A 72,089-nucleotide genomic window follows, 5' to 3' on the forward strand; every position below is an offset into this window, starting at 1 on the left:
CCATAGGGGACATCTCAGTTGACTCATAGCAGAATCACCATAAACATCTGTATGATTCCCCATGGTATATTGTCACTCTGATCCCTGGCTGGGTTTGAGAACATATAAAAGATAGTACAAAGACTCTGTATCCCATCCTGGTACCATCTTGCAGCGGCTCATCTGGAGTTAGAACCTACCTATCTCTTGTCTTCAGAGTCGATGAGGTACCTTGGAATCAAAGACCATAAAAGTCAACGCTGGAAAGAACATAAAAAACCACCCAACCAGTCCCTCATTTCACAGCGAAATTGGAAAGGGTTATCAGCTAAAAATGGGCTGATCTAGTTCATAGCACTAAGAAAAAAATAGCCTCAAAGCAAACAGAAACCTCAAACCAATGACAGTCAATCCTGCTTGGGTGGCTCTAGCTCTTTGCGGGAAAGCAGTAAAGCCCTCAAACATTTTTTTCTTTTAAAATTTTTAACTCGAGAAACTAAACATGCACTATAGATCATTTTTGAAACTCCAAATGTTTAAAAAGGCAAGCTTTTTTTTTTCACTCTGAAAGCACTAGACAGACTGGTAGAAAAGGGGGAGGCAAAGGTGGATTATTTTTTAAGCCATTCAGTTATCCCCACTTCCTCTGATCCTTTCCCCTCCCCACACCATCCCCTGCTGTCATTTATCAAGACTGCTCCAATCCTGTGGAATTCCACTCATTCTTCATCAGGGCTTTGACCTCCTCCAATCAAACAAGCAAGGTACATTCTGGGAGAGCACTAATGCCAGGGTATCGGGAATGCAGAGGAGGAAACAATCGATGCTCCAGGACTTTCCCACGCTTAGTGGAATCAATTTTATCGGTGTTTGGACACTGGGTGTCAAGGCTGGTCAGATGGAAGCCAAAGGTTCTGTGGGGGAGGGACTGACAGAGGCTACTGCTGAGGCTTCAGTCATGGGACAGCTTCCTGGAAGGGGCTGGTTCCCTCAAGTCCAGCTCATTCAGAGGGACATGAGGACCACACTCCACCAATGCAGATGCTGAGGGACCCTCCCTCTAAGATGTGAAAAAGACCCCAAGCAAAGTTCCCAATGTGCCCTCTCTGCACCTTAGAAAACCACAAGGAAATATGGATTGGTTCCAGAAAAAGGCAGATGCCACAGACACTGGGCCCTGCCTTCAATGATTGCATCAAAACTGTTCACGCAGCTGCCTTCTCTTAATTATCCAAGAGCTGTTAGTCTTCATGAGTCTTGTCCAAATCTTTTGCCTTTTCTCTTCCTTTGGCTGTTCCCTGGGATCGTGGTGATTACTACTCTCATCCAAGGTGAGCAGAAGGTGAAATTCAAACCGGTCAGGCTGCTGCCTGATAGAATGTTTGGAAAGAGAAGGCAGGTGAAGCTGCTGCCTCAGTGGAGACCCTGACCTTCTACCGGCTGTCCCTCCCACTTTCTCAAGGGCACCAGTCTATGCTACACCTCTGGGCTGTGTTCACGTTGCTTCATCGTTCCATGGCCCTTTGTCCCCCGACTCTTGCTATCTACTGAATATCCCTCCTGATAGCAGGACTCAGTTCATGCTCCTGGGTGAAGCTGTCCCTAATGTGCCTAGTAAGTTGCCTCTCCCTCAACTCTGTTCCCATTCTGCCAGAAATAAAGTGACTATAATTTTCTGTTAATGTTTGAGCTCCTCTGAAGGCAGATTCATCTTTACCTGATTCATCTTCATGTTCCCTGGTCCCAGCACAATAGGTAGTATATACTAGACGTTCTATAATTATTCGATGAGCACATTAATCTGTAGATTTTTATAATCAAGATTCTTTCTACTCCTTATAATTCCAGAAACTGGGGCCTTAAGTGGGTGCAAATGTTTGTCTAAACCAATACATTGACTGCTCTACAAGAAAATGCTGGTGTGGTCCTTCAGATATTCTGCCAGGTGCCTCCCCACCTAATCCCTGATCGTAGCCTCAGCCCAACTGCTCTGAAGCTTCTAGTACCTGTATGGCTGGACAAGGGACACTGGGATCACCACCCACAACCCTGCATGCTGCAATCTTCTTCCTACACCAACCCCACTCTCTCTGCCCCAAGCAAGAGGACTATGCAAACGAGAGAAGGCCTAGGATCTCAAGTCCCAGTGACTCACCTGCCAGCTCTAGGCATACATATATGACCTGTAGACTTCATATTAAATCATCCTCTTCCTGATACCAAACATCCTATGGATGACTAGTACATCCTCTGGTAATCCAAAAATGTCCTACATACCTGTGTGATGTAGTCAGCTACTGTCTCCCAGCTCCCAAACCTCCAATACCCTGCTCTGGGACTCTAAAAAGAGTCTCTGCAAATCATGTTTTTCCTTTGCTAGTTGCTTCTAATAGATAGATTCTGGCAATAGGGGGCACTAGAGGGAGATTGGAATCAGGAGAAGGCAGAGTGCATTTCCCCTCTTTTTTTAACTTGCGGCTCCCGCCAGTGCTACCTACCAGCAATACTTCATCCTCACAGCAGCAGTTTTATACAGCCCCCAACTCCTAGAGTCAGCCTCAAAGTGCTTTCTCAGAGGTGCAAGCTCTAGGAAGTCAGTATTGCTCCTTCCTCAGATATTTGAATTCTAGCTCTATAAGATCCCTTCTTCAATCTCCTGAGATGCCATCAGCAGCCATATAGTGCCTCCCCCTCAGAGGCTGAGCTTCAACTCCTCAAGGCCCTTCCTCTGATCCTTTAGGTTGCAATAGACCTAATCTTTTCCCTTATTCCCCAACCCTGGTAGGGGTAGCTTCTTCCTGCAGTTACTATCTCTATGTTATCTCATTGTTCCCATTTCGTTACTTCAGCCTTCCAAGAAGGCTGAAATATATATAACCAACTTCCTAAATTAAATCCCCTCTGTTGAAACACCTAATGTGCTTTCTATATTCGTGCATGCATCTTAACTAATACAATATCCCAAAATTCTTTCTGGTTGTTACCTAAGGGAGAAATCTGAAAATCAACTCAACATAATGCTTAGGAAACAACAGGTACTGGAGAGGATGTGGAGAAATAGGAACACTTTTACACTGTTGGTGGGACTGTGAACTAGTTCAACCATTGTGGAAGACAGTGTGGTGATTCCTCAAGGATCCGGAACTAGAAATACAATTTGACCCAGCCATCCCATTACTGGGTATATACCTAAAGGATTATAAGTCATGCTGCTATAAAGACACATGCACACGTATGTTTATTGAGGCACTATTCACAATAGCAAAGACTTGGAACCAACCCAAATGTCCATCAATGATAGACTGGATTAAGAAAATGTGGCACATATACACCATGGAATACTATGCAGCCATAAAAATGATGAGTTCATGTCCTTTGTAGGGACATGGATGAAGCTGGAAACCACCATTCTCAGCAAACTATCACAAGGATAAAAAACCAAACACCGCATGTTGTCACTCATAGGTAGGAAATGAACAATGAGAACACTTGGACAGGAAGGGGAATATCACATGCCGGGGCCTGTTGTTGGGTGAGGGGGTGGGGAGGGGAGAGGGATAGCATTAGGAGATATGCCTAATGTAAATGACGAGTTAATGGGTGCAGCACACTAACATGGCACATGTATACATATGTAACAAACCTGCACGTTGTGCACATGTACCCTAGAACTTAAAGTATAATTTTAAAAAAATGGCAGCAGAGTTTAATTCACATATTTCACTATGGTTTTGATACTAGTGAAATACTAGTATCAAGTATACATTGGACAAGTATCAAAGTATACTTGTCCAAAGTTATTTGGACAAGCCTACAACCTCCTTGAGTTTCTAGTCTTGAAACCACAGTGGGAGCAGATAATCTCAGCCTCTTGCTCTGTCTTAAAAATGCAGCAAAAAGACAGTCCATGTAAAAGAACTTTAAGGTCTATGTTAGAAAAGCACCATCAGCAATACATAACTACTTTGACTAACAACGGGCTGCAAAGACACTCCCTAGTTTTGATCTCAGTAGGCTCTGCAAAACAGTTTTTTCACCTATGCCAACCACACAGGAGATATTTCAGAGTTGCTGCTTTGTGGAAGGTTCACACCTTGATGGGAAGAGGTTTACATCTCCCATTTCCTGTATTGATAAGAGCATGATCACCTATTTTCAAAATAAGGTTCATTCTCAAATGTTGCAATGCCAGGTATGTCATCCTCTCTGCTGGGAGAAGTACTTGTTGGAGGGTGTCAGTTTTGAGAAAAGGATGAGAAGCAGAGGGGAGGGAAACAGTGGAGTTAGGACAGGAAGAATATTTTTTTTTCATGTTTGGAGCTATGCCAAGGTGTTATATTCCCATTAAGAATGGCTAGATCTGGAAGAAACTTGATGGATTAGTGGAAAATGGAGGTGGGGAGAGAAGGCGGCACCATCAATTGCTGAAATTGGCCCCAGACAGGTTTCCTCATTGTTCTGCCAGTTGGTTTTGCAATAAATTGGAGGAAATTTGGCGAGATACTCAACCAGGGCATGGACAGTGTACTAGGACCAAAATAAACAACAGTGAATAACTTGGCAGTTTTTCATTGGATATTTCAGAAGTGAGTTATGAGACACCAAGTTGTGAGTTATTTCTTACAAGTTTACATAGTGAGAATTAAAATAAGGCGATAGATGACAAGTTTTGCTCTTAAAATTTGGGAGACAAATACCAAATAGGAAATCCAGTTACAAAACATACAATGACCTGGAGAAGAAAAACAGAATAAGGTCAAATATTTGAGATGACACAGCACATAGTCACCATATTGAACTGAAAGGATTTACCCCAGAAACTCCACATACAGAAACTACCCAGAATATCTAGTAACTTAGGATATTTTTTTTCTAGAGAAAGATATTCCTGATATGCAGCCATTGCTGTATTTTCTGGAATGAGTATCTATGAATTAACAGAGATTTTTAATAATTTGTTTACTGTGAACTCTTTTGGAAATTTGGTGAAGTCTATGGACTTCTTTTTAGAATTATATGTGTAAATGCATAACTTGAAACACACCGAATTATAAAATAAATTATATGGCAATGCAGCTGCAATCTAAAAATATTTAGAAAATAAAATTGTGAAACATAACATATATGCTTCCTTATTAATGCCTCCAATAACAAGACCTGAAGGTGGGTCTACTAACTACCATAATTTAGAAGCAGTGAAGAGTATAGATGATATCTTGAGATTTTTACAATATAGCAGTGTGATATAAATATACCTATGATTTTTGTCGGTGATAAAGCCTTAGTTATGACCAATACTATTGTGTCTTGTCACATCCACTTGTAATGGAAAGAAATACTACATTTCAAATAGAGGTTAGAAAAAATAAAGATGTAACTTTTTCCTATCCTAACTTAAGGATTCCAAGAATTCTATTCATAGATCTTGTTTGTAGGGATCTATGGACACTGAGCTAAAGATTCATGGACAACTCTTCGACCTAAATATTCACATGATTTTTAAATAATCTTTTTTTCTATTTTCCCAAAAGATTTATTCTATTCATTCCAAACAAATGCTTTCCTTCTAACATAAATCTGGTAAGACCACATCCTTATTAAAGACTTGGGATGAACCCAAATGCCCACAATGATAGACTGGATAAAGAAAATGTGATACATATACACCATGGAATACTATGCAGCCATAAAAAGAATGAGATGATGTCCTACACAGAGACATGGATGAAGCTGGAAGCCAGTATCCTCAGTAAACTGACACAGGAGCAGAAAATCAAATACTGCATGTTCTCAATAATAAGTGGGAGCTGAACAATGAGAATACACGGACACAGGGAGTGGAACAACATACACCAGGGGCCTGCCAGAGGGTGCGGGGGGAAGGAGAGCATCAGGACTAATAGCTAATGCATGCAGGGCTTAATACCTAGGTGATGGGTTAATAGATGCAGCAAACCACCATGCCACACATTTACCTATGTAACGAACCTGCACATTCTACACATGTATCGTAAAGCCTAAAATAAAATAAAATGTAAAAATTAAATAAACAAAAAATAAAATGAAATATAAAAAAACACTTTATGTTTTATGTTTTATGGTTTCAGATCTTGGGGTAATATAAAGATATCTCACTGGTAAATATGGGAAGAATAAAATAAAATAAGGGGGAAAAAAGATTCTTGCAGGCACTCTTTGTTCTACGTCGTGTTCTAGGTTTTTCACATCATATTTATATAGCTCAGAGCCACAACAGGAAGCAGATGGCACATTCAAAAAGGGATGATTTAAGAAAGGTTTATTTACAGAGGTGTGGTATAGGGAAATCACCAAAGACAATGCAGTAACCTGGGGCTTGCCATTTTTGGACTCAAAAGGACAAACAGAGGCAGCAATTACTTGATCCAATTAGTAAAAGGACAAGTTGAGTTGGCCAGCTTTAGAGAGTCAATGATCTTCACTTGGGTGAAACAGCCAACCCAAAATGACTTCTCATGTAGGAAGCCACTGAGAAAATACCCCCATCTTACTTTCCTCCCCTTTTCCTGCCTCTTGCCAGGGTTCTCCACTGAGTGAACTCAACCAGAAGCCAAAGGACATGGAAACCCATTAATGTCCCTCCCAGGACAAGGTGGGTGAACAGAAGTTGATCTGAAAGGACAAATGGAAGAAATACAATGCAATGTTGATGAAATTTCATCCTCTGCCCCTCTTCCCTCCATCTCTCTCACCCCTTGTTCATAGACACTTTTCACCATGGACATCCCAAAGCTTCCCAAATATGCCACTTCTTTCAGTTGTCTACACATTAACACAGTCTACACTAGTATACCATTTGCCTCTTCCTCTAGTTGAGCTCCTAGTTCTGTCCTTACTTCATGTTCAGGATCAAGCTCAAATGTCACCTCCTCTTGGAAGCCTTCTTCAATATTCCACAGTGATTTTCATCCATGCTTGCCCCTGTGTTTCCCCAGAACATGCATCACTGCAACATTCCCCAAAGCGTTTGCCTAAGAACATGAGTCCTGAAAGGTATTATTAGGTGGAACATGAAATATCAGGATACCTTCCAATATTTTGGAAGGTGATACCTTTCTACGTTGCAGCAATTACCAAATTCCTGTAGTCTCTAAATGAAAAGCCCCCAGAATGAAGGGGCAGATTTGTCTGAAGAATTCTTCAGATAGCAGTGCAAGGGAGAAGCAAAAATAGGAAGAGACTGTGCCTTTGTTGGGTACAAGGTATATCAATTATATAGCACTGCATAAATACACAGAGAACAAGATTCTTCCTCTAAATCACAATCCTGGTCCTCATAGAATAGACCCTAAGGAACATGCCTATTTAAAATAAGAAAATATCAATTGCATATAACTTCAACGAGAGCAGGAAGGTCAGGCCAATCAGTTTATAAGGAGTGAAAAAGCCTAAGCGACCAGATGACACAGAGACAGGAGGCCAGAGAGATGAAGACAAAAGTTTGTTGGCAATATCAGCAATTCTATAGCTATATTTTCGTTGTCTAAAACTTATTTTTTATAAACACAGCCATTTCACATTGTCCACATATTATTTCTTTCTTCTGATAAAAATCTGTTTAAAAAACAGTCCTAATTTTGAAAAATGTTAGGCTATCTTACAGAACAAAATAAAAAGTCTCTTAAACTTAAGTGCTTATTGCTAAGTGAAAGAAAACAATCTGAAATGCTATATGCCATATGAGTCCAACTATATGACATTCTGAAAAGAAAGCAAAACATTGGAGACAGTAAATAGATGAGTGGTTGCCAGAAGTTGGGGGAAGGGAGGCATGGATAGGTGAAGCAGGGGGATTTTTAGGGCAGTGAAAGCACTCTGTATGGTATTATAATAGTGGATACATGTCATTATACATTGGTCCAAACCCATAGAATATCAACACCCAGAGTGAACCCTAATGGAAACTATGGGCTCCGGGTGATAATGATGTGTCAGTGTAGGCCCATTGGTTGTAAGGAATGTACCACTCTATGGGGTGTGTTAATAGTGGAGGAGGCTGTGCATGTGTGTGGGGGCAGGGGGCTACAAGAGTTACAAAAAGTATAATCACTCTCTTTACCTTTTGCTCAATTTTGCTGTGAACCTAAAACTGCTCTAAAAAATACAGTCCAATTGTTTTTCTTTAAAAAGAGAACAATTAAAAATAAAAACAAAGTCTCCTCTTCCCACCTTCTCCAATTTCCATAAGGAAGAGAGAACAGCACCCTCATGGGCTAAGCACAACTGCAGCCATGTCCCTGAGAGGGAGGTGGGATGTAATCCATAGAAAATTGGAGGGCATTGACTCCACCATGTCCTCCCCACTAGATCTGCGTCTACCAGAAACTTTTTATGTCTTGTTCCTAGTCAATAGGGGGTTTGTTCACGTAGCTCCTAACCCTATGCTATTCTCACTTTACACAAATGTTCCACCCCAAAGCAGCAATGGTACCTGAACCACCTCAGTCCCTGGTGGACGCTATTTTTCATACACACCTTGAGGAATGTCCTGGAGGAATCGCTTGGCAATCATCAGACTAGAAATGCTCATGGTAAATTGTGGATTTCTTTTTTATCTCCTTTGGGGGATGTTACGGATATCATGCCTCCATGGCCAGACTGTTAGGAAAGTTTAAAATCAGAGGTGATTACCAGGGAGTGGGTACCTGGAGCAACCTGGAAGCAGGGTGCTGATACCTGTCACACACAGTCAGGAACTCCATCGGCAGCTGATGTTGGCAAGGCCCTGAGACCTTTCCAAAATACCAAAAGCAAATTCATCTCTTCCAAATGAGCTTCCCTAAACTTGATTATTAGAGCCTGACCAGTTCAGATGGCTGGGTTCATGGAAATGAAAACCATTTTTCTTGTGACCAACTCAGAGTTTCCAGTCTAACAGCCACAGCGAGTGGCTTGATCTCTTTTCTACTCAAGTTCACAAAAAGGCAATAGGTCCTCAGAGGGTTGAGCATGTCTGCATTTTCATAAGATAAAATAAAACAGAGGTAATGTGCAGTAATGAAAATCCTTTGGGGGCACTGGGAACTCAGATCACTTAATTTCTATGTGCAGGTCCTGACTTCTCTGCACCTTGACTTTTCTATCTGTAAAACACACCTAGCAAACTTGACTTCTAAGAGTGTGATGTGATGTGGCTAAAGAAGTCCCAGCAAAGCTGGGAACTGTTCATCCCTTGAGATTATTCACTCACGTTGCTCCCTGTGTCTCTTTTTTTTTTTTTTTTTGGAGATGGAGTCTCACTCTGTTGCCCAGAGACTGGAGTGCAATGGCGCGATCTCGGCTCACTGCAAGCTCTGCGTCCTGGGTTCACGCCATTCTCCTGCCTCAGCCTCCCCAGTAGCTGGGACTACAGGCACCCGCCACCACACCCGGCTATTTTTTTGTATTTTTAGTAGAGATGGGGTTTCACCGTGTTATCCAGGATGGTCTCGATCTCCTGACCTCGTGATCCACCCGCCTTGGCCTCCCAAAGTGCTGTGATTACAGGCGTGAGCCACCGCGCCCGGCCTCCCTGTGTCTCTTACTCTCCTTCTCTACACATCTATGCATTGCCAACTTAGCATACTTGCAAACAGCTATAAAAACTGAATCTGGATCTCTCGGATCCTTCCACAAATTTTTAGATATAGAAATACTGAACGAATGCCTGGAAACTAATATATCAACCTCAAGAATGGATTGAAGAGTGTGTGTGTATGTACATGCATACGTGCATGTTTTCCAAATCACTTTATTTTTTGACAATGGCTACAAGAGTTACAAAAAGTATAATCAATTCTTTTTTGGTTAATTACATTATGCCTTACTAAGGACAAAAAAACAAATATGAAGACTAAATCTTACCCATATTGTTTTTTTCTCAATTAATGTCACCAAGTGTATCAATGGATTGTTTTTCGCTGCAAGAAACAAAACACCCAGTTAAAAGGGGTTTACACAGTAAGGACACACCAATAAGTGAGGAAGTAGGTGGTTTCAGGAAGGGTTCATTCAGCAGCTCAATAATTGGTCTCTCTCAGAGTCTCCTGGCTTTCCCTGATGGTTGCAATTTGTCTGTCGCAGCATTAGGCATTACTTCTTACATGGCAAGTCAAGGCAAAAAGGAAAGCCAATTTTGATGAACTGTTTTATGCAATATTTCCCAAGAGTGCCCAGCAAATTCCTACTGTCTTTCTCGTATGCCAAGTTTAGGATGCCCACCTCTAAGCCAATTGCTGGCCAAGGGATGTTCAAGAGTGGCTCAGATCAATCAAGTTCCCTCCCTTAGGATCCTCCTGGTCCACCTGCCTTGACACATTGCTGTTTAAACCTAGACCCAATCAAGGTTCTGCTAGGAAGGGAGTATCAGGAATGGACACTGCGTAGATAATCAATAGTTGCCTAGTTACAATACTTTCTTCATTGCTTAAATATGCCTGTTTGAACAAAACTGTATAAACATTCTTAACTGAATAACAAATTGCATAGTTGTCTGCAATTGGAACAGAAATCTACTGTCTATATGACAGAGGTCTGGAAGTCCTTCTTATAAATTAAATTCAAAGCAAATTTTCTAGTTTCCAACTTTTAAAAGACTTTATCTAGGCTATTAAAATCCTAACATTCTTACAAAGTTAATCTTTCCTCCAAGGGTCTCTGTTTTTTAGTGGTCGTAAGACTGAACTGCCAATCAAAGATCTAAATACATATCAATAAGTATTAATAACTAAAGCTGATCATCTTTCATCACTTCTGTTTTTATCCGACAAAATAAAACAAATAAATCAAAAATCGCTGAGATTGGAATGATTGTAACTAAACTCAGCTCACAATGAAGTGGTGTGTGTGCACATATGTATCTGTGTGTGTGTGTGTGTGTGTGTGTGTGTGTGTGTGTAGTATTAGTCATCAACTACCCATGCTGACCTGTTAGCAATATGGCTTACTGATATGATTATTTGAATAAAGCTATACATTTCAAGTCCACTTAGGAAACCAATCAGCAATAGCTCTGAATTCAGTAATAGCTTAGATATTTTCACAAGGACCAGGCCAAATGTGTAGTCAGCCATGTTTAGCTTTGCGCTGACATTGGAATCAACATCCGATAAGGGGAAAGCAAAGATATTCAGAGAAAACAACTCCAGAGTCAAAGGAGATTTCATGCCAGCTGAAAACACAGTTGTAAAGAGAATGAATGTCTGTTTTTCTGCTCTTTTATCCCCTTATAGAACTCTCTCAATCAGCATCATCCGCTCACCAGCCCCCAATGTTTTCATCCCAGTGAGCTAGGGCTTCTTTCCTAAATAGGCAATTAGCATTGCAACCTTCCTCCTCCCATCCCCACCAAAGCTTACCTATCCTGTGTCCTGTTCCAAGATGACCCTGCTTGAAGTGATGGAAATGAATCCTAAAGATGAAATTAAATGTCACTGTGCTCATGGGCAGTAACGGTTTGAGAACGAGACTTGCAATGTAGCAGTTGCTTACAGGTCATGACCAAAAGGAGTAATTCATCCTGCAGATCACAGGTATCTCAGAGAGGGAGGTAGGTAGAGAGCTCTATTTGGGACAGGAGAGGTGTCTCCCAGATCAGACCAAGGTGGTGGCCTTCAGTTCCATTTAGGTTTTTGGACAGCTCTGACGACAAGGACAGAGGTTTGGTCACATGGAGGTCTTGAGCCCAAGTCTCTCCACTTTCAACGTGTACAAGTCACAGACACAGCCCTCAGAACCTCCACAGCAAAAGGCTGAGTCCAGCCCAGACTCCGCAAATTCCCTCTTCCCTCGCAGGCCAAACAAGAACTAATTTTAAATCACCACAACCCAGCTTGGGGAAAAGGCCCAGGAAAGCTCTGCAACGGAACAGACAAAACTGTGCACTCCACCCAAGTTGTTTACTTCTCCACGGAGCCTTTCAGGGACTGAACACTGGTCTGGGGTTTGGGACGTCGTCCATTCTACCCTGAAATTCCCTTTTCAGGTTAGGATTAGGAAATCCATCCCCATATTGGTCCCCACCTAGCCAGAAGCTCCTGCCTTTGTCCTCTTTTCAGTTTTCATTAAGAATTCAAGTCTGGATTCCTGTAACAGAAGAGCTGAAGAAAGAGTCTTGCTAAAATTTGTCTATACCATATACACACTTAAGCTAGAAGCTTCTGTATCAGTCAGGGTTCTCCAGAGAAAGAGAACCAAGAACAGATTTTATATCTATATATCTATATATATTTCATATCATTAAGAAAAAACAATAATTTATAATTTGCTGTATAACATAATATGGAATATAACATATAATATAGCATAATATGGAATATATATATTCCATATTACGTTATATAGCAAATTATAAATTATTATAAGTGCATGTATTTATTATGATATATATTAGATATCAAATTATAAATTATTATAATTTAAGTATACATAAATTTACTTGTATTTATAATTGATAATTTGGCACATAACATAATATAGAATATATCATGTAATATAAATTTTATTAGAAATAGCATGTAATTATTATATTATATAAAGGTAACATAATTGTGTGATATAGTTTATATAAAATAATACAATAACAATATAAAATACAAGTTTTTATTAGCTTATTTACTTTCAGGAATTAGCTCATGCAATTCTCAGGGCTAGAAAGTCTAAAATCCATACGGCAGGCTGGCAGGCTGGAAATTCCTGTGTGAGCTGAGGCTGCAGTCTTAAGGCAGAATTTCTCCTGCAAGTTTTTGGTCCCAAGGCCTTCAACTGATTGGATGAGGACCACCCACATTATCCAAGGTAATCCCCTTTACTGAAAGTCAACAGGTTGTAAATGTTAACATCCACAAAATACCTCCTTAGCAACACTTAGATTATTGTTTGATTAAATGACTGAATACTGCAGCCTGTCCAAATTGACACATAAACTTAACCATCACAGCTTCCAACGGCTTTGCTGGTATCTGGAATCTCTATGAAATTCTTATATGATAGAAGCTTTGGGGTTGTTCAAACCTCTTAGCTATTTAAAGCCACAGACTTGGTGGACCTAGGATACACGGTGTAACTCCACCGCAGGTCAGGCAGTGCCACCCCAGAAGCAGAGGTCTCAGTACCCAAATAAAGTAACAATAAAACTCTCAGGTTGAATGCTTATTATGTGTTAAGCAATTTGCTAAACATGGTAGCAGCAGCATTTGACAGGAGCTATTTCACTGAAATCAATCCCTCACATTCTTCCTTTAGAGATGAGGAAAATCTGAGGCTCCAAAAGGTTCTGTCACTTGTCTAAGGTCACACAGTGTTTTCAATGGGGGATTAAGATTTGAACCCGACTGTTCTAACTACTGAGGCCTGCACCGTGTCCTGGAGAAAAATGTTATCTCCAAGTCTAAAAGTGGATAGATAAGGAATTTCTTCTTTCTTCCCTTCCACCTTCCTTCCCTGTCTTCTTTCCCTCCTTTCTTCCCACCTACCTCCCTGCAACTGCTATAAACGTCTACGCTGGGCACAGCCCTGAGTTCACAAGTTAGCAGCTGGAGAGAAGGGGTGGTAATAAGGAGGGGAGGATACAGTTGAGATGCCGAGTGTTTTCAACTAGCAACTAATCAGCGTAAAGCAGGAAGAGAAGTTTTGAGTTGCAAAGCATGTTTTTGCCAAAACTAAAAATTTGGCTCTGAAATGTTAAAATGTTACCTCCGGCCAGAGATGCCCTAGAAACATCTACCTTTACTCACACTCGCACTTACCCTGATGACATTTTGATGCAAACTTTCTCTGACTCCCAGACTAGAAGAGACCAAAGGATGCTGCCAAAATCAGTCCCTGTCTTCAAGCAAAAGTGCTCACTGCATTTCAGATCTTCTCGGAGGAAGAGTCCAGCCTCTCCTAAGACACTCACCTGCACAATGAATGACACGTGACATTGTCATGGCAGCTTTTGTCCTGACCTAGCCTTAGGTAGGACTGACAAATCCACTGCGTGCTCACTATTGGTTCATTCGATATTTGGAATCGGTGACCTGACAACGCTGCCCTACAGAAAGGCGAACGTAAACAGAGGCTTCAGCCACAGCCCAGGAAGGGTGGTCTTTCGCACACATGGGGCAGCTTCTGCCACAACTTTTTCTTCCAAGGAAATCAACACAAATGAAAACTGGCTGATGCTCTGGTCCACCAGAGGCTGAAGAAGAAAACCGCAAAATGGAGACTGCCCAATTCTAATTTAATTCAGAAGAACAAACAGGGCATCACTCAGCGGACTTCAAATCCCCAGTCAGAAGATTTTGCCCATGGAGCCATTTACCCCACCTACTCCCTCCTGCAACAGCAAGGAGGTGAAAATAGCTCAGGAAGCCATGGTGAGTGACATTCTCGTGACTACATTGTCGTCAATGTTGATCTTGTGCTTTTTTAAAATGTCAAGTCAAATACACAATAGGACAAATTTATTTATAAAGTAGCTACAGTACTGCTATGTGAGGCTCCCATTCTCTCTCTCTGCTCATGTCACTCAAGGCCCTGCTCAAATGCCACTTCCTCAGAGAAGTCTTTCCTGGCCACCCAACACTCACTTTCCCTCGAGATCCGCTTTATTTTCTTCATGACATCAAACTGTATGTTTGTTTGTTTCCTTATGATCTGTCCCCACTATTGGAATGTAACCTCTATACAGATAGGGGCATTAATTTAATCACAGCTGTGTTCTAAGCATTTAGAACGATATCTAGTCACAGGAGGGTCCCAGTAAATATTTGTTGAATGAATGTATCAATGGGCTGGTCCAAGAATCAGTCATTTAAAAGACCCTGATGAAAACAAACTGCCCTGGGGTTTGATATTTGAAGTTTCTCTTATTGGAGAGCTAGTCTGAAAATTCTTGACCACAGTTTCAAATCCCATGTGTTATGATTACACTGGTGTCAGAGAAGCTCTGACTTGGCTGGTCAGCAAACTAGCTGTGGAATTTTTCTACTTGTCACATGGACAAAAATGTCCTTGAAGAGGTATATAGTGGAAAGTTTGAGATCAAGTGCTGAAAATCAGATGGCCCAGATCCCAGTCCTGCATCTGGCACTTCCTAGATGAGTCTTGAAATACTGATTTAACATTCCAGTGTTTTAGTTTCCTTGTCTGTGAAATAGGGATGATACCCATTGTATCTACTTCATAGGGTTGCATGTAAGGAAAAATAAGCAGATATATGTAAGTCACATTTACTGGCACATACGGGAGCGCTCAATAAGGGCTAGTTATTGTTAATATTATAATTTTGAAAAACTAATGGAAACATATTATTTAATCTAGGGCTAGTGCTTGGGCAAGGCAAGTGAAGCACCTAGAAGGCAAAATGGTAAAGGGTGGCTCACTCTCAGGTGCTGACCATGCACCTGTGTGACTCTGAGAATCCTTACATTTTGAGGGCTAGGTACACCACACACCTCACCCCAGCCCCAGCTCTGCAAGGAAAAAACGAGCAAGAAATAAAACAATGTAGTGCAAAAAATGTTCAATGCAGTTGGTCTCGTGGTTTAACGATGTTTACAGAAAACACCTGACTCCAGTGAAATGTAATTCACGAGAAGAGCCAGAGTTCACACAACCGCAGGACCACAGTCGCATTTTAGTGAATGTATTCCTAGAGGTCTCCGGATAAAATCCTTGCTGATAATGAGAACAGTGGTTCTCAGGGCCAATATTCAGACTTGCTTGAGGCTCCTAGGGCTTCCACCCGATATATCTGTAGGCAGGTCCACACACACATTATGCAAAGAGAGATCTTTGAGATGAACCTATAAAGACAAAACTTTATCATTAGAAAAAAGAGTGCATTCATAAATGTCATAATAATAAAATTATACTCCAAGACTTTGTACAAGATGAAAGTAGTATGAAGAAGAGGCTACAGGAAAAACCTCAAAATCATCAGATGCCCAACTTGTCCAAACACAATATAAGGAAAATGACTAATATGGTTTATTCCTATATATCATTGTTTTAGTCTCTTTTCATGCTGCTGATAAAGACATACCTGAGACTGGGCAATCTACAAAAGAAAAAGCTTTAATTGGACTTACAGTTCCACATGGCTGGGGAAGCCTCACAATCATGACAGAAGGCAAGGAGGAGCAAGTCACATCTTACATGGATGACAGCAGGCAAAGAGAGAGATATTGTGCAGGAAAACTCTCCTTATAATAACCATCAGATCTTGTGAGACTTAGTCACTACCATGAGAACAGCATGGGAAAGACCTGCCCCCATGGTTCAATTACCTCCCACTGGGTCCCTCCCACAACACATGGGAATTCAAGATGAGATTTGGGTGGGGACACAGCCAAACCATATCAATCATGATGTAGTTCCTCCCATGTCGTGTGGATAAATCAACCCTGCTCTCTCTAACCACACATCTGACTGCCTTAGGGAATGGCTGAGAAGTCACAGAACCAGATACAAAGAAGGCTAACTATTTCTGGGATATGCTATCCTAAATTCTGCCCACTAAGGTTATCCATGTAGAATGGTGGCAGATAAGCCAAATTTCCTCTCTTTCAGGAAATATGAATATTAAGCAAACCAAGACAAGATTGGTCTCTAAAGCCCAGTTCTCTATGAAGGTTGCTATGCCTCACAGTCCTGGCTACCAGAATCCGGAGAGATAGCATCCCTTTCTCCCCCTCAACACACACCAATCTTGCAATAAATCCCCATTACAGAAAGTAAACCGAGTTGAGGTCCTCTTTGCAGAGCCTGACATAAGGTTTCATACTTATCCATAATCTCCAAATGTACTAATAAATTTTGGTAATAATACAACTATCAAACTAAAAAGAGAAAATGAAAAAAAAAAAAAGGTGGGGACCAGGCATAGTGGCTCAGTCCTGTAATCCCAGCACTTTGGGAGGCTGAGGCAGGAGGACTGCTTGAGCCCAGGACCAGTCTGAGCAGCCTGCTAAGACCCTGTCTCTCCAAAAAAAAATACAGAAATTAGCCAGGTGTGGTGGTGAGTGCCTGTGGTCCCAGCTACTTGGGAGGTTGAGGTGGGAGGATCACTTGAGCCTGAGAGGTTGAGGCAGCAGTGAGTTATGATTGCACCACTGCACTCCACAGAGTGAAACCCTGTTTAAAAAAAAAAAAAAAGGCTAAAATGCCAAGAACAAATGTGTCTGTCTGTCATCATGTTCTTCCGGCATAGATTACTGATTTTTACAGAGTTAATGAAAATATCCACGGTGATATTCATGGTGCCTCCACATTTTAAATTATTTCTCCACTGTGCTTGTAAGAAAACAGAAGCTCGGATCTATAGTTTGTTACTATAATCAATATTTTAGTGACGAACTTTCAAATAATGCCATTTTGGCTGCTCAACCATTTAACTAAGTCAAAGGCTACACAACACATTTGGCCATCTTTATTTCTTCTCTTTCTCTCTTTGGCCAAAAGGTGGTAGTAGGTAATCAACTGATAGACTGCCTTTCAAAAATGGAGGTCAAAATGTTGACATCCAGGTTCCAGATGTCCTGGTTAAACAGCTGGGAGTGGAATTTGACTCCCATGGAAAGAGCTGAAGCCATGATTTAGTCATTGACCTCCAATGTTTGCTCTGACTTCTTACAGGGGAGTTCGAAGTGGAACTGTGAAGTTTCCCAAGCTCCATGCAGGTCACTGAAGTCCACCCTGCAAACAACAATCCTTCACCTTCTGAAGACCTGTCACCTATGAAGCAGCAAGGAAGGAATTTCTTGGCTCTGCTTCCTGGCAGTCATTACCTGTGATCTTCTATCCCGACTGGTTGACCCTAGCAACTAAGCCCCATGAAATATGTATTTAGTGGACTGAATGAATTGGACAATTGAATCAGAAAAAGCAACAAGAACTCCCAAGGTTAAAACAAGTCCGGGACTACACTCCTCTCTTCCTGCCTTTCCACATTGATCTGCAGCTTCTAGAGAAGACTGAGCAAAGAGATGTTGGTGTCTTTTTCAGGGAAGAGGAATGTCAAGGAGAGAGGCCAGCAGATTTTTTTTAATCTCTATTCACCTGTCACTGTCTAGCCTGCCATTGTGGTGGGTGAAGACAACATTTAGGGATTCTAGTGCTAGTAGGATACAAACAACATTTCTATTTTGTTATTAAGTAAAGAAATAACACTCTTTATCAACCTGCTCCTTCCTGGCGTGCAGAATGACTTATAGCTACGGTAAATGGTCGCTCAGGAACTCATAGCACATACCCACTTCCAGGTAGCTTCAGCTGAGCATTCAGCACAACACAGCATAAGGGCTAACAGTGAGCAGAAAGCCCCAAAACTCAGCACCTGTCTTTTTAGTATCTCATAGAGAAAAATAAATGCAAGAAACATACCTCTGGATTGAAAGTGGGGAAAGCATGCAGTCTTCTGAGGTTAGGGCCAGGCTGCAGCAACAGCTGTGGTTGGCTGGACTCCCTGACACCAAAGAAGAAAATGCCATGTGCTTTCAAGGAGCCTTCTGGAGTACTGAGCTAGGACATAAAAACATTCAACTGCTCTTGCCATTTGAATGGGGAAATACGTGGTTCTAGGCCTGTAGCAAGAGAAGTGGTGCATTCCACCCAGCATTCTCATTCTAAAATGCACATTGGATCATGTCTGTCATCAGCTTCATGGTTTTCACTGGTTTTGGATGAATTGCAAAGTCTTTAACATCGCAGAGAAGGCTTTTTCTGGTCTGACTCCAACCTATTTCCCCAGGTTTATCTCTCACTCCATCCCATACCTGCACTGGCCTTCAGTTTTCCGATTATCTTACTGACCTGCCATTCCCAGAACCCACCACATTTTCTCTTATACCTGGATTTTGCACATGCTGTTCCCTCTACCTGGAACATATTTTCCCGACCCATCCATTCTCTGGCTAACTGTTCCTGGACTAAAAAGCATATGACAGAAAACAAACAGTAGCAGCCGTCAGCTGACAGTTTTTGCATTATATTAATATTTTCTTTCTCTGAAGCTCCAGAGACCAAAAATGTATAAAACAACAAATCAAGCAACCTCATATGGTAAATAATTTTTCACCAATAAATGTTAAATATAGTTCATATATGCTTATATTATACAAGTCTTCTAGGAAGACAGACATTAACGATGCAAATTTTAAAGTTCATTTCTTTAAAAAAATCCATGTATAATATTAGCAGATTATTATTTTTGGAGTCAGATATATGTGGCTTTGAGTGTCAGCACTGTCACTTACTAGCAGCATGATGTTATGCAAATTATCAACCCCTTTGTGCCTCAACCTTCTCATCTGCAAAGTGGAAATCATCCTAGCACCTGCCTGATGGACTTCTTGTGAGGATCAAATGAGATGATAAGAATGAAGTGCCCTGTGCTACTTACCAGGCATGCAGTGTACTCAGTCAACTCAATGAATGATCACTGTTACCATCTTCATTGTTGTCCTCATCATCATCAATATGTATCAACAGCCCTGCTGCATCTTTCTCTGGTGGCTCCTGGTGCTTTAAAACTTGATATGCTGATTCCATTCTGCAGCTACCAAAGCCTTTTGGGGGTTAACCTAACCTTGATCACTCCTGACGAGCATCCAACCACCACCTTCACCTTGGGCAACAGGAAACTACAGGGCTCTTCTCAGGTGGTTATTCCCAGGAGGGGGAAACTTACTAAGACATGCCAGAGGTCCTAATCAACAGAATAATTAAAGAGAGAGGCAGCCCTCTTCTGCAATCCCTGACATCTAAAGAGTCTGTCGCCCTTTTCTAAGCCTATTCACATTTGTATGCCCAACTTGAGGGAACCGGAGCAAATATTACTCTTCTCATCATTTTAAAATGAGGAAACTGAGGCAGTTAAAGGCAAGCTGCCCAAGCTCACACAAGTGAACTGTTCAGCTCTTTCTTCAGATTACCCCATCCCATGCCCACTGTGCACACACCCTGAGCAGCAGCCCCTAACCTCAATATCCTCTACCCTTCCCAGAGGCGCCACCAGCTCCTTTACACAGTTTAGTTTTCCCTTCTCCCAACAATGGCCGTCTGTAAGAGGCCCTAGGTGCCTGGAATTTGAAATTGTTTTTCTTCCCTCCCTTCCTGAGGACCAGATTGTTCCTAAGCTCCAGGCTGCCTGGCCAGTGCAGGCCTGACTTGCTGGCACCTAGGGTTGCATTAAGGATATGGATTTGTTTTTGCAGGACTGCTCATGAGCGATGGAGTGCTGGCGTTGGCTTCCTTCTGAAAGGCACATGGCAACTAGGCATGTATTTGCAGGGAAGGAAACTTCAAGAATAAACAGAAAATACACACACTCCACATCCTGCCAGCCAAGCCCCAGCCTCCCCAGTTCTGACAGGTGATCCATTCTGACTTCCTTACCGAGACACACACCCAAGCCAACTGAAAGCCTTGAAGCATGGCGGGTGGGAAGGAGCACAAACCCAGATTCTCCACATTCTAGGGGTGGGGCTTGAAAAACTGAAACAAGATCCACATCTGAAACCCAGGTAAAGTTATGCCTACCTCTTAGGGTTATTGCGAGAATTGGATATTCTCGCAATATATCAAGCTTATAACATGCCTATAAGCTTATAACATGTTATAAGCTTATAACATGCCTATCCCAGGCCTGGAGAGTGGGTGCCAGGGCATGCTAGCCTTGTCAGCATTCTTTTTGGCTCCTCCAACATACCAGTCTTCTCTACCTCAGGACCTTTGAATGTGCTCTTTTCTCTGCCTAGGATGCCCTCCCCCATCCCTTCTCCTCTCACTCTCTCCTTGTGAATGATGCCCCTCATCCTCCAGGTTCCAGCTTAAACGCCATCTTCTCCAGAAGCCTTTTCCTAGCTACCCCTGATGGAGGAGAGAGCCCCCATCCCACCCCACCCCAATAATTGTTCTCTATATAGTTTGATTTCTTTGAATATTTATCACAATTTCTAATACTTTTTATTTGCTCTATCTTCCTGTCCAAATTTTAAGCTCCTTGAGGGCTGCTCTCTGCTGTGGCAGAATTTGTGCCTAGAATTTGACAGGAGCTCAATCAAAATCTGTTTAATTAATAAATAAATGCCTTTACTTTGTGCAGGCTTAATTAGTTCAAGGGAGAGATCAATAACAGCCACTAGAACCCAGAATCCCTGACCCTGTGGGCAATTTTATCTCCAGCTGAGGTAAGATGAACAATAAATGGCAGTGGCAGAAAGAGGCATAGCCAAAAAGGCCAAGAACACTAATGGTCTTATTACCAGAACAGACATTGCAAAAATGCAAACTCTTTATTGTGTGTTCTATAATACGGGGCCAGTATACTATAACAACTGGGCATTTGCCCCCATTTCTGCTTGAGAATCTTCCCTACCTGCATGAATGTGTTGACTTAAAAACATCCAAACCACCTAAGAATTTAACAGCAGACTGGATGAAAAAAATACTGTCAGTGACAAGTTAATACATAGGAATTCACAATTAAGTTCTATCGTACAATACAGATTTCTGAGGGCCTTAGATTACAAACAAATGTGATTCTACACTCAAGAGCTGAAAAACTTGCTCAGAAAACAAAATACAAAATTTCTAAACCATTCCAGAGACCTATTTAAAAAGCATAAAATAGTCTACAATAATGATTCGGTTAAGTGCTTTGAAGGTCAGAGTGAGTTGCAGTTAGTTAGGAAAAAATTAAAAGAAAGAGTTTTGGCCAAGGTCTTGAAGAGAGTGATTGAACAGAGATTGGCACCAAAAAATTATAACATTTTAGAACTGGAAGAAGGATTCTTTTTATTATTAAATATAGCCCACTTATTTACAAATGCAGAAAATGAAGCCCAGTGTTCCCCACCCCCTCACCCAGTTCCTGCAGGAGAAGAGGGTCAGGACATCAGGAGCCAGGGCTCCCAGTCTTTCCACTACATCATCCAGGCCATTTTAGAAGGAGGTGGGGCAACATCTCAGCCAGGGAACCAAAACGAGTGAGCAGGATGTGGCAGTGGCTGTAGCAACAAAACTAGGCTAGGAGTGCAGAGACGTGACAAGAAACGCTCAAAGGTGGACGGAGAGTGGCTGGCGGCCGGTTTCCTCATAGAACACCCTTATTTTTGGCCTGTTGACTTGCTGAGCAGCACCTGAGTCATCCCCCTCGAGGCTTGTAACCAATTCAAATAAAGGAGCTTACACATCACTCCTTTCACTTTGGGCATCGTGGGTGCCCACCAAATATGTGTTGATTTGCTTTGACTCTGATGCTGGGCCTTTAAGTGTGAGATGGGGGAGTCTGTGTTTGCTACCACCAGAGGGTGTTCTGTTTATGCTAGAAAAGTGCAGAGCAGGAAAAAATATATATAAACCACCTCTTTTATAGATAGCAGGCAGCGCTCCTTTTGAATTAAAATGCTTTTGTTAGTGTGGAAAGAGCTGAGCTGGAAGAATGTGTCAGAGACTGGAAGAACAGCACAGAGGTGCCATTTTTACCCTCCCTTTGCTACATCCAAGCATGGTACCATGGGTGTGGTCCCCTTTCTCGAGCTGGAGAAAGAGCCTTCCCAGAGACATTTGGATTCCAGCTCTAGTTTTTAATAGCCACATGACCTTGGGCATGACTTTGACCTCTGTGAGGCACACTCTCCTCTTCTGCTAACGTTTGGGAAAGCATTTCAGCATTGTGCATGGCAAACAGTAGGTGCTCAAAAAATACCAATTCTTCTTTACTTACTGATAAAAGTAGCCCAAGGGGAGTGGACAGGCTGCATGGAGACAGGGAAAGCAACTCTAAGTGGTCTGGTGGCAGAAAAATGGGATTTTGGGGAAGACAAATGGGAAGTTCATTTTCATGCTGCTGATAAAGATACTAGAGACTGGGTAATTTATAAAGAAAAGGTTTAATGGACTCACAGTTCCATGTGTCTGGGGAAGCCTCACAATCATGGTGGAAGGTGAAAGGCACGTCTTACATAGTGGCAGCCAAGAGAGAATAAAAGCCAAGTGAAAGAGGGAACTCCTTATAAAACCATCAGATCTCGTGAGACTTATTCACTACCATGAGAACAGTATAGGGGAACTGCACCCATGATTCAGTGACTCCCACCAGGTCCCTCCCACAACACGTGGGAATTATGGGAGCTACAATTTAAGATGAGATTTGGGTGGAGACACAGCCAAACCTTATCAATAGAGCACTGAGGAATTGTCAAATCAGGAAACAAACCCAAAAACTTCTAAAGAGGAAGAAGTGGGGCCATGGTTAGAAATGAAGAGCAAGGTTCAGAACACTTGGGCATGCAGCCCAGTACCACCAAGGCAAGAGCATTTGAGCAAGTTCTATTCCCTCTTTGGATCTCAGCATTTTCAATAAAAATAAGGAAGTTTTAATATTGATCGCTGAGGGTCCTTATAGCTCTATGGTTCAATGGCGTCATACATGACCACGGCAAAGGGGAGAGGCTGGAGCAAAGGAAACTCCTCCCTGGTTTTCTTTCTCATCAAGGACAGAAGCCAAATAGACAATCACATCAGGACCTAGTGGACTTAATGATCCTCAGAATAGTGTCAAAGAGATAAAGGTGAAGTGCACTATTTTCAGCCCAGAGGGTCTCCATTCTTTCCAGGTTCCAGCTATATTGGGGGAAGTTGTATGGGAGGCATACTAAAGGGAACAATCCAGTCTATCACAAAACGCCCTGAGACTGGATGACGTGGTAAGAAAATCCATTAAAACTGCCTCTGGCTTTGACCATGTTCGCCTATAAATTAAGCTCCGGTACCTATGCCATTTTCTCTTTCCTGCCCTTCCAGGGTGAAGGAAGAGAAGCTAAGAGGATGAAATAGGAATTCAAAGTGCAAGTCCATCATACCAAAAAGCTGTCTCAATTATATCCTGACCCCTTTTAGTAATGTGGCCAGGGGTGTGCTTGCAGTTGGTTTAGTCCCCTGACATTTCACCACCTCCAAGATAGGCCTGGGACTGCTGAGACTCCAGTGGTAACCAAACCAAGGATCCTAAGAACTTCCCACTGTCCAAGATGGCAAACAAAAGAACATGAATGTTGTTTGGGTTGGGTAAGCTGATACTGCTCTTCCTTTCCAAACTATCTGGGTCTGTGGAAGCTGGATATATTAGTTTCCGAAGTTGCAATAACAAGGGACCACAAACTGGGTGGGGGTAGGTGGGGAGGGGGTTAAAATAACAGAAATGTATTTTCTCAGAGTCCTGAAGGCTAGAAGTCTAAAATCAAGGTATCAGCAGGGCCGTGTTCCCTCCAAAGGATCTGCTCCATGCCTCTCTCCTGGCTTCTGGGAGCCTCAGGCATTCCTTGGCTTATAGATGCTTCCTTTCAATTTCCCACCTTCTCATAGGGTTTCTTCTATCTCATCACAGCATCTTCCCTCTGTAAGTGGCTGTATCTAAATTCTCCCTTTTTATAAGGATACGAGTCATATTAGACTAGGAGCCCACCCTACTGGCTGGGGTAATTGAGCTATAGCCAAAGATGAGTAGACCTCATCTTAACTAATTATATCTGCAATTACCCTGTTTCCAAGTAAGGTCCCATTATGAGGTCCTGGAGGTTAGGTCTTCAACATCTTTTCGAATACAATTCAACCCATGACAATGGGCTTCTGTCATTTATGATCAAGGGGTCAAGATTTGAAAGTAACATTCCTGAAAGATTAAAGACCGTGAAGATATACTCCTTGTCCCCAGTGTCCCTTCACCAGAAACAATACATTTTGCTGGACATCAACACAAGCAGTTCCAAGCCAGATACTGGCTTATAATCTCTCTCTCTCTTCACCCAGCCCACAGCTAACTCCCCCATGAGCTGCCAAACACTCATTATACATTTTCGTCACCAAGAAATGTCACTGGAATGAATCTACACCAAAGCTGTTTATGTGACTAATAAACCTCCATTACGTTGCATCCAAGTAGGAGTAAAATTTATATTCTACTCAATGAAGGAGGGCTTTCTTGGGGGAGGGAATCACAGATGGCTGGGAATAGAGGCAGGCATTTAGAAAAAGCCAAATATATGAACAAATACCAACAATGCAACACTGTAAAGGTATCTTGTATCAAGTTGGGAACTGTTTCTCCAAACCTCCACACACACACACACAAAAAATTCAAACTAGAATACTTTCGGGGCTGGCGGGGGAGAAGCCATCCCCTTTTCTCCTTCCGTGGTTTCAGGTACAGAAAGTTGGGGGTAGTTATAAAAAAGGCTCCATCACTGGTGTCTCCTAACATATTATTTCTATATTAGTATTATCAGGCTCGTTAGCCAAAGACAGATGCCGAACAAAAAGCTGATCACATTTCCCAATCTTATTTGCAAACAAGCATTCATTTCCTGCTTATCAAGGCACAGTGCGGGTACTTTGTCCATTCAAATCATTGTCTTAAGCCAGTGATGCAAACCAATGAGCAAGGTTCACCCCAGCCAGAGCCTGGACGCTCAATGTCATTGAACTCAAGGAGCAGATAATTAGTATTGAAAGGTGTGATTGCAGCCCAGTCGGCCAGGTAATCAGCCTCTGATTTCTCTTCAGGACTCTAGACCAATTGGAAATCTTAGCCCTAGAGGAGGCTGGAGGGAATTATCCTGGAAGTGTAGTATCCCTTTTCAAATATAAACACCAGACAATTACACCAGCCAGTTAGCCCTTCCTTGCTCAGCACACTTGCGTTTCAGGCAGCGATTGGAAGGGACCCCAGCTCTGCCCAGGCAGCTGTCTCCCAGCCTTGGCTCCCCAGGGCTCTTCCATCAGCTCACTAACATCTTCCAAGACTGTCGCAACCTTGAGATGTCTCTGCAGACTGAGCCTCCTCATCTCGGTGCTTGTTTTGCAAACATTTGGCTGCTTCATGGGAACCTGCCTCAACCTGAGGCCTGAGCTCCCTCTTGGCTGAGATGGTGAAGTCTTCTTGAGAAGGGCTGATCTCTTTTCTGATCACTCAGATCAGATGGCTTGGAAGTGACAAAGTGAAATGCATCACTCTGCCATCCCTTCAAAGATGGAATGCCAGTTCTCCGTTCTCAGCAGCCAACAGCCAACTTTGACGTAAAACTTGGTTGAATATTTAAATGGACGCTCACATTGGAGCAAAATTTTTAGGAAAGTAGCTAAAGGTTCAAAACAGGTCCCCAGTCTCCTTTCTGACCCTGGGTCGCCCCTTCTCTCTGGACAGGGATGCCATCTGACAGGGAAGATACATATGGAAATGTAGTCGCTTCTATATCAAAGAATGCTTTCTCCATTTTCTTTACAGTGCTTTGCTTTAACCAAATTCACAATGGCTAACATAGACAGCAAAATAAACATGAGTGGCCATAAAACACTGACTCTTCCAGACTCTGATGGAGGCTGTGCAGCCAGCTACCCGCCCCTGGACTCGGAGGGAGGGCCTAGTGTATAAACAAAGTTTGCATGCAAGACTCCATGTATTATCAACATATCACATTCAGGCTCCTGCCAACCCCACAGCAGACACATAACTCTACATTATGTAATGTGTAAATCAGCAAGGCTTTGAGAAAAGTGGCTTTTTGTTCCTTAGAACCTATCTTCCACCTAGGGTAGATGTCCTCCCAATCAAGCCAAGCAACTCTCCGTGGCCACTCCCCAGGCCAGGGGCTCAGAGCTTCAGGCCACTGCTGCTCCTTCTTTCTTCTAGAAAGTGCTGAGCTTTGGAACACTGGGCAAAGGCCTTCTTGCCTTCTAAATAAGCCTTCTCTTGCTTCCATTACACCATACTTTTTTCTCCCAACATTTTATTATGAAATTTTTCAAATATCCAGAAAATCTGAACCACTCCTGAGACCTATTTTTAAGCTATTACTCTCTCGTGAATGGCTCTTGAATTCTTCTCCTTTTCTCCAAGTAACATTTTTCAAGATACCTGTTGTGGGAAACATGTGGCATGGGATGTCAGTGCCCCACATGGCTGCTCAAGTTGTAATCCAGGGCTTCTCTCGGTTTTCTTTCAGAGATGAGAAGAGTGCAGGCTTCAGTTACAGACAGACCGGGGTTCTTCCTAGCTAAACTCTGGATGTGTTTCTTTACTGCTCTCAGCTTGAGCTTGCCTTCAAATGGTGGTGGGCATGACAACCAATCCAACTATCCTGTAGTGAGCACTTATTAGATGCCAGGAACTCTTCCACATGACACCCAGGGGCTCTCATCCTCACAGTAACCTCAAAGGGAGGCACTAGTGTTATCCCCCATTGTAGATAATCAGGCTGGAAACCCAAGCCTACTGCCTATGGTGCTGTAGGAAGCACGCAGAGTGTTTATGACACACTTAGCACAAAGCCTTCACTCATAGTAGCTTTTCAACAAAGAATTCAAGGATTATTCTTATCAATAGTGGCAACATTTTTGCAGAGGGCACCCAATCAGCACACAATCATAGCTGAGAACACAGACTGTAATAAGCGCTTCTCATTGTCCTGGCCTTCTACACGCCATTCTTTTAGCATCTGAGTTTGTTATCAGTGGCCTAGCACTAATGGCAGCACCCCTAAACCAAGGCTTTACTTGGACAGCAATTTTCTGTGTAGCTGGCAAAGCCTCTTCTGCAAAGCAGTGCTTTGAGTTCTGATTTTTAATTCCAAACACTGCATGGTATCGTTGTGATAATAGGAAATGTTGAAGTGCTGTCATTAGGTACTTCTACGTCATATCAGATAAACAGAATTCAGACACAAGCACTCACTAAGGTATACCTTTATTGGATGGATCATCTTTTTTTTTTTTAAGTGATGGAAATATATCAACTCTAAACTCTGTCCATATGCTCTACTGTAAACATGGCTATTGGCATGGTGAAAGTATTTCCAGACTGGTTCATCCCTCTTCTGTTCACTTCAAAGATATTTTCCACAGTGGTTGCCATACAAATTCTAAACCCTAAAGATTCTGGGGCTGGTGCCCCATAGATGATTAGCTCTTCTCTAGGGTAAGGTATGGTTTCCTTAAAAGCAAATGGACTACCATCTTTCAGCCCAGAAAGCTCTTGACTGCCTCCAACCCCTCCTTCATCCTAAGCTCCTCCAAACTCACTCTAAACAAACTCTCCCACAAGGAAGCCTGTCGAAGATCTTTACAGTAAGTATCCTGGCTTTGGAAAAGGACAAAGAAAGGGCGAGCAGACACTGAATTTTGATGAAGAACTTTCTTTGAGCAAGAGGTAGAACTGAAGCACAGAGAACGTGGCATAGCTTTTCTAAAGTCGCAGACCAAGTTGGTCAAAAGAAAGAGAGAACCCAGGAGTTCGGAATCCAGAGTGCTACTGTGCATTAGATCAGTAATAATTTCCATTAGCACTAAGTCCAGAGACCTTGGAACCAAAACAAATCCAACTATAGAACAAATGTTTTGGGGGGGAAAAAATGGAAAGCTCCCTAACGTCATCATCTTTCTCATGGGGGTGAAGTTTCAGATACACCAAGACAGGACACTTTATGAGTCGGATAAATTGTGTATCCAGAATAAGAACGAAGAGGTATATGCTGCATCTTCACCATTAATAGTTAAAGAACACAAGCTGGAATTTGGGGAGTGTTGAGGCTAGAGTTTGGGAAAAAGATTCCCAGTCCAGCAAAGGGACAAAGAGCTACAGAAGGAACAGAATACTGACTGATCCAACAGTGAAACTCTCCCCAAAGGAGAGTTACAGGCAATTCCAGAGCTATATCTACACAAATACGATTCTTGCTGAAATCTAAAGAGAAGAAAGAGTGAAAGGCGAAGAAGGATGAGATAAGGTAGTAGGATCCACCAGGAGCCCACATACATTCTTGACAATTATAATTAAGGACTTGCTATTGGGACAGACAAGCCTGCCAAGACATCTGGTCACATTAATCCTCCTTTGGGCTATGGAAGTTCACCACCAGAGGTAGACGTGTCATTGCAGAGAAACAATCAAGGATGAGGAGAGAAAGGGATGTTTTAGGTGGGCTGGCAGCACAACTTTGTGGACTGCCCCTTTTTTTAACAAACCCACAGAACTCTGTGGAGCCAAGTGTTCTTCACGCTAGGCCAGACTTTCCTACCCCACCTTGGGGGTCTGCCAGTTTTTGCTGGCTCCCTCTCCAATGTCAAGCCTTCTTGTGAAGTGACTGGTGCTTCCTGCTTCCCATCACACCCCCGACCCAGACACGCCACCTCTCCCTGGGTATCCGCCCTATGGCTTAATGAAAGGGAGCCAAGGGGCTCTTGAGGACAGAGAAGCCCCTGTTCAGAAGAGGAGAAAAAGAACAGGGTCACTTCCTTCCCTGTTTTCTAGGTTTCTTCCGCCTTTTTCTCTTCCCGCCGTCCCCTCCCATGGCCGCTGCTCCTTGGCCTTGATTCAGCACGGCATTCCTGCTTCTTTGTGTCCCAGCCTCCAAGCTTGCAAGGCCGTGGGGATGTTCAGAGAGTTACAGCTCCAAGAAATTCTCATCTCCATAGACCTGTCTACCCACCTCCCACCTGGGCTCCAGAGAAACAGCCAACATTCCTTCAGTCCCACAGAGAAAGGGTGTGACTCGAATTACTCAATGAAGCCTCCAAGCCAGCCTCTTATGCCCCCAAAACAATAGAGTTGTATTTTTCTTGGACTTCATTCATTTTATTTGATTTCTCCTTTGATTAGCAGAAATAACTCCTTTCCCTCCCTCTCCCTACCACCACTTTTCTTAATCCACCAGCTTCACTCTTCCAGTAGAACCCAACCCCCCAACCCCAGTAGGGTGAAGCCTTGGATCATGAACTCGAGTGACGTTAGCGAGCTTGAGAAACACCATCCGCCATCCACTTCTCCTGGGCTTTCTCACACGTGGGAATCATCTCTTGGGAGTCTGCATCCCATCTCTGATCTGTTTGTTTTGGATGCTAATCCCAGGACGCTGGGTGAGGTGTTAGGCAGACTGACCTTTCCTGTTTTCTGAGTCAGTGATCTTAGATCACTAAGTCAGGTGCTAAGTGTTGAAAATTAAAGTCAATGTGTGGGGACTGCAAGAGGGAGAGAAGAAGGTGGGAACATAGGGTGAAAGGGGAAGGTGACATCTAGTTTTGGTTGAAACAAACAAAAACCTATCTATCTGCCATAAATCCATCCTCATCAAAAAGAGATTCTGGTAGCTGGTGTCTCGTGTGCCTGTAGTCCCAGCTACTCGGGCAGCTAAGGCAGGAGGATCACTTGAGCCCAGGAACATTAGGCCAGCCTGGGCAACATAGTGAGACTCTGTCTCTAAAAAAAAGGTGGGGGAGGGGGTTGGAGGGATTGTATGTATTTGGTATGAGGCACACATTATGAAGAATATGATGTGGACATGAGTCCTCCTGATAAATTGCCTCTGAAAAGCTACAGCCCATCTTAACTCCCAAGGCAGCTTCCACTCAACCCCAAACAGCCAAATCTTCTGGTATTCAGGGAATTTTTGATTGTCTACTGAGCTCCTGACGTATGTCAGGCTGTCAGGTTGCAAGGATATTTAAGGAGAATCTTTTTTTTTTCTTTTTTTGAGACGGAGTCTCACCCTGTGGCCCAGGCTGGAGTGCAATGGCATGATCTTGGCTCACTGCAACCTCCACATCCCGGGTTCAAGTGATTCTCCTGCCTCAGCCTCTCGAGTAGTTGGGACTACAGGTGCACGCCACCATGCCCAGCTAATTTTTGTAACTTTAGTAGAGATGGGGTTTCACCATGTTGGCCAGGATGGTCTCAATCTCTTGACCTCATGATCTGCCTGCCTTGGCTTCTCAAAGTGCTGGGATTATAGGCATGAGCCACTGCGCCCGGACAGAGTATCTCACCTCTGCACCAAGCTAGGGTATTTAAGGCACCACCAATTCCATCCCCAGCTTCTATATCAAACAAACAGATCTGATGGAATAACAATGCTAATAATGCCAGGTGTTTGGCTTGGATTGGCTTTTTAAATCCAGCTTTTATCTCAGAGGTCAAAATCCTGAGCAGGCCCAAGACAATGCAGCCTAAACATCTTTAGAAACTCAAGACAACTTCTCATTTTAAATATGAGGAAACTGACTTGTTGAGAAGTGAACTGTTTTACAGGTCACATTAACATAGTTATAGAAACACAGAGGTCACATTTTTGGTCTAAGGCACTCCTGATTTAGAATTACTCCCTGAAAGATCTATGGAGGTTATACCGTATTGACAAAAATTGGGTTTTAGGTTTAACCAAATGCCCTACCCATCTGCCCAGTCTTTGTTGCAGGACAGTCTTCAACCCTCCAATCTCCCATTCCAGCATAGAGCAGGGACTGCCTTCTACTTCAGCATATCAAGCAAAGCAGGCACAATTCTTTTCAACAAGTATCTGTTGAGTATCAGTTTTGTGCAAAGCATTTGCTCAAATCAAATAATAAAAAATACAGAGCCCACTTGTGAAACAAACCGTCTCATCATACTCTTCATAGACACGTTTTCAAAATTCAGCAACTCATCCTTTTTCCTACAAAATTCTATTCTCAAGAAGAGACAACTTGACTATCAAAGGAAATAAAATATCCCATTTTCTCTTCTCTGGGAAGCAAACACACACACATTTTTATAAAATAATAATTTACCTAGTAGGATTTACACATCATTGATATAAATATACTAGACCTGTCTAACTCTAAACTCCAGCTACACACGAATTTTTTTAAGGCTCCGCAAAAAAGAAAATGAGAAAGGCAAAACTCAACAACACCCTAAAGGAGTCAGATCCTCTTTCTATATTGTCAGGTAATTGTTAGCAGAAATCAGCTGTAATAACAAGCCATTTTAAAGGAATGCCAATTCCATTCCATCCTGCTTAAGGAAGATCCAGAATCCGCCTTTGTTCCTAACCTGGGCAGTTTGGAGAAAATAACAATACCTTCTTTCAGAAACTGTGGGGAATCTGAAAGGTAGGATTCCTGCTCTCCCAGATAAGAGCTGGCAGGAGAGGTGGCCGCTGTCAAAGGGAGGCTGGTGTGAGCCCTGGGGTCAGCCAGGAGCACCCTGGAGAGAAGACCAGGACCATCAGAAGGGAGCAAGGTAAGGGGTGCGGCAGGGAGAAAGTGCTTTGCTTTCCGAAACTTAAAAAGGATCCCCACTCTTCATTGTGGACTTGTGTGCAGCCAAGGCCACCAGAGACTGCAGAACCGCCAGTCTCTGGAAACGTCTCCTTCGTCGTCCTGGCTGACGGCATGTTTGCAGTTTGGGACTGTTTTATGCAGCTGATTCCTTCCAAGAGTCTGAGGTTTAGGGTTTGGGTGAGCTTGCTGCTTAGCCTTTCCCCCCTTACCTTTTTATTCACAGTTTCCGACACACAAAGCACTTTAAAATATCCATGGAAACCTTTGTGACCACAGACTTAGAACACAGCTATGACCAAGTGTCAGAAACAGGGAAGGCATCCGCGAATGTCCAGCTATGTGGCATGAATGTGTTGCTTTCTCTTTTCCTCATCAGGTCCCAAAAGTGGCATTTGTTTGCAAAGGGCCACACAGACAAGGGCTTTAGCTAGAAAAGCATCACTGCCTAACATGCTGAATTAAGAATGAAGTTGCCCTTGGGTTGGTAAATTTGGGTAGTCGGATAGCACACAGCCAGGCCTCTCCTAGCCGTTCAAGAAATGTTTGTGGAATCAATGTGCACTGCTTTTTAAAGAGCATGCTGTCATTGTTAGAACACACTGGACACTTCCCAAGGCAGGAGTTTTAACGTTCAAATTTTTCATTGTTCTTGCCCCCTACTCCCCTCAGCCTTCCTAGCTCCCGGGAAAGGGGCCTGAGCTCAGGGAAAGTCAATAAAATATATTCTTGAACTGACTGATCTTTGTCATTCTCATGAAATCCCCTGTCCTCATTCTGTCTATATTCACTGGAGTCAATTCTTAGCAATGCCCTCACCCCATCCATTCCATTCTCTAACCAATTATACAGGAATAATTGCCAAAAATTAAAAGACTAACCCCAATTGAATTGGAATCTGGCTCTTTCATGGAGAAAACAGTTAAAGAACAATGGAAAGGACACCAAAATACTCAGGGAACCCTAACCCTATCTACCTCATGGTTTTCAGCAAGTCATAACCACCCACCCTGTGTTTTGCCCTCTTTTTTCCTTAAAGGAGCATATAGCAACCCTCTTCCCACCTGTTCTGCATGAGCAAGTTTTCAGCACCAGTGTTTGCTGTACCAAGGAAATGTGTTATCATTCAGACCTGGCTTGAACCAGAGAGTTCTAACCTCAATTTCCCCCAAAAAGAATGTGCCCTTCTTGTACATGGTCCTTCAGCATTAGGGGACAATTGGGAACTCTGGGAAGATGGGGAGAATGGACACAAGAGCAAACAGCTTGAAGCAATGGAGATGCAGATAACAGAAGAAACCACTTGGGTACCACACCTGCTATGGCCTATGCAAAATGCAAGACAACTACGGAGATTCAGAAATTCTCAGCAGGCAGGGCACAGTGGCCCACACCTGTAATCCCAGCACTTTGGGAGGCCAAGACGGGTGGATCACCTGAGGTCAGGAGTTCGAGAGCAGCCTGGCCAACATGGTGAAGCCCCATCTCTACAAAAAAAAAAAAAAATATATATATATATATATATATATATACACACACACACACACACACAAAACTTAGCCAGGCATGGTGGCACGTGCCTGCAGTCCCAGCTATTCGGGAGACTGAGGCACGAGAATCACTTGAACCCGGGAGGCAGAGGTTGCAGTGAGCTGCGATTGCGCCACTGCACTCCAGCCTGGGTGACAGAGCAAGACTGTCTCAAAAAAGAAATTCTCAGCAGCCCCTCTTCCTTTCTAACCCACTCTCTTCCATTGACAACCTGGCTCAGGGACTGCCATCTCTAAATGTGAACTAACATTGCCCCACAAAACCTGTAGTCCAAAGAAAACAAGGCAAGGCCAGAAAGAAACAAGGCCATGGTAAACAGTTTCCCCCGATGTGGAACAGAGATGATAACAGGGTAACCCATCCCAGTTTGTATTGAGTTTTTACATAACAAGCTTCCAAAATTTGGTAGCTATTATTTTATTGTTTCATTGTTGTTGTTAGTGTTGGTTTTTACCCCTTAACACCTACAGCTGTGAGATTTGAGCCAAGTGAATTAACCACTCTCCACCCCATCTTTCCCGTCTGTAAAATGAGGAAAAGAATAAGAACCACCACAAAAGGTTCCTGGGGGCACACAAGGTAATATATCCAGGTAAAGCTCTTAGCAGATTACCAAGCTCATACGAAGGGCTGTGCAAGCACTGCCTTTTATTAGGAAAAGTCAGGCCGGGCATGGTGGCTCACACCTGTAATCCCGGCACTTTGGGAGGCCGAGGCGGGCAGATCACCTGAGGTCTGAGGTCAGGAGTTTGAGACCAACCTGGCCAACATGGTGAAACCCCATCTCTACTAAAAATACAAAAATTAGTCAGGCGTGGTGACGTGCACTTGTAATACCAGCTACTCAGGAGGCTGAGACAGGAGAATCGCTTGAACCTGGGAGGCAGACGTTGCAGTCAGCTGAGATGGCGCCACTGCACTCCAGCACTCCGGCTTGGGTGACAGAGCGAGATTTCGTCTCAAAAAAAAAAAAAAAAAAAAAAAAAAAAGAAATGCCTCCAGGAGCAGAAAAAGGACAGGGTAATAATAGAGGGCCCTGCGCTTCCAAAATGATGAGGACTCTTCCAGGTGTAAGAGGGTGGTGGCATCCAATTTCTGCCTCATAGAGTAAAATGATTTTGAAAATCTGGATCAAGATATAAAAAGGCTGCCACATCCCATAGAGAAGAAAGAAATCCCAACACATAGCAGAGTAAAATAAAGTAACGATCGCTGTGAAACAAACTCAACCCTCACACCATTCCTACAAACCCGGGAGAAGAGTCTCATGAAAAGGAAATTAAACAAATGGAGGACACGTTTGATGTGCATGGTTCAAGTCACACTTTGTTCTCTGCTCCTCGGAGACAAAGGCAGCCAAACCCTGATTAGGGGAGAAGGGAGGAGATAAAATCAGAGATGCACTTCACAAAACAGTGGAGTCCCAGTCTCTCCACGTGATGCAAAAAAGAGTGAACAAGAGCACAGGGAGAACAAGAAGACTGTGGAGGAGTGGGCTTGTGGGATGCACCTGTACCCTGAGTTCCGTGATAGCAGCAGCATGAGGAATTCTGTGTATGCACGCGGCGGCGGGGGAGGCAGGCGTGGCCCCTGAGACGCAGCATCCAGAGATCTGCCTCTCCATTAACTGTGTCACCTTGAGCAAGCAGCCGGCTATTGCCAGAGCTTCTGCTTCTTTAGGTGGAAAACAAAGAGAATAATTCCTTCCCCTCACAGCCTCCTAGAGATATGCAGGGAATAGAGCTGAGGAGTGGATGGAAGGGCACTTCAAAAGCGAAAGCAGGAAGCGGCAGCAAGGAATGTGTATTAGTGATGGAATCATTTGAGAAGGAACAAGAGCAAATGAATATGTGTGCTTTGGAGTGTCGCATGTGTGTGTATGAGAGAGACAGAGGGAGAGAATGAATAGGCGTGTCCTCCCAGGATTCCCCCACGTCAATGAGTGATGGCGCAGTGTGCGAATGGGTGTTTGTTCAGGGGAGGCTGCGTAGAGCTGTGATCACTGAGTCCAGGCAAAGGCTGGTTGCAGGGGAGAGGCATAGAGGCCACAGTTGCGGGTGGAAGCTGACAAAACAGAGAGAATACAGGCTCTAAACGGACAGGGGGCCAAAACCAAGGCTTCTCCTCCCCAAGCTGACACCCCACACTTCCTACATGTGGTGGCTGCCCACGGGCTGGAAGAGAGTGCCTCTCCAGTGACCCCTCAGTGCATCACCCCACCCATCTGAGCAACAGGTTTCACCCAGAAGCAGCAAAAAGCTACGGCACTTTTGACATTTAATAACTAAGTAAATAGCTGTTTAAATGAACCCCGCCCATCCTTCCCCACCCCCAAGCCAATGCAACAGTTCCTGAAGCTAATGTTTCTCTCCTCCTCCTGTCCTCATTTTCCTTTTCACCTCTTCCTACTCCTCCTCCTTCTTCTTCCAAATAAATCACAGTTTGGATTAGGGGCAAAAGTAGTGGCGGGTGATTTTGTTTCTCCAATGCCCCAGGTCAGAGGATGCAGGGTCAGAGGCACGAATGATACAGACAACACACACCGTGTACACTCACTGCCATTCTCGCTTCCCCTTTAACTCCCACCCCTCTCCTTCTACAGGAGGGCCTGGGAAGGGATTTGTGCTTCTGGGGCTCTGGGGACTGCAGTCCCTGGAGCCATCTGGGAGTGATTAGCCTACAGATTTCAGGTAGCTCCAGCCACACGTGCAGCCCACATGACACCCGCTAATTCCATACCCACAGCTCTCCTTCTCCAAACAAACAGCAGCAGTTTGCAGAAAGAAGAAAATGCCTTCCCAAGAGGAGCTGCAGAGAAAGACCAGGTCATAATTGTCTCCTAGGCACCAACTCCCCACAACCACCATTTCCACCCACCATTCATTCACCAGTCAGCCACACCACCACCAGGGCTCATCTGTGAAAGGGCTGTGCATTGAACTTAGAAAAGCAAGCAAAAAAACCAGGAAGAAAAAAAATTATTTTCATTGTCTATTTGGGCAGCAAGGTCTGGGGGTTTTAGAGGTTCTGATATGTTAATAATGATTTCAGTTTGCGGTTTGATTGTTTTCTCAAAACCTGTAAATCCATGCCAGAAATGTATAAAGCTTGCAGTCTGAAAGCTTTATATCCATCATTCCAAATATTCTCCAAAGGAGATCTACAACACTCTTTCTTATGGAAGGAAGTCAAGGCCAGGCACGGTGGCTCATGCCTATAATCCTAGCACTTTGGGAGGCCCAGGCAGGAGGATCACTTGAGCCCAGGAGTTCGGGACCAGCCTGGGCAACATAGTGCGACCCCATCTCTACTAAAAATACAAAAAATTAGCAGAGCATAGTGGTGCGCACCTGTAGTCCCAGCTACTAAGGAGACTGAAGTGCGAGGGCCACCTAAGCTCAAGAAGTCACAGTTGCAGTGAGCTGAAATCACACCATTGCACTCTAGCCTGGGCGATGGGAATGAGACCCTCTCTCAAAAAAAAAAAAAAAAAAAAAAATCAGAGGGTAGGAAATTTATATGAAGGTGCCAAGACAAGGACAGATTCCCTTGTAAGTGGCATAAGGAGCCATCTGCCAGACACATTTCAAAGGGAGCTTTAAGGACATTCCATCTAAGTGATCAAGATGTCCCACCGTGTGCCTAATGGCTGAAATTCTACCATTAGGTATTCATTGCTTTGGCTATATTTTAGCATTCATTCCCTACATGAACATTTATTCAGCAGATTCTATGTGGTACACAGACTGAGGATACAAAGAGGATAACACTACGTGCTTTTCCTTGAGGAGATCACATTTCAGCTGTGGACCCTATATGCACAAAGACAGCAGCACAATAGAGGCCAGAACAAAATGTTATAAAAATACAGAGACGGGAGCCAATAGCTTTTCCTGGGGAGTCCTCAAATTTTCACAGAGGGGTTAGCATTTAAACTAGATCTCTACCCCTTATTTAAGTCTCATTGCCTCTTAGAATGAGAACATATGAAGCCTTAGTAGTCATTTACTCCATAGTCTGAATAAGCCTCACATCTTTCCCAAGGTAAGATAGGTGCGGGCAGCTTTTATCTGGGACAGACACCTTTCCCTGAAAAGGAGAGTTGCAAGAAAGGACTGAAAGAAAGCCTTCCTAGTATATGAAAAAGAAAAGTGAAGATGAGGTATAAGTCAGCATATAAATCCAAGATTTTTCAGAATCGAGAACTGAATCTTTTCTCTGCACTCATTATTTTATTTTATTTTATTTTATTTTATTTTATTTTATTTTATTTTATTTTATTTTATTTTATTTTATTTTATTTTATTTTATTTTATTTTATTTTATTTATTTATTTAGAGATAGATTCTCACTCTGTCACCCAGGCTGGAGTGCAATGGCACAACCTTAGCTCACTGCAATCTCTGCCTCCCGGGTTCAAGCAATTCTCCTACCTCAGCCTCCTGAGTAGCTGGGATTACAGGCGTGTGCCACCACGCCTGGCTAATTTTTGTATTTTTAGTAGAGACCGGGTTTCACCATGATGGCCAGGCTGGTCTCGAACTCCTGACCACAAGTGATTCGTCCCCCTCAGGCTCCCAAAGTGCTGGTAATATGGGCGTGAGCCACCGCGCCTGGCCTGAACCCATTCTTAAGTCTCCAAAACAACTTCACTAGCACTTCCTGGTTTGCCTGACTAAATATCAAAATGCTTCGAGCAGAAGTGAATTTGGAGTGGCAAATCCCAGAGACAGGAGAAGGGAATAGGTGAGTTTGTATTCTATCCTCTGCCCAGACTGTGCAGTCCACTTGGCTGAGGATCCTATAGTAACCCAAGAGTTGGCTGAAGTAGGCCTTGGGCCTAGCTGAACTGAGGAAGGTGAGCTTAGAGGCAAATGTCCCTGCTGATACCACCCTGAAGCCCTGCTTTCCTCAAACCTAAGTTCCTGGAGAAGAGTCAGAAACCAGAGAACCATTTAAGTGCCAGGAAAATACAAAGCAATTAGTGACTTTTGCTTTAGGCAGAATCTAAAGGGGAAAAAGAAATCTTTGAGCCTCATGAAACTCCACCTCCCTGGGCCTCTTCCGGAACCACAATGTTCAGCCCACTCAGTGTTTGGCCAATGCCACTCTCTCCTCCCCCAGAACATTTCTTTGCTCCTGGAAAATCATCTGGAAACTGTCATCACCACTGTGCTGGTTGGCAGATGTCCTCCAAAGCCAGAGTGAAGCGTACCACACACTACAAGGCATTTCTGGGCTTGGACCAAGAAGGGGCGAGGGCAGGGAAAGAAGATGGCCCAGTCAAAGGGCAACACGGCATCAGCAGGGCTCCTGGGGCCAAGAGGAAAGAGATGGGACTGAGTCTGCCATCGAGCCAGGAGTTTGGGGTGCCAGTCCCTACCTGTGCTTTACCTGCCTCCAAAGCACCTTGATGGAGCCGCAAGGATGGGAGGCAGCTTTCTGTGACCTGCGAGTCATCTCAGGGAAATAGAGGGGGAATCCATGAAACAGGCAGCAAGAGAGTCTCAGAACATTATAAGCCCAGAGGACAGAGCAGAGTTCACATGGACAGAGGCTGGATTCTGTTGGAAACCAGACCTGGAGACAATAGCAGAGACCAAATCTTGTCTCCTTCAGAAGTTTAGGCACATTGTCAGCCCTCAAGCAATATTCACTGAATTGATTTATTCAAAAATCAGAATGATTTGACGTTGGGCTAAATGGGAGAGACATGACAAGTGACAGGGAAAGACAGGATGGAAAGGACATGGTGTCTCCACCACGTTGTACTTCCTCTACCCAGAACTCTACTCCGTCATCTGGAGTCCCAGAAACATTTAGATGTAGCCACCCCATTCCCCCAATCCCTGCCCAGCCTCATGTTGGTCCATGCTTTGCAAATTTGCAAGCATCCGCAACCGCCTGCTTTGCCGCCCATGATACCGCATATATTTAATATAGTTGGGGTTCAAACTAATGCTCTACTGGGAGCTCCCTAGGAAAACTCTAGAGCCAGGTCCCTGGGGAGAAGTGGACCCTGGAGCCGTGGGGATAGGGTGAATGCCTGGGCGGAATATCTGAGCAAACCCACTCTGCCTTTCTGTCCAATCATCATATGGTAGAAAGCACACCTTCCAGGTATGGTATCAACCCCTCAGTCATGGTCAGACACCACCTTTTCTCCTGGCTGCTGAGGAAAACATCTCAACCAATGAGATGTCTCCACTGCTCCAAGAAAATGAGTATTTAGGGGAAAGATTAAATGCCCATATACTTGAATCTATAGTGACCCTACCCCTAAATTATACTAGTAACTGTTTATCTGTCTCTGCTTTGCCTGTGGATATTAAGGCAGATGAGACAAATAGTCTTCTTTTGCCAACCAAAGCTGACAGTTTGGCGAGTTTTAGGGGGACCTCAAAGGGGATCAGTTTCTGTGATACAGTTGATGCCTTCTGACTGTGTTTTGTCAGGACTTCCCTCACATTTTAGCCAACCTGGAAACTAGGGAAGAAAAAATAACAGGTTCCAGTCCTAGAACTCTGCGGAAGAAAACAACCTGCCCTTTCTCACTGAGGTAAACACATGTGATCCAAAAGATAGTGACAGGAACACTGTTATATTTTCTGGGTCTTAATGATTTGGAAGGGGGGAGGATCCAAAAACACTGTCCTCTCCTAAGCCAGTCCAAATTTCACAACCCATCCGGAAAACAAAAGGCTGAAGACAGAAAAAGAAGACATTTACTATTCCACTTCTTCCTTTTACAACAGTGAGAGAAAGGGCCTTGGGAGAAAGAGATGGCACAGAGAGAAAAGAGAAAGAAAAAGAAAGAAAGAAAGAAAGAAAGAAAGAAAGAAAGAAAGAAAGAAAGAAAGAAAGAAAGAAAGAAAGAAAGAGAAAGAGAGAAGAAAGGAAGGAAGGAAGGAAGGAAGGAAGGAAGGAAGGAAGGAAGGAAGGAAGGAAAAGAAAGAAAGAAAAGAAAAGAAAAGAGAAAAGAAAAGAAAACCAAAAATCTCTGCTTTCTCAAAAATCCCTGGTCTGCCTATTCAGGCTGGGAGAGACCCCGAGGGCAGCCTGTCTCTCCTGCAGCTTTGCAGTCAGCGACAGGCACCATGAAATTAATTTGAAATAAACAATGACAAAGCAGGAAGCTCAACGGGTCCCTGAGTTGCTTTGGGCCCCCACTCCTCCTCGAAGCCCCTGGGCTGTTTAACAAAGCCGTGGGTACGCCTACCCCAAGCACTTTTTGTGACGTCACAGCTCCGAGGACCATCCGGGGGCTTTACTCTCGCGGAAGCCCAAAAGTTGGGGTATGACCTCACGACCTTGGCCTTCCCGGGGGCGGGAGGCCCTTGGGACAGGACGCGCTGCCCCCCGAGTCCGGAGCTCAGGTCAGTGGCAGTCGACCTAGCCCCCGAGATTCCCTCACGCCGCTCCAAAACCAAAACGGAGCCCAACACGAAGTTGGGTGAAGCTGTAGCTTGCAGGAGCCAGGGAGATGCGCTTTGCCCGGGACTTCCCGGGTCCTGTTGAGACGGAAAGGATCGCAGGGAAGACAGGATAATTGGTCTTTAACTCTGACCCTTACCTTCGAAATTGTACCTTACAAGCATGTCCTCTATTTCCGTGGCTTGATGGGGACATTTTCTCTGATTAAGATCCGGAATAATCACCCACCCAATAGGATCTCTTAGAGGGAAGCGCTGGTTAGAATCCCTCCAGGCTGAGATGAAATCATCGCCATTGAGCCTGCCCTCCCCTAGGGAAACCCCACAAAACCATCCTGAGAATCTCGGCTGTCTTTGGTCGGTACCTGAGACTGCATAGACCTAAACTGAAAGGTGATCGAGGGGGAGGAGCAGGTGCTGGTGCGGAGGAAGCTCTTGTGGCCAAAGTGACCCCGGCCGAGTATGTCGCAAAGGAGGCACCACTGCGTTGAGCGCTTACTTTATCTTTACTTTTAAATCACCAAGGCAAAATCACCTTCAGCTAAAAATGCCTGAAAGACTTTTTAAAATAGTGGGAGTGGGCGTTAGGGGGAAGAGATGGCCTAGGAAATTTTCCGCAGGGCGTTCTAGGGATGAGTTGAGGGAATCTGCGTGACGCGCGGCTCCCCGGGGCCACTGCTAAGGACAGATACTTTGAGAAAACCCAGAATGAATAAACAGCACACTCCCTTTGGGAGCGCAATCCCTTTGGGACTGGGGCCTTCCACTCCCACTCCTCCTTTTTCCCTGCTCGGCTCCACAGCTCCACGACTAGCCAGCTCGTCTGGTCTCTGGCATGGGCTCCGGTCCGTACCCCCCGGGCGCCCTGCTGTGTTACAGCCGCCCGACGCCCCCAGACCCAGCCAGGTCACCAGGGCAGACTGGAGGTTCGCGCCCCCTCACCCGACACCTCCCGTCCACCTCATCTTTCTTTTTTTTTTCGAAAACAGGAAAGGGAAGAAAACTGAAACGTGCCTCTTGGTCTGCAGTTTTAGCGGGGTCGGGATTCCACAGCCCTGGGTGGCACATGCCGGACAACTTCCCACAGTCGGGCTCCCGTGTGGGGAGAAATACACACGCAGGAATGCACACGCATCGCGTGTTCGCAACTGTCGCTGGGAGGTCTGGCGGCTGTGATGGAACATGCACTCACTCGGGCAACATGTCCACAGGTGACATCTATTCGGTCAGTCAACAGATACTTATTGCGCACCTACGACGCTATCTGGTACTTTCCTTTTCCCCTTAGCTGTTGCTGTCCAGCCCAGCGCCAGTCCTGAGACTGGCTTACCGGCCGCTCCCTTCCACAAGAAACTCGTGTCCGGCGTGAAGAGCGGACGATAAACACTCTCCAAGCCCAGCGAAAAGTACTAATTACAGGAGCGGCTGGGAGCCCGGGACACGGGGACCTGTCCCTCCAGGGACTGGAGTCTTCTACCTGCAAGGGACCCGGCCCGGGGAACTGGAATGGACAAGGGGTAACCCCTTCTCCCATCACCTCTAATGAGAACATTGCCCGAGGCTGAGATATTTGGGGGACCCCGCTGCTCACCCCACCAAACTTTCCCTAAGGACAGAAAAGCGTCCCTACTGAAAACGGATTTAAACACCGTCCCCACTTTCGCTAAGGAAGTTTGGATAAGGAGGTTGTGGTCCTTAATTCGCCAGGTAAAAAGAACCCCATCCGCTCGCATCCCTCACCCGCCTCCTGGGCACTGAGTGTTTGCGCGAAACTCGCCCTGCGCCAGAAACTCTGGGCTCCGGTCTCAGCTCCCGCGTAGACGCGGAGGAGAGATTGGCGGCCCCCACTGGGGAAATTGAGCCCGGCGCCGGCCCGGGACGTGCAAGAGCGGGAAAGGGGGAGATCCCAGACCTCGGTTTCCCGAGGGCTTCCCTGGGGAGCCACTCGCACCTCTGTGTCTCCGCTCCCGGCGGCAGACCTCGCGGCGCTTGCTCAAGAGCGGGTATCCGAAAGCACGTCCCGAACACGGAGAAGCGCCCTCCGTCTCCTGCCTCTTGACCTGCGCCCTTTCCCTCCCTCACCGCATCAGATGGAGGACCCTGGCTCGTTTCGCCCCTGGCTAAATGCTCTAGCTAATACTGGGTCAACAGCCTTAGTTTCCAGATCTGTAACCTGAACATCAGGAGCGAGTTCCTTTCCTTCTACCTGTGTCTGAGGTCCTCTGGTCAGGGACTGCGCGCGTCTTCCCAGGTCAGGGAGGAGGGGTCGGGGCGACCTGAGAAAGCCACAACGAAGCGAATGGAGCCCCTGAATGGGGAAAGGGGAGTGGACACCGGGAGGCCCCCGCAGAAATGCAGGACCGATCCACTCGCGATCTGACAGTGTCACGCGCTAGACTTGGCCTGACTGTGGCAACGCTTGGCACCTGGGGAATAGAGGCCTTCTCCTGGCCTCAGTCCCCAAATTCTGCGCAGAATAGAAACGGCTGGCATCTCAAGTGCTCTTTTTTAACCCGGTTCTCTACAGACACAAGTTCTCTCACTGAGCTGCGCAGAGGTGGATCCGCACAGGAGGGAATATCGCGTAGGAATTCCTGCAAATATAAATCTCAGCAGCAAAGCAGTCCAGATTGAGTGGAACACACCACCCCCAGCCACCACCATCCAAGTTTTCCTTGGTTCTCGGAGTTGGAAACAGTTTCTGGGCTCTTGGCGCCCCCTCTGGATACATATAAAAACTGCAGTCCATTTTTAAGTCGCCTGTTCATCGTAAGTTTTCAGGAAGATGTAAAATTCAAAAATGCTTGCATCAAATCAACGGGAAATGTATAAATCCCAGTCGTTTATGATATAAAACTCTACATATTAGTATCTTATTGCATAATTGCATTAAAAGTATATTTATACATATACGTATATATCTTGACACATATTTAGTGAAATATTCCAAAATATCTTAAAGTCATAGCCCTCTTCATTGACTTTATTCCAGCAAACATGGTAATTACAATATAATACAACTAAGTACAGACGACCTGGCTAAAATGTCTGCCCGATGGTCTCCGAGTCTCCTGAATCAGGTGTCTGAGAATTACACAGTTATACTGTACACACAATGCCCTTCTACCCAGGACACAGAAATAGGTCCACACTACGCGGACTTTTTTCTCCTAGGAAAGGACGATGCTGTTCTTACACTTTCTGAAAGTAATCACAGAGCCCTGGATACGAAACTATTGTATGCAAATCTCTTAAATTTGTAAACGAGCTATAGGGCACCAGAAACATCCCATTTGAAGAAGTTACATTCGTTAAAAAGAAAAAATGCCGTTGAACAAGGCTGTAACTTACTACCTTATGAAGAGTTCCATTTCCTTTAAGAAATGTCGGGCTTCTTCCGAAGACAACGAGAGAAAACAAGATCTTAAAAAATTCTCCCGGAAGGACATCGATTTGGATCTTGTGATAGTGTCCTCACTTCGCAAATTAGAAAGGGGAAAAAAACAAGTTTTTAATATGATGTGGGCCGATTCACCATAACAATAATTTAATTAGAGGCGAATTTTTGCAAGAGCCCAAAAGTGGGGGGGGGGGGGCGGTTTAAAATTAAGAGTTTCCCAATGTCGTGCGTTTATTTGGCATTCTGAAAGCACGGAACCCGCAAGCGACCAAGACTTTTCTTCTGTCTCAGAGCAGATAGCTCCGCACTTACCCAACCTGGCTCTAAGCATTTCGTGTAAACACAAAGGTTGTGCTCAAATCACACTTGAAATACATGAGAGACACCACCAATGCCTCCCCCAGAACTCCCAACTATATGCAGGTCTGAACCGACCGGACTAGAGTCAGAAGCACCGGCGCTTCACCCCTTCAGGTGTTTAGTAAATGCCAGCAAAAGCAGGCAAGCAGCACGACTCCGCCAGAGTGGAGAGTTTTGTCTGCGATGGTGCCCATTTGTTTGGTCTTTTACAAACCAAGTGACCGGCCTGGGCCTCGCGGCCCGGGACAGCTGCATTGGCAAACTTCGATCTCTCAAAGCCAGAGCAGTTAGCAAACTCTCCCAAGACAGGGCGACTCGGCTGACGTTTTTGACTCGGCCAGGAGGCAAAGACCAAAACGTCAGAGCAGTAGCCCTGTTACTGAGGAGCGTTGGCAGGGTCGCGGGTAGAGGGGGCTGGAGAAGGACTTGTCAGAGCTCAAGGTCGGTGTGGCGCGGGGCGGCCCCGAGAGCGCCGGGCTCCTGCGTGGCCACGGCCGCCGCTGCCAACCTTCGCGGGGACTTAGCTTTGCTTTCCATTGACTCCCTTTGCAAAAGCGCAGCAGAATCCTGACCAGCCGCACCAGCCCCGGCGAACCCGAGCATGTTAATCTATTTATATGGATTATTACGGAGGAACAGCGGGCGTTGAGTCACCAAAACATTTGCTTCAAAAGACTATTTCTAAGCACTTTTGCAGGCAGGCAGGCTCGCTCCAGGCGCGTAAACTCGGCTACGCATTAAGAAGCGGCTGCTTTTCGAATACTGCAAACTCCAGCTAAGTCCCCGGTGCCGCGGAGAGAGCAGTGAAAAGAAATGTCGGAGGTGGGGGTAGATCCTAGTCCAGACACACACACTTGCACACACACACACATAAAGATTCGCGCGGAGAAGGCACTAAAATTCTGGCATTCCGAGAGTACGACAAACTTACACACTTGGAAGTCCCGGGTCCCCCGCCTTCCCCGCAGCACCCCCCGCCCCCCCTACCCGACCGTCCACCCTTTGGCTGCGCTCCCCTCCCCTCTCCTCCCCTCCCGTCTCGTCACCCAGCCCAGTGCCACAATCCGCCTCCCTCCCCAAAATCGGGTCCAATCAGCTGCCTGCCAACCCTGGGACTGCTGTGCTGTGATTGGCGGGTGGCTCTAAGGTGAGGCGGAGTATTTATTAAAGAGACCCTGGGCTGGGAGTTGGAGAGCGGAGAGCGGAGCTCGAAACTGACTGGAAACTTCAGTGGCGCGGAGACTCGCCAATTTCAACCCCGGAAACTTTTCTTTGCAGGAGAAGAGAAGGGGTGCAAGCTCCCCCACTTTTGCTCTTCTTCCTCCCCTCCTCCTCCTCTCCAATTCGCTTCCCCCCACTTGGAGCGGGCAGCTGCGGACTGGCCACCCCGCGCCTTCCTAAGTGCTCGCCGCGGTAGCCGGCCGACGCGCCAGCCTCGCCAGGAGCCGCTCGCTCCGCATCCGGGCAGCCGAGGGGAGAGGAGCCCGCGCCTCGAGTCCCCGAGCCGCCGCGGCTTCTCGCCTTTCCCGGCCACCAGCCCCCTGCCCCGGGCCCGCGTATGAATCTCCTGGATCCCTTCATGAAGATGACCGACGAGCAGGAGAAGGGCCTGTCCGGCGCCCCCAGCCCCACCATGTCCGAGGACTCCGCGGGCTCGCCCTGCCCGTCGGGCTCCGGCTCGGACACCGAGAACACGCGGCCCCAGGAGAACACGTTCCCCAAGGGCGAGCCCGACCTGAAGAAGGAGAGCGAGGAGGACAAGTTCCCCGTGTGCATCCGCGAGGCGGTCAGCCAGGTGCTCAAGGGCTACGACTGGACGCTGGTGCCCATGCCGGTGCGCGTCAACGGCTCCAGCAAGAACAAGCCGCACGTCAAGCGGCCCATGAACGCCTTCATGGTGTGGGCGCAGGCGGCGCGCAGGAAGCTCGCGGACCAGTACCCGCACTTGCACAACGCCGAGCTCAGCAAGACGCTGGGCAAGCTCTGGAGGTAGGGCCCGGCGGGGGCGGCGCGGCAGGGTGGGCATCGCGGCGGCTGGGGGCGCTGGCCACGGCTGACTTGCCCCGCCCCGCCTCCCATCGCCCGGGAGTTGCCGTTCCGGGAGCCGGCGGGATGGGCGTGGGAGTGGGAACGGGGTGTAACTGTGGCTCAGAGTTTGACAAAGTTCTTGGGCTGCTCGCGGGGACGCGGAGGAGGGGGTTGGTAAGTGGAAGGGGTGGGGGAGGTAGCTGGAGGATGGACGAAGACTGGTGGGAGACGGAAGGAGGAGGCTGCCAGCCTGCTCTCCCCTCGCCTGGAAGCTCAATCGGGGCGGGGAAGTGAAGCTTGCCTCCCCTCTACCCCGCCTCTTAAAACTACACTCTCTCGTGCAGCCCCACTACACCCACGGAGATGGGGCAAGGGAGAAACCGAGGTTGGAGGAGACCCTTGGTAGGAATTGGGAGGCAGGAGGAGGGAGGCTACTGGAAATAGTTGGGAGTATATGGGGGGGGTGAGAATTGGGGAGCTTCTTGCAGCTTAAGTAATTTGGGGGAAAGTTTTTAAAGGCTCTTGGGGTTGGGGGCGGTAAGTCGAGCAGCAAAGGCGGTTAGGGGGCAGCAGCAGGAGTCGTTTTCATCTCCAGCGTTTCCAAAATAGAAATAGAAGGGGGGGGGGGGGGGGGGCGGGGAGTGACCGCTCAGGTCAGACTGCAGGAACTTATTTATTTATTTTTAAGAAAAGTTATGAGCTGTGGTTGCAGGCAGGAGGGAAGATGGAGTTGTGTGCAGAGGAAGCCGAGTGGTCTGGGTCGCCGCCTCCTCCCCGCCGACCTGACAGTTTGGCGGATTTCACTGACCCCTCTTCCTCTTTTTCTCTGTGCCCCCCGCCCCGCCCCGAGCAGACTTCTGAACGAGAGCGAGAAGCGGCCCTTCGTGGAGGAGGCGGAGCGGCTGCGCGTGCAGCACAAGAAGGACCACCCGGATTACAAGTACCAGCCGCGGCGGAGGAAGTCGGTGAAGAACGGGCAGGCGGAGGCAGAGGAGGCCACGGAGCAGACGCACATCTCCCCCAACGCCATCTTCAAGGCGCTGCAGGCCGACTCGCCTCACTCCTCCTCGGGCATGAGCGAAGTGCACTCCCCCGGCGAGCACTCGGGTGAGTCGCCCCTCGGCCCCGCCGGACAAGCCACCCCAGTCCCGCCTGGCACACCCCCTGCCCTCCGCCTGGGAGATTCTTCTTGGGGACTTTATGCTTCCCGGGAGGGACACACTACCCTTTGCGCCTGTCTCGCTCCCCTCTCTACCCGGAGCTTAAGAGGCACCCAAACCGCGCGCACACACACACACACACACACACACACACGCACACACACACACCAACTCAATCCCAGCATCCGAAGAGATTAACTTTTTTATTGGGAGGTAAAATGGCCTTACAGCCTTACAAGACCTCCCCTTTCTTTTCTGGTCCGCCACCCCAAAAGCACACACAGGGCTCTTACACAAGTAGCAATTTGGTCTTCCGGACCCTCCGGGCCCCAGACCCTCCCCTGATAAAAGGAGGCTGTCCAGTGTGTACCGGCGGGTTAATCATTGGGCGACTTATCTCCGGTGCAGCGCACCTTCCGCGCGGGTGCGGGCCCTTACTACACTTTAGCAGCAAGGGAGGGTCCCTGGAGGGTGCCTAAGACTAGGGCATCTGCACGGCCCTTGTTGATTTTCCCGTGCTTGTTCTTTTATTGTCCGCAGGGCAATCCCAGGGCCCACCGACCCCACCCACAACCCCCAAAACCGACGTGCAGCCGGGCAAGGCTGACCTGAAGCGAGAGGGGCGCCCCTTGCCAGAGGGGGGCAGACAGCCCCCCATCGACTTCCGCGACGTGGACATCGGCGAGCTGAGCAGCGACGTTATCTCCAACATCGAGACCTTCGACGTCAACGAGTTTGACCAGTACCTGCCGCCCAACGGCCACCCGGGGGTGCCGGCCACGCACGGCCAGGTCACCTACACGGGCAGCTACGGCATCAGCAGCACTGCGGCCACCCCGGCGAGCGCGGGCCACGTGTGGATGTCCAAGCAGCAGGCGCCGCCGCCGCCGCCCCCGCAGCAGCCCCCACAGGCCCCGCCGGCCCCGCAGGCGCCCCCCCAGCCGCAGGCAGCGCCCCCGCAGCAGCCGGCCGCGCCCCCGCAGCAGCCACAGGCGCACACGCTGACCACGCTGAGCAGCGAGCCGGGCCAGTCCCAGCGAACGCACATCAAGACGGAGCAGCTGAGTCCCAGCCACTACAGCGAGCAGCAGCAGCACTCGCCCCAGCAGATCGCTTACAGCCCCTTCAACCTCCCGCACTACAGCCCCTCCTACCCGCCCATCACCCGCTCACAGTACGACTACACCGACCACCAGAACTCCAGCTCCTACTACAGCCACGCGGCGGGCCAGGGCACCGGCCTCTACTCCACCTTCACCTACATGAACCCCGCCCAGCGCCCCATGTACACCCCCATCGCCGACACCTCTGGGGTCCCTTCCATCCCGCAGACCCACAGCCCCCAGCACTGGGAACAACCCGTCTACACACAGCTCACCCGACCTTGAGGAGGCCTCCCACGAAGGGCGAAGATGGCCGAAATGATCCTAAAAATAACCGAAGAAAGAGAGGACCAACCAGAATTCCCTTTGGACATTTGTGTTTTTTTGTTTTTTTTATTTTTTTTCTTCTTCTTCTTCCTTAAAAACATTTAAGCTAAAGGCAACTCGTACCCAAATTTCCAAGACACAAACATGACCTATCCAAGCGCATTACCCACTTGTGGCCAATCAGTGGCCAGGCCAACCTTGGCTAAATGGAGCAGCGAAATCAGCGAGAAACTGGACTTTTTAAACCCTCTTCAGAGCAAGCGTAGAGGATGATGGAGAATCGTGTGATCAGTGTGCTAAATCTCTCTGCCTGTTTGGACTTTGTAATTATTTTTTTAGCAGTAATTAAAGAAAAAAGTCCTCTGTGAGGAATATTCTCTATTTTAAATATTTTTAGTATGTACTGTGTATGACTCATTACCATTTTGAGGGGATTTATACATATTTTTAGATAAAATTAAATGCTCTTATTTTTCCAACAGCTAAACTACTCTTAGTTGAACAGTGTGCCCTAGTTTTTCTTGCAACCAGAGTATTTTTGTACAGATTTGCGTTCTCTTACAAAAAGAAAAAAAGATCCTGTTGTATTAACATTTAAAAACAGAATTGTGTTATGTGATCAGTTTTGGGGGTTAACTTTGCTTAATTCCTCAGGCTTTGCGATTCAAGGAGGAGCTGCCTTAAAAAAAAAAAAGGCCTTATTTTGCAATTATGGGAGTAAACACTAGTCTAGAGAAGCATTTGGTAAGCTTTATCGTATATATATTTTTTAAACAACAGAAAAACACCTTGAGCCTTAAAACCGTGCTGCTGGGAAACATTTGCACTCTTCTTTTAGTGCATTTCCTCCTGCCTTTGCTTGTTCACTGCAGTCTTAAAGAGGTAAAAGGCAAGCAAAGGAAATGAAATCTGTTCTGGGAATGTTTCAGCAGCCAGTAAGTGCCCGAGCACACTGCCCCTGGTTGCCTGCCTGGGCCCCATGTGGAAGGCAGATGCCTGCTCGCTCTGTCACCTGTGCCTCTCTGAACACCAGCAGTTAACCTTCAAGACATTCCACGTGCTAAAATTATTTATTTTGTAAGGAGAGGTTTTAATTAAAACAAAAAAAAAACTTTTTTTTTTTTTCTTCAATTTTACCTTCTTTAAAATAGGTTGTTGGAGCCTTCCTCAAAGGGTATGGTCATCTGTTAAATTATGTTCTTAACTGTAACCAGTTTTTTTTTATTTATCTCTTTAATCTTTTTTTATTATTAAAAGCAAGTTTCTTTGGATTCCTCACCCTAGATTTGTATAAATGCCTTTTTGTCCATCCCTTTTTTCTTTGTTGTTTTTGTTGAAAACAAACTGGAAACTTGTTTCTCTTTTTGTATAAATGAGAGATTGCAAATGTAGTGTATCACTGAGTCATTTGCAGTGTTTTCTGCCACAGACCTTTGGGCTGCCCTATATTTGTGTGTGTGTGTGTGTGTGTGTGTGTGTGTGTGTGTGTGTGTGTGTTTTGACACAAAAACAATGCAAGCATGTGTCATCGATATTTCTCTGCATCTTCTCTTGGAGTGAGGGAGGCTACCTGGAGGGGATCAGCCCACTGACAGACCTTAATCTTAATTACTGCTGTGGCTAGAGAGTTTGAGGATTGCTTTTTAAAAAAGACAGCAAACTTTTTTTTATTTAAAAAAAGATATATTAACAGTTTTAGAAGTCAGTAGAATAAAATCTTAAAGCACTCATAATATGGCATCCTTCAATTTCTGTATAAAAGCGGATCTTTTTAAAAAGATATTTCTGTAACTTAAGAAACCTGGCATTTAAATCATATTTTGTCTTTAGGTAAAAGCTTTGGTTTGTGTTCATGTTTTGTTTGTTTCACTTGTTTCCCTCCCAGCCCCAAACCTTTTGTTCTCTCCGTGAAACTTACCTTTCCCTTTTTCTTTCTCTTTTTTTTGTATATTATTGTTTACAATAAATATACATTGCATTAAAAAGAAAGTGGCCCTGTGGATTTATTCACCCAGTTCTCCTGTTGGATGATTTGGCAAATTGGAGCACAAAAGACATTGTGGAGTGCTGATCCCTGTGATGTTTTTGTTTTTTATCAGCACCTTTGGCAATCCTAGAACACACGCTGAGGAAAAGACTGTGCATCTCCCAAAAATCTAGGCAGAAAAATCTTGAAAAGTGCCACTCCAATAGATCACACAGAAAATTACATGTCAGTAGTTGCTCACTCTGGCAAAAATGTTTGTTGTGGTTTTCATGACCTCATGCTTCAGGGCAAAAGCTGTCCCTTGCGGAGGTCACAGGGAATATTAGACCTGAAATCAGGAGCTTGTCAGTAGACAGAATGCCAGAGGGGTGACTTGCTTATCTGGTTTTAATATGGCAAACTTTCTGTTCCTATGAACACATACCCAAGAAATGGAGTATCCATTTAAAAAGCAAAGGAAGCCAGAGAAAAACAATGTCTACAGGGAACCAGAGGGAAGCCTGTAGTATTAACCCATTAAATGATTCAGAGCCATCCAGATTTCTCTGCAGAGACAACGAAAGGGGATGATTTTTCTGCTCCCTCCAGTTTAACTCATTCTAAGCAGACGCAAAGCCATTGTAGAAGAAATAAGACCTAATCCTGTTTTCCTTGGCCCCAGTTAGATGGGGAGTTTCCAGGTTCAGAGAAATGCTCAGGTCATTTTTCATTAAATAGATGAAATCACTCCTTCCCTCGCATGGGCACACCTCCCCATCCCCACTCCCACACCCCAGCTGATTGGAGAAGTGTCTCTAAAGAGTCAGTCACCTTCACCCTCTCAGGCTAGTTTTACTACTGGGCCTGTGTCTCTGACAGTCTTAACCAGAGTCCAACCTCTCTGGCATTACCTCACATTGTCTGTTTCTGCTTATTGGATTTCTGGCTGACATCCCACACCAGGAACACGGCAACCAGGAAAATGGTAGTTATCAAATCGAAGCAACATTAGTACTCGGCCTCCTTTGCAAATTCCTTCGACAAACATTGATTGAGGGCCTGTGATCTGCGGGGGACTGTGCAAATCCTTCCCTACCCCTTCAGACATCAAATTCTGTTCCTTGTTTGTCACATAGCCTTCCATGCGCTGAGGCCCTCCCTTCTTACAAAATCTCTATTTTTTTTTTCTCTTGCCAACACTCACAAAGTCCTTTTTAGAAGTCTCTGTGGTGTTCACTAATTCTTGCCTACCTTATTCGTTCTAATCCCTTTGTCTATTAAAATCAACACACACCATTCCACTGCGACTACCCCCTTCCCTAGCAAATCTGTATGTTTGCTAGACTGTTCTCCCTTCCAGAAATATGCTCTTTTTCCCAGTGTGTGGGCTTTGCCAGGACTTCTTGAAGCCGAAATGTTCCGTTCGGACATAAACTTGTGAAGGGAACTGAAGCAAGTTGTTTTGCTTTCCTGTGCCTCACTTTCCCCTTTTGCTGAGTATGTTTATAATTCCTCCTACATACAGCAGTGTTGTTAATAAAGGAGATTTTAGCCAGAGCAATCTGGGAATTGACTGCATTGGAGTCTTCTGGTCTGTACAGCAGTCCCCCTGCATTAGAATTCCTGAGAGTAATACGCAGGAAAAAGAGTTTCATAAGCTCCCCGAGTGGCTCTGATACACAGTAAAATACAAGAGACACAGGAGTGCTGGGAGAGAGAATTCCTCAGAATCCTGCTCACCCCCATATCTATGAGATCTAGTCAAAGCCCAATATCACCAGATTATAAAATATTTTGGAGGAATTTTTAGTCTAACTCCAGAAGCACAGAGCTTATCACCCTGGCAACAGCAACACATTGACTGGAAACCTAGGAGAGTCCTCCACACCGGAAAGAGCTTGTATGTAGATCCAGGGTTATTTGTTTGCACTTGAAATAAAACCTTTTCTTTTCTAACCATTTTAACAAAACTGGAATTTTTAGCAAAAGGGAATAAAAATAAACTCATTTAAGAATCAGTCTTTTGCTCTATTATAAATTAGAGCCATGTGGATTCGTTTGAGCTGTTTGACTTTCCCACTTCAACTCCATCCCATCCCTTTCCTTCCCTGATTTCCAAAATGAACGTTTTCGAGGCAGCATGGTGGCACTTTGTATATTAAAGTAATTGATGAACTATCACTACAGCCAGAGCTGGATTTACTATGAAGCAAACAAAGCTCAAGCTTCAGCACCTCTCAAAAGCACAGGCTCCTTTTGAGGCTCTAGACTTATTCTTGAATTTTCAAAATTTAAATTCTTTTTCTTAAAGAACTTCGCCTCAAAACAAAAAAAAATCCTCAAACTTCATGCCCCACAAAAGCTGGATCTGCCCCTGATCACACCTATTGGCCAGTAAACTGCAGCATTAGAGGCTGCCATAGAAGATAGCAAGATGCTTTTCTTTCTGTTCTCAACAGTGCCTGAAACATAGTAGGTGCTCAACAAATACCTACCTTCCATCGTATCTATGAACGTGACGGTATTGCCAAAGAACACACTGAAATCTCTGCAGTAACACTCTACCACTTGTCCGTACAGTTTCTCATCCCTCTGAGAGTCAAATGAATTTTTGCTTCTCAAATGACATTCACTTGCGGGCATAAGACAGGTTTCTTGCACACAAGAAACGCAATGACCTGCCCTCCTATTCTTTCCCTTCCCTCTTCCTGCTCATTCCTTCTTTTCTTTTCTTTGCCACCTCTCCCCTGCATTTTCTCAGAGTCTCCCCTTGACTCTGACAGCTGGAAACTTTGCTTGGCCCTGATTGAGCTTTTCCTCTTCTATCAAGCACAGACTAGAACTATTTTACTCTGAATTTCTGGAGAATCGTTCTTTTTTGACCAGATACAACATGGGCCAGGTAATCTCAGAAAACAACCAAACTAAATTTGGGGCAATAGTTCCTTGAAGCTATTGTTAGACGTGTCCCTTGAGAATTCACGATTTTATATTGAGGTTCATCTGATCACCATTATTTCCTGCTGTCATATTCCACTCTAGAATGATTCCCACTCCTCATTCTTTCCGTAAACATTTGATTAGGATGCAACCATGAACAAGAAAGACTGCCTCATGGAGCTTACATTTTCATGAAGAGGAGACAGGCACAAATAAATAGTACTTCCTGGTCTTCCCTTGTTTGCATGCCATCGGGGAAAAAATGCAACTCATTAGGGCCAACCGGGAGAAAAGGCACAGGGAAGGAGGAGTTGATAGATTTGGAAATGGTTTTGGTGAGAACATGCTGAGTTCATTTTTCCTCTCCTGATCTTCATCTCTTTTTCAGTGATATAAAATTGACTCCATTTACATAAAGGGAACCCACTCTATTTTTACCTTAGCCACTCCCTCCTGTCCCTCTGCCCCATCCCCCAAGAACCCTCTATTAGTCTCTCTACCTCTTAATGAACCATGGATTCATGGGTCTCACAATCCTCTTTTTAGCAGAGACCCCAAGAGAAAAATCCAGTCCCTAGTATCCAAAGGGTCTTTTGATCTCTAGAGATTTGGTTAATGTACCCTGCAGAAATGAGGAAGGAATCGGAAATGAGGAAGGTATAAAGAAAGGTCTTTTAATGTATTTGTGTTTGCATTGCAAAAATCTCTTATACATTATCTCAGCTATTGAATACTCCTCCATCGCTTCCAGAATACTTGCATGGATTGAGAGCTCATATCCACCATGGAGATCTTTAATTGTGGAAAAATCTTACCTCTGCAGTTTCCACGCAATGGTCCAAGGTGGCCCACCTCCACAGCAGAACAGTGTGTCTTATCTTTCTTCCAAGTGACAGCCTTTCAACTATGTGTGCAATTTTAAAGTTTTCTTTTACTCTTCCCAATCTAAACACTTCCAATACATTTTACATATGATAGGGTTCCAAAACCCTTTTATATTTGATAACCTTCTTTGAATGTACTTCACTTACTAGTATTCTCAAATGAGTGCACTCAGAATTTTTTCCAGGACTCCAAATACTTGGCTAACATGGAAGACAAATAGATTCATCATTCTTGTCATCAGAAATCATGTTTCTATTAATTTAAATTAAAATCATATTAGCTCTTGTAGCAGCCAAGTCACCCAGTTATGTTACGTTAAGTAATTTCTTACCTATCCTGTAATTGTGCAATTGATTTTTTGACCCAAGTTTTACATATCCTCCTGTTTTGACTGGCGTATGACATATGCAGGCCCAATGGAAGAAAAAAAATGGCAAAGGGATTTGCATTATTGAGCCCTTACTTTCGAAGTCACTGTGACAGATGTTTTATATACACGATCTCATGTAATCCATTTAACAACCCTTTGAGACAGGTGTTCTTATTACAGCTTTATGAAGAAGGAAACTGAGGCTGAGAGATTAAGCAATTGACCTAAGGTCATGTGACTAGTAAATGGCATAGGCAATGACCAGAGGCTCCCCCAATCCTCTCAGTTTTCAAAAGAAAATTAGAAATAGAGTTCATAATGGGAAAGGAATAATAAATGGAGAAAGACAATTCTTATGTTGTAAATTACGTTACAGGAACCTCTTCGAAGCAAAATCTGACCATATGATCCCCTGTTCAAAACCTCTCAATGGCTGCCTATCCTTGGAATAAAATCCAAATTCCTTACCATAGGATTCAACTGCCTTACTCCAGGAGTTGGTAAACCACAGCCCACGTACCAAATCTGGCCCACCTCCTATTGTTGCAGATAAAGTTTTATTGGAACAAAGTCATGCTCATTAGTCTACAGATTGTCTATGTGCTTTTCTGCTCCATGGCAGACTTGAGGAGTTGAAACAGAGACAGGAGCCAACAAAGCCCAAAATATTTACTAGCTGGCCCCTTTACAGAAAGATTTGCTGACTGCTGCCCCACACAACGTAGCCCTTGCCTAATTCTATGACTTCATCTGTTGCCACTACTCTCCTTATTCCCAATGCCCCACCCCTCTACCTTCTTTCTCATTCTCAGTCTCTCAAACTCTTTGCTATTTCAGGGCCTTTGCACTTCCTACTTTCGTGACTTAAACACCCTTTCATCAAAGTTTCCCTGTTATTTCTTTTTCATCTTTCAGATATCAGCTGAAATGGGCCAAAGGGCCATTTGGTCCAAGGGACCTTCCCTGCCCATCCTGGATACAGTAGTCCACACTGCCTTCACCTCAATCTTCACTAACCCATTATTCCATTTTTGTAACATCATCACTTCCTGAAATAATCTTTGTGATTTGTGTGTTTGTTTCCTCCAACTAAGGCTTTGAACGTCGTCTTGTTCTCAATTTATCTCCATTACCTGGGAAAGTGTTTGACACATAACAGGAGCTCGGTAAGCACTTATTGATGAATTCATTGGTGTATTAAGTTGCTGTATTCTCCCAGATCCTCAGATGGGAATCAAGTATTAGAGGTTAGAAGGCAAAAAAAAAAAAAAATTACTCCTTAATTAAATTATCAATTAAATGAACATTTGATTAATGTTCACTATATGCCAGGTAGCAGCTGGACTTCAAAACTAATAAGATAAGGAGCTCACAAAAAGAAGGGTGAAGATAAAGACATTAAACAGACAAGATTGTTGAGCTTTGAGTTAGAAATGTATATAAAGAATGCAGAAGAGAGGGAGGAGGGGGAAATTGTCCAGCTAAGGAAAGACACTAAGGCACAGAGGAGGGACTGTGCAAGAACATGGAAATATTCAACAGGCTGGTGCTTTGGGGCAATTGTAAGTTGGTTCACTGTGACTAGTATTCGATATGGGTAGGTAAATAGCAGAAAATTAGTTAAGAGATAAGCAGAATCATAGTGAACTTTAGAAGGATTTGAACCGGGAAATGGCAGGAGTTGTCGTGTTTTAAAAAGGAGGACATTAGCTGGGTGTGGTGGCTTGTGCTTGTAATCCCAGCTACTCAGGAGGCTGAGGTGGGACGATCCCTTGAGCCCAGGAGTTCGAGGCCAGCCTGGGCAACATAGCAAGACCCTATTTCAAAAAATATATATACAAATTTAAAAGTGGACATTGTTCCCTCTGCTCCAAACCAGACTTTTGACTTTGCTGCCAAAATCTAGGAAACCAGATCATTAAGGAGACCACTTAGCAGTCTCTAGTTTAGTCCATCATAGAAGAGACAAAGCCTGAGCTAAGTCCAAGGCAGTGGGAATAAAAATGGAGAGGATGGGATGGCTAAGAGAGGACTCAAGGGCTAGAAGTGATGGGGATTGAGAACTGGTGGTATGTAGACCACTCAGAAGGTGACATCGAGGCTAATCTCTATTCCCTACCTTCAGTGGCAGAGGGAGAGATGGTGTCATTTGAACAAATCGTGGAATATAGGAATGTAGTTGGACATGCTTAGTAGTCAGTTGGAAATACATGTGACCTATATGGATTGTGATCAAAATGCAACTTTCTTTTTTTTTTTTTTTTTTTTTTTGAGACGGAGTCTCGCTCTGTCGCCCAGGCTGGAGTGCAGTGGCGCATCTCGGCTCACTGCAAGCTCCGCCTCCCGGGTTCACGCCATTCTCCTGCCTCAGCCTCTCCAAGTAGCTGGGACTACAGGCGCCCGCCACCACGCCCGGCTAATTTTTTTGTATTTTTAGTAGAGACGGGGTTTCATCGTGGTCTCGATCTCCTGAGCTCGTGATCCGCCCGCCTCGGCCTCCCAAAGTGCTGGGATTACAAGCGTGAGCCACCGCACCCGGCCAAAATGCAACTTTCTATTTGCCTTCATTGACTCTGTGGATTTTATTGAGAAGCTGGATCTTCCCTTAGCCCTGAGTGTTCACTGGAAGTGGGAGAGGGGGTGGGAAGGGAGGGAGGCATGACTTTTCCTATCATTCTCAGAATGATAGGGGAAAAAAAAACTTCTATGCTTACTTTTTTTTCTATTATTATTATTATTATGAGATGGAGTCTTGCTCTGTCACCCAGGCTGAAGTGCAATGGCATGATCTTGGCTCACTGCAACCTCTGCCTCCTGGGTTCAAGTGATTCTCCTGCCTCAGCCTCCCGAGTAGCTGGGATTATAGGTGCCCACCACCACGCCCAGCTAATTTTTGTATTTTTAGTAGAGACGGGGTTTCACCATGTTAGTCAGGCTGGTCTCAAACTCCTGACCTCAGGTGATCTGCCCACCTTGGCCTTGCAAAGTGTTGGGATTACAGGTGTGAGCCACCACACCCGGCCGCTTACGTTTTGTTTAAGTCTTATTTTAGTAAACTGAAATGTCCCTCCAGGAAATGTCTAAATTGGCTTAATAGTAAATCTTCCCTCCTCCTCAACTCACAAATGCTCCAGGACGAAAACCCACTCTGGGGAAGAGGGCGATTGTACACCTCTCTGTATGTTCCCTGTTTTCTTCTCTCCCACTAGCTGGCTGCTTTTTCCTGTCTGCCCAACAGAGTCAAAGAGGATGAGACTAACAGGGGAGGAGAAGAAAGAGAAAGGGGTATTTATATGGATGGTGCCAAATTCTCCAGTCCTAGTAGATGGTTAAGGCTGGTATTCCTGAGCAGCGCTGCACTATTTCCCCTTGGGCACTTTCATGAACTGTTCATTCATGCAGCTGTCTTGACCCAGGCAGATACATCACTATTAGACAGGTAGTTTCACTGCCTTTCCCACCACAGAGCATGCTCAGAACACCTCCAGCCTCTTTCTGTGGAGGTCTCCTCACCTTCGCAGGCAACTCTGCTAAAAAGGACCCACGATGATGCCGTGTTTGCTCTCTCTTTTAGATAGGGACCCACATTTGGTCAATGGAAACATATCCCTCCCTCACCCAAGAAAAGTCAACACTTCTCACAGCTTACCCTAGATAACTAGATTCTCAAAGCAAGCATGAGTTCTCCATGCTTCTGAACTGCAAGAACTGTTTTCAAAGCTTTGCAAGTTACCTATTTTAAAGCCCCATTTACTCAACCTGGGGATAATGGATAATACACTATAACCCCCCAGTGAAGGGAGGATGAGTATCCACTGAAGAAACAACTCTTCAAAAAGCATCCTTTACAGATTTCCTTTCCCCTCTTGGACTCCTGTCCTGCTTTATTGTGGGTTGTTTTGTGTTTGTTTTTTGTTTTTTTTAAAAAAAACTTTACATGCAGTGAAATGCATAGGTCTTAAGTGTGCAACTTGATGATTTTTGATTTATGCGTACGTTTGAGCAACTACCACACCAGTCAAATTAGAGAACAAACTAATCACCCGAGAACGTTTGCTCATTCCCTCTTTCAGTCCATCTTCGTTTCCATAGACAACCACTGGTCTGATCTCTATCACCCTTGATTAGAATCTGTTCTGGAACTTGATATGAAAGAAACTATACAATAGGTACCCATTTATGTCTGGCATGTTTTGCTTAAAATAATTTTTGAGATTCCCCAATGTCATTGCATGTATCAGTAGTTTATTCTTTTCTCTTCCTAACTAGTACTCCATTGCATGAATTCACAAGAATGTGTTTATCTGTTTTCCTGCTGGCGGACATTTGCACTCTTTCTAGTTTGGAGCTATTGTGAATAAAGCTGATATAAATCTCTCCTGGACCTAGAAATGTGATTGCTGAGTCATAGAATAGATAAACGTTCAACCTTACAAAAAAATTGCCAAAGCATTTTCCAAAGTGCTTAAATCATTTTGCACTCCCACAAGCAGGGAAGAAGAGTTACAGTTCCTCTACATCAACACTCCCATCTGTTGTCAGATTTTGTATTTGTGACACCCACTTTTGTGGGTGTAAAATGGTATCTCACGCTTTCACTTTACATTTCCAACACCCCTTCTTCCTCAACGCCCTATCCAGTTCCCTTGCACACTATTTGGCCTTACAGAATTCGAGAGACATCAGATCTGATGACCCTGATACTCTTTTGGAACCCAGATGTTTATTTCCTTTCTTTGGATAGGAAGAGTTCAGATACCCATTTTTCTTTTGACTTCATTTTTGCAGCTGCCTCAGCACTGTACGAATCTAGCTAGACCCATGTGGGGACGTGCCAAGCTCTGTGAAGAAGCTGATTATGCTGGTCCTCTAGGTCCAGCTGGTGACAAATAGGGCTGGGAATTCAGGAGTGTCTAACGTGAAACTTTCAGGCTCACTTACAGGCAGCTTGGGAGGTGGAAGAAATCAAGGGATAAGGGGGGAAAGTTAAAGCCCAAATAAGCATCTGGCCTTCTAGGTGGCACTTATGCAAATTGCTCTAATTCCTGGAACTGTGAGTAGCTGACCCACCTCTATGCAAATAAAGGACCTTTAGAAAGACAATGTTTGTGGGACTTCTGCACTTTATAGCTTAAAGCCCCTGGAAAGGGTAAGATTTGCTCCTATTCTGAATGTCCTACATCTCTGTAAATTTAGAAAAGAAGAGACACTTCTCTTCAAGGGTTTCCCAAAGCAGAACAAGAAGGAGTCTGGGTCCTCATTTTCCCTCTTGGCCGAAGCCCCTGGGTCTCAGAATCATCATGTGTGTGTCCTTCCCAGTCAACAGATCTGCCTCCCTCCAGAGCCAATTTTGAAAGTCCCTGAAATTTCTGAAGTCTTCACTGAACATGAGCACACATCTGACCTCTCAGTGGATTTCATCACCCAGCTGGCCCCTGTGTGAACCCCTGCCTCCATGGAGAATTCTTGAAATCCATCCCATTCTCCACCTGCAGCTGTTTTCTGGGCTTAAGGGAAAAAAAATGACATGGCATATTTAAGTCTCCCCAGTGCCCCTGCCCCTTGAGCCCCTATTCCCACCAAGACTCCTTTCCCTCCAATGTTCACCTGTGTTATCTGATCATTTTGATTCGACCATAGTGCAAGTAGGCAACTATGAGAACAAAGCTTGCACCTCATGCTAGACAACAAAATTAAGATGGCAGGAACATAACCTGAGCCAACAGCATAACAGACATCAGCCATGCATAGTAGTCAATCAATGGACATGAGACCAAATAAAATCCAGCTTCCGGCTAGAGACCAGAGCCCACAGCTGTTCATCAAAACCGTCCTCATGGGAATACAGTGTGGAAAGAACTGACATGCTCAGGTCTATCCAGCCACATTGCCCAGGAAGTCATAATCGTCAAGACGACCAATGTTTCTTGCTCATCTACTACCTGACAGGCTCATGCTAGAAGCTAGTGGTACAGAGGTGAACAGGACAGAGGGACCCCACACCTAGTAGGAAGAGACCAACGTTAAACAAATGATGTTAATAAATTATGGATATTTATGTTTCTTCATTAAACATAGTCAAGGGAGTTAAGCAAATAAAGCACTTATGGTCAGGAGTTCCCTAGCTTCTAAAATTCATCATCTAAACGTGTGTTGCTTTTAAATACCAAACAAAAAATAAAAGATTCCTTAATAAATAAATACATTACCTGAAAAAAAGTAATATCCTGATTTGTACAGCCACTTGTCATTTGATCAGCAATTGGATTACTCTACATAGCAAGGTTATACTTTATTACTGCATTAGTGATTCAATTGAAATGATCATTACTATTCATTATTGATGGTGGGAAGTAGAGAAGAAGTAGCAAATTCTTCACTTTCTCAGATACTCTTTGTCTTTTCTGATATGATATCTGCACTCTTCCTTCAAGTTGTCACATTTTCAGTCTTCATTTCTCAGAGCTACCCGACCTAAAAGTCCCTCTGGAGAAAGAGTCCAGTTGTTCTTGAACAGGAGCCAATGATTATGACTAAATGTCTTTTCTGCTTATTCAGTGAGTCATCCTGGTCGATCGGTCATTGGAAAATGCCATCTTAACCTGCTGCTGACTTTACGTGCCAAGAACCCGACAAAAAACAGGTTTCAACAAAGTTGGGGGAACTTACATGAGATCGAAGAAAGAACAGTCATGCTGCATGGATAGGTTCAATGGCAGTTATGGGGCCTATTTGTCCATGTTCTCTGATACATTAAAAAAACATTCAATATCCGTTTTTACAGTCTGGCTTGGAGAGTGAAGAGGGAGGAAGGCCACAGGACACATCTGATGACCTCTGGACACTCTTTTTGGTGATACCCAACCAGCCGAGGAGCAGAATCTTGACAGACTGCAACCCCCCTCAGGTTTGGGCCCACCCCACAAGCTGCTGTTGCCCTGCCACAGCTGTTTCCGTTTTTTATTACAATTTTCTCCGCCTTTCATTTTTCAGGCCAAAGAGAAGCTCAGGGGGCCCATCTGTTCCTCTCTTGCTCTTTTGCCTGTTCCCAGAAGCAAAGCTCACACATGCACGCGTGCACACACACTCCACACCAGACCCCACAAGCTCCTTCTAGGACAATGAATGGCAAACAGAAGTGAACATCACCCACCCAGCAACACTCCAGGGACCTGAAAGGAAAGGAGGACTTTTGGGGGAGGAGGTGGTGTCCTCAGAAAGCCCTTATGGAAGAGCATTCCGTAGAAGGAGCATCGAATACAGGAGCAAAATCTTCTCATGAAAACAATAGGTTTTCTTCCGAGGAGGACTTTCTGTTTTGTTTCTGTTTTTACTTCAACTTATTAAAACAAACACACAAAACAGGGCTTGCAGTGCAAATTATCTCAAAGTCTGCAGTGAAAATTATCTCAAGTCCAGAAAACCTAAGATAAATGATCTTGGGCTGAAGAAAAACGTTAGAAACTAATTGATAGAGCAACTTACCCCTCAAGATGGAGTGAAACAGTGTCATTTTTAAAACAAAAGGCAAAGTCCTACAGCCCCAAGTTCAAAGCTAGGTCTCTGAGGACATGGTCACATGAAAGTACCAAAATTGAACTTTTGATGACTGTTCTTCCTTCATTATGGAGCTGGAGTAAGTCTGCATGTCCTGTTCATTTTTCCTTCCCAGTGTGTCTCTCCAGAACCACCCACCCAGAAAAAGCTATTGCAGCTCAGGCTACAGTTGGTGCCATTGTCTCCTCACTTATACTGTCATCCAAGCATTTGGAAGCACCAGTCGTCTTGTTTCTGGATTGTTTGGGAACAAACAGCATGGGATCTTAAAGACCACTCTCAGTCAAGTGAAACTTCATAATTTTTTGCAAGCACACCTCTCCTCAATGGATCCATCTCCAGCCACCTCTCTGGATAATCTGTCCCACGCCCCACTGCATTGTGGGATGATTCACGTGGGTTTCATAGCCTGGGCACAACTACATTTTGTCGCATTTTGTTGCAGGGTGACTGTTCTGTATATTATAGGTGTTTAGGGGGACTGTTCTGTATATTATAGGTGTTTAGCAGCATCCTTGGCCTGGACCCACTAAATGCTAATAACACCCCTCTCTAGTTTCAACAACCCAATATTGTCTCCAGATATTTCCAGATGTCCTTGGATTGAGGAGGGTTGGGTGGGGAGAAGAAGGAAAACTGCCCCAGTTGAGTTGATCTGCTAGAGATCATGCCTTTAAGAAGGTGGCATTCATGGGAAGCCAAGGTGGGCGGGTCACCTGAGGTCAGGAGTTCAAGACCAGCCTGGCCAACATGTCAAAACCCCATCTCTACTAAAAATACAAAACTTAGCTGGATGTGGTAGCGGGTGCCTGCAATCCCAGCTACTCGGGATGGACATGGTGGCGGGCACCTGTAATCCCAGCTACTCAGGAGGCTGAGGCAGGAGAATCGCTTGAACCTGGGAGGAGGAGGTTTCACTGAGCTGAGATCCCACCACTGCACTCCAGCCTTGGTGACAAGAGCGAAACTCGGTCTCCAAAAAAAAAACAAAAATAAACAAACAAAAAGAAGATGGCATTTCAGAAAGGGAGAACAACCCATGCACAGTAATTATGATCTGGGATAGATGTATAGGAAAGATTAGGTGTCAGAATACATATTTATTGCATTGATTTTAAAAAGCACATTTTGTCTTTCAGCCAATTGTATCTTAGATTTGACCAAATGCAAGTTCGTTCAATATGCTTTGGTAGTTTAGAGGAATGAATGATTCTTTTAGCTTGGGCACAAGAGTGGAGAGGACAAGGCTCAGGAAAGGCTTGAAGTTGTGGGATGGACAGAATTTGGGCAGAAGGCAGTGGGGACAAACACTTTAAGGGAAAGAATAGAATAAACAAAACATACAGGTAGTGAGTGAATGGGAGTGGCGAGGGGAGAGTGAGAAAGGCAAGATTGCATAGGGAAGCTCAGGGATTTCTGGATTTTATTATGCAAATCAGAGAGGGTCAACAGAACCCTTGCATGAGAGGGTGGGGAAGTAGTGGTGAATAATTATGGCTGCATTTCATGAGATCCTCAGTCTGGGATATACTCTTTCTTATTACCTCTCCATGTTTAGAACTTTGAAGACTTGAGTCATCTCCTCCAAAGAACTGGAGTTAGTCACCATTAAGCTGTGTGTTCTATGTTCCTATGTCTTGTTCCTGTGTTATGTAGCTATTTCTTGTATTTTGTGTTGTCATTGCCTCCCAACTGTTTTATATGGCTTTGTCTCCTTGACAGCAACACTTCTCAAGCATCTGGACCACAGGAGTTGTGCTTTCCTCCCTCTTAGGTACCACCTGTAGCACTTAGCAACCTGTGCAGCATTGCACTCATCGCAGAGTACCTGGCACGTAGTAAGCCCTCAATAAACATCAGTGGCAGGAGGGAAGAATAGAAGGAAGAAATGAAAAGAGAGAGGAAGGAGGGGAGCAATGGAGGGAAGGGGAGAGGGAAGGAAGATATCAAATGACTTCTTGTAGAACTAGGAAATTAGCAGTTCTCCTAAATTGTTTCTGTCCTGATCCAAGTACTCCTTTGTGCCCTTACTGGCACCTGCTTCCCAAATTACTGGAATCATCAGAAAGCCTAAGTCCAGGTGGCCTTGGCTTTGGGCCTGGATGTAAAGATTTCTTTCTGATGACCTCAGTTTGAAAACTTCCCTAAATGCAACAGTCACACATCAAAAGCTATGGCTTCTGTGTTTCCAGTTCTTCCCCCACACTGGAGAACACACTTAGGAGCTGCTACAAGTAAAGCCAGGGCTTATGTCTCCTCCATCCAAACACTGAAGAACTAAGGCCACCTCCAGGATGCAAGTGAAGGCACAACATTGCCAAACATGTGGAGGGCATGAAAACAAAGCAACCAAAATGGATGGCCTCTCACCACCCCTCCCATAAGGCACAGCCATGGGGATTAGAGTTGGGGCAAGGTCTGTTCAAGATTGCAGTGGGACTGAAGCAGATAACTGAAGCTGGAGAAGGAAGACAGAGTCAATTCATTTAATTTTCCCAACAATTTCCAAGGTCATTTCAAAGGGCACATGAGATAATGACTGCTGCATTGTATGGGGCCAAGAATTGGGCTTCCCTTTCTCTCCATTACTTCTCCACCAGGCTGTCATAATAGCCTTCCAAGTCACCTCACGCTCTACCTCCCATTGACCTTCTGTGCCCCTGTCAAATCAAATCCTGAAACACAGCCCTAATTATTCACTGCGACTTCCCCACCCTCTCATGCAAGAGTTTTGTTGACCTTCTCTGATTTGCATAATAAAATCCACAAATCCCTGAGCTTCCTTATCCCACCTTGCCTTTCTCACCTGTCTCCCCCCTACTCCCATTCACTGCCTGTCTGTTTTGTTTATTCTATTCTTTCCCTTAAAGTGCTTGTCCCCATTGCCTTCTAACCAAATTCTGTCCATCCCAAAAGTTCAAGCCTTTCTTGAGCCTTGTCCTCTCCACGCTTGTGCCTAGGCTAAAAGAGTCTTTCTTTCCTCTAAACTACCAAAACATATTGCATGAACTTGTATTTGGTCAAATCTAAGATGCCATTGGCTGAAAGACAAAATGTGCTTTTTAAAATCAATGTGATAAATATGTATTCTGACACCTAATCTTTCCTATACATCTATCCCGGGTTGTAGTTACGGTGCATTCCCTTTCTGAACTGACATCTTCTTAGAGGCATGATCTCTAACAGATCAATTTTTGTGTTTCTCATCAATCCTAGCATAGTGCTGGTGCTATATTCACAAACACACATCAGTATACATTCATATGAATATGGAAAAATGACAGTAAGAGTGAAGAGCATTTCTGCCTTCAAGAATCCTTATATATTCAATTCATTAGGTTTTATAGTTTAAAATGTGTACTTAAATATATTTAAAAGCCTGACTCACACATTTTAAAATATTGACTTATATTGACAAGATACAGACACATAGGCATGCTAGTGAGGAACAGAATAAACATCACAAACTATCAAAACTATCAAGGTATTGCACCTGAGCACCTGCTAAGTGCAGACACTGCAAGCTGGCTGACAGATGCATTTTACTTTAATCCTCGCAGCAGCCCTATGAGGTAGGTACTGGGATCCGCTTGTTATAGATAAACAACCAGAAGCTCATGGCTTTAGGTCCCAGCTCGCAAGTGGCTGGGGCAGATTTGAATGCGCATTGTCATAATGCCAAAGTCTGAGCTCAAGAATTTCTAAACAATGTCTCGTCTAGTTTTCTCATCAAAGAGGCAAAAGGTATTCGCTCTCCTAGAAATGACCAAATCTCATGCCAATCCCACAGTTGCTCTGCTGACACTCAAGAAGGAAGTAGGGTACCTCAAAATATGGTTCCAAGAGAGGCCATACAGGGAGTCATGGCATTTTCCATCTTCCTCAGAGGGAGAAACCAGCAAGGATCTTCCCACTTGGCTTCCTAGAGATTGCAGATAGGAAAACAAAAGCCAATAAATAAAAAGCAAACAACAAACCAGTGTGTCAGCCTGGGCCTGCTGAGAAGCAGATGCTGAGGTAAGATTAAATGAGCAAGGATTTTATTTTTTTATCATTTTATTTGTGACAGCGTCTCACTCTGTCCCCCTGGCTGGAGTGTGGTGGCACAACCATAGCTGACTGCAGTCTAGAACTCCTGAGTCCAAGCGACCCTCCTGCCTCAGTCCCCCAAGCAGCTAGGACTATAGGTGCACACCACCATGCCTGGCTAATTTCTTTTTTCAATGGTTTTGTAGCAACAGAGTCTTGCTATGTCACCCAGGCTGGTCTCAAACTCCTGGCCTCAAGTGATCCTCCAGCCTTGGGCTTCCAAAGTGCTGGGATTACAGGTATAAGCCACCGTGCCCAGTCTCATACGTGAAAATTTTATTTTATTTATTTATTTATTTATTTATTTATTTTGAGACAGAGTTTCGCTCTTGTTGCCCAGGCTGGAGTGCAGTGGCGTGATCTCGGCTCACCGCAACCTCCGCCTCCCGGGTTCAAGCAATTCCCCTACCTCATCCTCCCAAGTAGCTGGGATTACAGGCATGCACCACCACATCTGGCTAATTTTTTATTTTTAGTAGAGACGAGGTTTGTCCATGTTGGCCAGGCTGGTCTTGAACTCCTGACCTCAGGTGATCCACCCACCTAGGCCTCCCAAAGTGCTGGGATTACAGGCATGAGCCACAGCGCCCGGCAAGTGAAAATTTTATTAAAGGAAATGCTTGCGAGGGCAGGGGGATGGGGCAGGGAGTAGAGAGAGCTGGAAAAGTTGATAGGGACATCAGACCTCAATGCAAATCTGACCCTGAGTTAAGGAGAGAAGGTGGGTAAAAGCCTCCTAGACCACTGTCCAAGGCCACAGGGGAACTGTCAAGCCAAAGCTGAATCTCCCAAGAACAGGTCTTCCTTAGCACAGCATCCTTGCTACACTCAACCATTGGTCAGGAGCAGCCTATGGGAGGCATGGCTTTGGAGCAAACTTGGCATTGAGTTTCAGAGAGCAGATGCTCAGGCCTTTGGTCAAATACACTCCTCATAGTTGAAGATACAATCTCATGGAGCGGGAGAGGGGGGATCACTCAAATGGATTAAAATAGATTGTGTGTGCATCTGTGTTGAGGTGACTGCATGGATGGTGAAGGAAGGAATGGGACTGGCTCAGCCCATGAGCTAGAGAACCCTTGAAAACTACGGTCACAGCTGTTGCCTTTTCTCTTACACTCTGTGAGTCCAAGTAACTACTATTCATATTTCCCCTTAGCTACCACACTGTGTGGAGAGCATGATAAAAGACCCTCAATTTTCTTTTCTTTATTATGAATGCAGTTAGGCTTTCCTTTTCAGCTATAAAGATATCAGGCATGCTGTGAACACCTTATTACAGATACACAGAAATAAGTGGAAGAACCCCTGCACTCCAGCTCCCAGCGGAAACCTCCACTAACCACTGCATACGTGTCCCTTTCATTGTGTGTGTGCCCTGCACATGCAAATGAGAAGTAAGGCAACACCATTTATTGGACTTCTATTTGTTTAGCTCCTTATGCTGTGCACCTGTCTCCTTTGATCTGCACTATGACCTTGTGAGATAGGGCCCTTTAGCTCTACTTTCTAGGTATACAGAAGAGGAAGCAGCAGTCAGAGGAACTAATGAGACACTGAGAGTCAGAGTAGGCCTGAAAACTAAACTAGGACCAGAAAGCAAGGAACTGGCATCAAATGACACAGATCGGATCCTCACCTATGACCCTAAGCTTCTGGGCAGGGGGGCTGCAGCTCACACCACTGCAGATACTGCCTCCTCCCAAAGATGACACTAGAATGTATCCCTCAACAGAAGAACCCTGGAGAAGTTCCCCATATTCTCCCTGGGAGACAGATTGGGTCTCTTCCTTCTATGAGTGTCACTATTGCATTTTGACTCAGGATTCAAGGGAGAAAAAGAAATCTATCCACTTATTCAGTGATAATAAATTGCCTCTTTTGCCTTTTGATTATTAGAATCAAAAACCATATCAGGGAGGAGGTGATTCCTGGAAAGGATGCAGAGTTCCCATCCCTATAGCACATAAGCAGAATATTTTATAACCCCCAACTCTTAGTCACACTCTCAACTGACTGTATATGCTTCTGAAAAGACAGGTGATATCCCAGAAGGAGAGAACATAATACCACCAGAGCTGCTGAACTTGCACCATGTTTACTTTTGATCATCTCTCTTTATAGGGCTCTGGGATCTGCCCACTGGACTTTATTTTCCACCTAAGGGATTATTACCCTTGCTGGGCCCTGAGTTCATTTTCACCCCCAATGGTCTCAAGCCATAAATTTCAAACTGCTTTTAACATGGCCAGACAGATTTGTAAGATTCCTATACACAGCATACAATTAACCATCTCCTGTCAGCTGGAAAATCAGCTCAATAGCCATTCAAGTTCATGTCCAAACCCCTTTACATTAACGAAAGCTTAGAAAGGTTCCTCGACTCTCAGAGCTAGAATCTCTCAGAAGCCATGGAGACAGGAGGAACTCTGAAAGGGGAGATAGAGTCAGCCACCAGAAAGGAGGGTTCTGCACATGTCAGATGCTCATACAGGTTATAAGTCAACACATTAGCACCAGTTACTTTTTTTTTTCACCCTGATCACTTTTTTGGAGCAGCTATGCAAGTAAGTCCTACAAGATACCAGCCTGTTGATTTTTAGTAGTCTGCTCTGTCCCTGGAAATTGATGTGCAAGTAGATACTTACCAGGGACAAATAGCAAAATGGCCAAGTGGACATGCTTGTCAGTGGCTGAGGGCACGGGCATGAATCGTAGAGTCTACAGATTATTTCTGTAGCAAAGTAGAAGGAAATACTGGTGCACAGAGCAGGTCTCTCATCCTTGGCATTGGGGCCATGGCCACCAACTCAGAAGAGAAGAACCATAGCCAAGCATCGTGATGGGTGGTGCCAAGAGTAAATGCATGTGTCTTTCCAAGGAAAGTGTGGGGCAAGGCTGATTATTGCTCAGACTTCATGAGCCAAGATGGTGGGGAACTAATACAGATAAAAGACAAACAAGCAAGCCTTCCATAATCCTGGCTCAACTTAACTTGCTGATTTGGTATCTTACTATTCTCCTGCTCTTCAACCATTCTATGCTCCATTCACATCAAATAACCTATTATTTCTCCTTCTCTTTCTCCTCCTCCTCCTACTTCCTGTTCTTCTTCCCCCTTCTGCCTTTCCTTTTTCATCCCCAAATCTTTTGGGTCTGCTTTTGCTTATATTCCTCCTTCCAACTGAGATGCCTTTTTTTTTTTAACTGTAAATCTGTATATTCAAATTCTACTTGGATTTCAAATCTCATCTCAAATGTTACCTCCTTCTTTTATAAAGCCTTCTGTTATTACCCCTGAATTCCATTTCATGGCAATAAGAACTTTTTCTTGTAGTAGTATTTTTTGTAGTTATATCTTCTCTCCTATTATTAGATTGTACATTCTTTGAAGGCAAAAGTCATGTTCAATTCACCCTGATAAAGCTAGAATGAATAGAACAATGCCTTAAACACAGTATGTGATAGGCACTCCACAACCACTAATATGTTAATGAGGACACAGAGGTGTAGTCAAACAAACAGACACACTGGCTAGACAGCTTCATCTGCATATAGTTTTTCAACTTGTCCAAGACTGAAGTCATCTTGTCCCCCAAGTCTTTTTTTCTGTTAAGAGTGAGGGGTCTTAACACCATCCAGCTAAAAATTTTCAAAGCATCCTCAACTCTCCCTACTCCCATTCCTTTACAATCAATCCCCAAGGCCTCCTGATTTTACATACCAAACATTCCTTTAACCCATACCCCTCTTCCCTGCAACCACTGTCCTAGTTAGAAATCCTTTCTCCTAGATGATTGCATCATCCTTCTTATGGGTTTCACCAACTCAAGGGTTACACTCGTCTACTTCATACTCCATTTTGTCCAGCGAGTGATCAATCTAAAACAATCCTGATTGTACCAATCTCCCAGGTTAAAATATTTCAAAGCCTCCCCTTGCTTATAGAATAAAGTCTAATCTCTTTAATCCAGCCTGGAAAGTTCTTGGTTATATGGTCTTTCTCTACCCTGAAGAGCTTTATCTCTTGCCTCTCCTTGCTTTGCTCTTTAAGGAGAAAGCAACGCTGTACCCCTTGATGCTCTTTGCTGTGTCTCCCCTAGCTGTGGCTGCACATGAGTGAGTCCTCTGTGCTGATCCTCTGATCTCTTCTCCTGGGTACTCCTACTCATTCATCCTCTAAGCCTTAGCTGAGAGTCAGGAAGCCTTCCCTCCTCCTGGGCTGTGTCAGCCTCTCCATGGCACTCTCAGACCACTTTCTTATTCTCTCCTCCTACAATTTACCACATTACATTGCAATCTTTTCTCATCCCTGCCTCTCTCATGAGACTGAGCCTTCTGTGAAAATGATGAGTATTTTATTTTATTTGCATTTGCAACCAGAATAAAGAGTAGCCCCACCCCCACCTATCCCCCCATTTTTTTTTTTTTTTGGTCGCTTTGTAAATGTCATTGGGGCAATATGAAACTTTGGTAGAATGGTTTATTTCCTAATTGCTAAGATTCCTACTCCTTCCAAAGATTCAGAAGGAAAACACGATGCTCCAAGACGGGTCAGGACTCTTGCCCAGCTAGCTTTCATCTGGTTCATCCTGGCAAGATTGGGAGAGTTGATGGAAATACTTCAACTTCCCTGTAACCAAGCCAAGGGTTCTTATTATGAGATGACCTCATTAGTGACACATCATTATTTTAACCATATTCAAAACTGAGATGTGTGGAGAAATAGAAAGTAAAAAATAAGAAGAAGAAGAAGGAAAAGGAGGAGGAGGAGGAGGAGAAGAAGGAGGAGGAGGAGGAGGAGGGTAGGAAGGAAGGAAGGAGGAAGGAAGAAAGAAGGAAGAAGGAGG

The 72,089-nt window shown here is 44.8% G+C and overlaps 1 protein-coding gene and 1 long non-coding RNA gene across 2 annotated transcripts; one reads left to right on the forward strand and one right to left on the reverse strand.

Moving 5' to 3' along the window:
* Positions 1-15,501: 15,501 nt before the first annotated feature.
* Positions 15,502-48,719, reverse strand: LOC131381332 (uncharacterized). Its single transcript, XR_009210012.1, has 2 exons — positions 48,611-48,719; positions 15,502-15,785 (listed from the first exon to the last, which is right to left on the reverse strand). It is a non-coding gene; the product is annotated as an uncharacterized LOC131381332 (long non-coding RNA).
* SOX9 (SRY-box transcription factor 9) lies at positions 46,017-51,421 on the forward strand. The gene is made up of 3 exons (XM_032177144.2): positions 46,017-46,803; positions 47,696-47,949; positions 48,543-51,421. The coding sequence occupies exons 1-3, from the start codon at positions 46,373-46,375 to the stop codon at positions 49,388-49,390; spliced, it is 1,533 nt and encodes a 510-aa protein (XP_032033035.1). The 5' UTR covers positions 46,017-46,372; the 3' UTR covers positions 49,391-51,421.
* The last annotated feature ends 20,668 nt before the right edge of the window (positions 51,422-72,089 follow it).

Source organism: Hylobates moloch, unplaced genomic scaffold (assembly GCF_009828535.3).
Source record: "Hylobates moloch isolate HMO894 unplaced genomic scaffold, HMol_V3 SCAFFOLD_15, whole genome shotgun sequence".
NCBI lineage: Eukaryota > Metazoa > Chordata > Mammalia > Primates > Hylobatidae > Hylobates > Hylobates moloch.

Coding starts and splice junctions, on each gene's coding strand:
- SOX9 (XM_032177144.2), top strand. CDS start 46,373: ATGAATCTCCTGGATCCCTTCATGAAGATGACCGACGAGCAGGAGAAG. Junction 46,804..47,695: donor ACGCTGGGCAAGCTCTGGAG/GTAGGGCCCGGC, acceptor CGCCCCGAGCAG/ACTTCTGAACGAGAGCGAGA. Junction 47,950..48,542: donor CTCCCCCGGCGAGCACTCGG/GTGAGTCGCCCC, acceptor TATTGTCCGCAG/GGCAATCCCAGGGCCCACCG.